Source organism: Pinus tabuliformis, chromosome X, assembly GCF_031772625.1.
Source record: "Pinus tabuliformis cultivar Carrire ecotype Pingquan chromosome X, CPIR1, whole genome shotgun sequence".
In the NCBI taxonomy this organism is placed as follows: domain Eukaryota; kingdom Viridiplantae; phylum Streptophyta; class Pinopsida; order Pinales; family Pinaceae; genus Pinus; species Pinus tabuliformis.
The window spans coordinates 243,746,316-243,818,404 of NC_142308.1; the positions used below are offsets into that span (position 1 = coordinate 243,746,316).

The 72,089-nt window shown below is 36.7% G+C and overlaps 2 protein-coding genes, 2 long non-coding RNA genes and 1 pseudogene across 8 annotated transcripts; 2 read left to right on the forward strand and 3 right to left on the reverse strand.

Annotated features, from left to right (window-relative positions):
- The first annotated feature begins 20,642 nt into the window (after positions 1–20,642).
- Positions 20,643–21,724, forward strand: LOC149139277 (uncharacterized). Of its 2 annotated transcripts, XR_016264707.1 has the most exons (3): positions 20,732–21,112; positions 21,226–21,309; positions 21,402–21,724. It is a non-coding gene; the product is annotated as an uncharacterized LOC149139277 (long non-coding RNA). The 2 variants fall into 2 exon arrangements; XR_016264706.1 differs by having other exon boundaries at positions 20,643–21,112; positions 21,226–21,724.
- Positions 21,725–23,487: 1,763 nt separating this feature from the next.
- LOC149139278 (uncharacterized) lies at positions 23,488–24,596 on the reverse strand. Of its 4 annotated transcripts, none has more exons than XR_016264694.1 (4): positions 24,355–24,596; positions 24,191–24,262; positions 24,072–24,109; positions 23,488–23,894 (listed from the first exon to the last, which is right to left on the reverse strand). It is a non-coding gene; the product is annotated as an uncharacterized LOC149139278 (long non-coding RNA). The 4 variants fall into 4 exon arrangements; XR_016264693.1 differs by having other exon boundaries at positions 23,488–23,974; XR_016264695.1 differs by having other exon boundaries at positions 23,488–23,982.
- A 580-nt stretch (positions 24,597–25,176) lies between these two features.
- On the reverse strand, positions 25,177–27,612 carry LOC149139279 (disease resistance protein RFL1-like). The gene has a single exon (XM_089450667.1). It carries the CDS (start codon positions 27,610–27,612, stop codon positions 25,177–25,179), a length of 2,436 nt encoding a protein of 811 aa, XP_089306793.1.
- Positions 27,613–34,072: 6,460 nt separating this feature from the next.
- On the forward strand, positions 34,073–35,703 carry LOC149139280 (TLC domain-containing protein At5g14285-like; annotated as a pseudogene).
- An 8,282-nt stretch (positions 35,704–43,985) lies between these two features.
- LOC149139281 (uncharacterized) lies at positions 43,986–45,572 on the reverse strand. The gene is made up of 3 exons (XM_089450668.1): positions 45,328–45,572; positions 44,942–45,242; positions 43,986–44,829 (listed from the first exon to the last, which is right to left on the reverse strand). Exons 1-3 carry the CDS (start codon positions 45,570–45,572, stop codon positions 44,146–44,148), a joined length of 1,230 nt encoding a protein of 409 aa, XP_089306794.1. The 3' UTR covers positions 43,986–44,145.
- Positions 45,573–72,089: the final 26,517 nt, after the last annotated feature.

A 72,089-nucleotide genomic window follows, 5' to 3' on the forward strand; every position in this document is an offset into this window, starting at 1 on the left:
CGTTGGATTGGAGGTCGTTGATCAACGGTGGAGATTGAGCGAACTACTTGATGTTTTGGGTTGGATGCGAACCGTAAGATTAAAGGCAGATCAACAGTGTGGAATACAAAGGGATTATGACCCATAGCCAATGCGACTTGTGGACCTGAGAGGATTATATGGTGGAATTTATATCGTTTGAAGTCCGGCTTTGGCATTTCGGTCAAATTTTCCACTGTTTTAGTGTATTTCTCTGTGTAAACGAAAAGTGTATTTTCAAGGATTTTCAATCGCACCTAAAGATCCTTCCATTTGTAAACAACTGTCCTGTGCCTTAAGCGTTTTGCAATGATTATTTAAACGCTCAGCAGGGAGATGAAGGGACAGCACTAGGAGCTAGAGATCCCAAATAGGGAAATGAACAGACAAGCGTTGTTAAGCTTAAAAAGCCATCCCATGACAGAACAAAAAAACACAATAAGTCAGTTGAAGACAGTGACAAAAATACAGTCAGTCAGATCGAGGCAGATTGAATAGAGGAACAGGACAGAGGGAGAGCCTGTGCACTTTTTTAGACTCGAGGTTTTCGAGCATATCCCTCTTTGATGTCACTATTGGTTGAGACTCTGTTTTTGAGCTCACTCCTGTAATAATCTGTTCTTGAAGACATAATATAGAGGTCGACACTGAAAGCTGGACCAGGAGACGTAGCCAGGGGGTCTGGTGAACTCCTTTATTATTTTGACTGTGTTGATGTGTGTGTATTATGTTTTATAACTGTTCATTGTCTATATTATTCGCAATCTTTTCGATCCATTGCACTAAATAATATAGGCATTCCTGCACATGAGTCTGTAATACCTTTTCTTCTTCATTTAGTATCCATTTCGGATCACTAATGGTCTCCTGTCTTGGTACTGGTGTAAATGTCTGTTCATAATCAATTCCATACTTTTGTGTGAATCCTTTAGCAACTAATCTTTCTTTGTGTCTTTCAATACTCCTATCACTATTAAATTTAGTCTTATAAACCCATTTGGTTCCATTCTTTTTCTTGTCATGTGGAAGCTCTGTCAACTTCCAAGTGTCATTCCTTTGAATGGAATCCATCTCTTCTTGCATGGCTTGCATCCAAACCTCATTAGTACATGCATCTTCAAAACATGATGGTTCAAAATCAGCCTTGGCTAATAAAGCAAAATTGACTATCTCACCTATTGGGCTTTCTTCATGTGGTTGATTTACACTCCTCTGATAAATACCACTCAATCTTCTTACCTTATTTGTAGAACTTGGAGAAGAAGTTGGACTTGAACTTGATGTTGAAGAAGATGAAGGGCTGCTTGGTGGAGTTAAGCCACTAGTTATAGAAACATTAGTTGGCTGCTCATGATCATTGTCAACAATTATATCATCATTCAAAACAGATTTTGTCTTCTCAAAATGGCCTTTTTGATGACCATAAACTCCCCTTTCATCAAAAATGACATCTCTTGGGATAGTAAGCTTGTTATTTAAAGGATTATACAATTTATAAGCCTTGCTTGTCTCACTATACCCAATAAAAATACATAACTCACTCTTTGCATCTAACTTTTTTCTATTCTGATCAGGTACATGCACATAAGCCAAACAACAAAAAACTTTGAAATGATTAACATTAGGCCTTTTTCCATACCAAGCTTCATAAGGAGTCATCTTTTCCAGTGCACTAGTGGGGCTATGGTTGAGGATGTACATTGTCGTAGCAATTACATCTCCCCAATAAGAATTGCTCAATACCTTAGTTTGTAACATGCATCTTGCCATTTCAACCACAGTATGATTTTTTCTTTCAGCTATGCCATTCCGTTGGGGTCTGTATGTTGTAGTATGATGCCTCCTGATGCCATTCATATCACAATAACTATGGAAAGCTTTTGAGCATAATTCTCCTCCACGATCAGTCCGCAAACATTTGATCTTGTACCCTCTCTCATTTTCTACAAGGGCTTTGAACTTCTTGAATGTATCTAGGGCTTCACTTTTGGCCTTCAAAAAATATACCCAACAATTTCATGAATAATCATCAATAAAAGTGATGAAATATGATGACTTACCCAAATTCTTAGTCTGCATAGGACCGCATATGTCTGAATGAACAAGCTGAAGTGGGTGTTGAGCCCTCCATGCAGTGCCCTTTGGAAGCCTTTCCCTTGCATGCTTTCCTTTAGCACATCCTTGACAAATCTCCTTATGCTCTTCTACCTTGGGAAAACCAGAAACTAATGCATGTGAGGTTAGAAACTTCAAACTTTGAAAATTTAAATGCCCATACTTGAGATGCCATAACCAACTTGAATCTGCATAAGCCATATTTGCAATATTGTTGTTATGTTCATCAAACCTCAAGGGGAACATCCTATTTCTTGTCATAGGCACAACAGTGATCACCCTATTTCCCTTATTCTTATCATAGATAGTACATGTCTTATTTTCAAAGACTACTTTATAATTTTTCTCACATAGCTGCCCAACGCTCAACAAATTATGTTTCAATTGTGGAGTATAATAAATGTCATAAATACTCTTTATACCTTCTTTTGTTTGGATCTCCATAGCTCCTTTGGCAGCAACCTCCAATGATTTATCATCACCAAGCTGGATCTTGGATTTGAAACTTCCATCCTTTGCTGAAAACAACTTCTCATTCCCTGTCATATGGTTAGAGCATCCATAATCTAGGTACCAAATATCTTTACTAGTATTTTCACCTTTCGCATAAGATAAAAATAAGTGATCTGGAGGATACTCACCACTTTCTTGAGCATAATTAGCATTTTTACTTTCTTTGAATCTGCATTCTCTTTCAAAGTGGCCATACCTGTTACAATAGTAACATTGAACATTTCTCTTATCAAATCTACCTCTACCTCTTCCTTTGAAACTACCTCTTCCACTTGAGCCACCTCTTCCTCTATCTCTTGAATAATTTTGGCTTTGCCATTTACCTTGACATTGATTTCTTTTGGTACTGCTGCTGCTTGCATCTGCATTCTTTGTAACTTGTAATTTATAGGAAAAGGATTTCTCTACACCTTCAAAAGTGTCCTTCAATCTTTCTTCATGAGACATCAAAGATCCAACCAATTGATCAAACTGTAGCTTTGTCAAATCCTTACTTTCTTCCATGATTATGGAAACATGATTCCATCTATGTGTTAAAGATCTCAATACTTTTTTAACTAAAACTTCATTACTTACAATTTCTCCAAGTGTAGCCATTTTATTGACCACATCTTTGATTGTCACACAATAGTCACTCACACTTTCAGCTTCTTGCATCTTCAAATTCTCGAACTCTCGCTTCAATGTCTGAAGCTTGACCACCTTAACTTGATCACTACCTTGGTAAGTTTCTTGTAGATTCTCCTAGGCATCTTTGGCAGTTTTTGCTCCTGATATTCTTGGAAATAAGCTCTTATCAAGAGCTATTTGAATGTGAAACAAGGCTTGAGCATTCTTCTTCCTTTCTTACTGTTCTTTCATTGGCTGTAAAGGCATTCCAATCAGTTGGCTCCTTATAACTTGATTCAATAATCTCCCACAAATCTTTTCCAATAAAAAAGGTCAGCATCTTAACGCACCAATAATCATAATTGTTCCCATCAAATTCTGGAACTAGCATTTGATTAGAATTCGACATGATTAACTTTGGCGAAATTTCAACAATAAAAATTCAACCCAAAACAATTTTACCACTCTAATACCATTTGTAGAATATGAAACGAATTCTTTAAGCCAGCTGATAAGCCAACATAACTATGAAGAAAAATAAATATAAAAAAAATTAAACAAATAAAACACAGTTACTGTGTGAGCTAAAAACCGTTGTAAATCTCATATATTAATTGAACCATTAACTACATTCTTATATAGTAAAATTATTATTAAAATGATTATCAATCAACTCTGAACTACAACTAATTTCCAACACTAACAATTTGCTGCCCTAATTTTGAAGAGAACACAAAATCTGCTGACTAATTTGTCAGCAATTTACATAAAAAAATTAAGCATTATTCCCAATATCAGGATCCAACGCAGTGTTCAACAAAATAGGATGGTTGGCTCAACAACGGTTTCTCTCCCTGCATATCAACACTCATCAAGCAAGTTCAAATAAATCGGTCCAAAAGACACAACCTCCAGCTTTTCCAGATAACACAATGGATCGGGTAATTCAGGCCTGCAACTATCAAGTAACATGCCACACAACTTTCATGGCTCTCCCAAACAAAACAAAATGGGTCACTCCTCACTGATTTGACCTGACTTTCCTTTTCACTTCACACCTAATACTTACATCATAATAGGAAGGCAACGACACTGGCTCCACGCAACAACTTCCATGTTGCATTTGGTGTTCAACTCTCCACGCTCACTGCAACAGACTGGATCCATGCCATCATATTCACTAACAAACGACTCCACAGAGGTTATAGATCAGCCTAAGATCGTATCCCAACAACCACACCAATCAGTGCCTTACACGGCTCTATAGCCACTACACAGGTCCTTCCACGACACTTACAGCCTCAACATCGGTCAACTACATCAACAAGTGAAATTTCTTTTAATCAACTCACCAAATGATTAATTATCATGCTAACCAGGGTTGTACGCGTCGAAGCCAACAACGACAATTCCAACTCCACAACGATGCCTCCTATTCCACACATACCATACGCAAATACACCTCTATCTGGTCTACAATCCACTCTCAGAGCGATTTAATTTACACATCGGTAATCAGCTTCAAACTTCAGGCCATTTCCATTCCTTCAAACCCCTCCATAAGATTCGTTGCAACAAAACACTATGTTTGAATTACAACATGTCTTTATCAGATTCACTTGCCATAGGCTGTAACTCCACGCTTAACAACAGGCCACACAAATATTCAGCTTCCACAAGGAAATCTCTATATCGCACAAAACAACGGTCTTCAATGGGGAGCTGAGAAAATCAACTTGCAACTCTTTCGCCAACAACAGATACTACACCTTCGTCGCGACTGTAAGTTGATCAACGACTCCTCACAGCTCGAACAGGACAGCTCCACGCAGCTCCCAAGGATTCATTCATTCATAGGGCACATTGCTACTACAACATCTCTTCGCGCACGTTGTTGTCACTGATTGGATTTGGAACACCTTCAAATCGACACGGTGGCCTCTCCCAACATCAATCGATCACACTACGAACTCAGTGACCGCACCAGTCTACCTTCAGGACTTCTCATGCATCCACACTCCTTCCACAAGAAGAATTTCCAAATCAATTGTGAGAATGAAATAACGAATAGACAGAGCTGGCTCACGGTAGGTTCCCTCAGCGCTATAGGTCCTGAACCGCATACGCTCTATTCCATGAGAGCGCCTACTCACCATTCAGTCACAAACCCAACAATTGCCTTACGCTCTGATACCAACTCAAAATTAAGGAAGGACAAGACAGAAAGAAATGTGCAACTCTGGGTGAGATTAACTCAGTCATGAGAATCCCTACACAGGGCACATCTACATTCATCAGAAGGAAATCGGCACATCTACATTCATCAGAAGGAAATCTCATACATTTAAAGGATTAAGAATTTGTTGAGGAGTTGGGACAACTTCCTCATAAATAAGACTTACAACCTAAATAAATCTCACAATTTGACAGAAACACCACAACCACAAGAAACATCTAATAATAATACACTCACAATTTGACTGAAACACCACAACCACAAGAAACATCTAATAATACACTCGAGAATAATCTAAATTTCTCCATTAACTCCGAGTGTAATGTATCTGTATTAATTCTTTCATCTTGCATGTACATAGAGTGTAATGTATCTGTATTAATTCTTTCATCTTGCATGTACATGGCACACTATAAAGAGCACCACTTCGCGTCTGAATTGGACAAAGCATCATAGCATCATAGCCGTACGTGAGTCTTGCATAGAGTTATGCATCAAGGTCGTTGGGATGAGTAGCTGTTGGAAAATATGGATCTACGCTTTTAATGGAAGCTAAACAAATATCCCATTCATGTACATTGGTTTGAGAGGGCCTACTGACCATTCAGTCACAAACCCAGTCATAAACCCAACAATTGCCTTACGCTCTGATACCAACTCAAAATTAAGGAGGGACAAGACATGAAAGAAATGTGCAACTCTGGGTGAGATTAACTCAGTCATGAGAGTCCCCACACAGGGCACATCTACATTTATCAGAAGGAAATCTCATACATTTAAAGGATTAAGAATTTGTTGAGGAGTTGGGACAACTTCCTCATAAATAGGATCTACAACCTAAATAAATCTCACAATTTGATTGAAACACCACAATCACAACAAACATCTAATAATAATACACTCTAGAATAATCTAAATTTCTCCATTAACCCCAAGTGTAATGTATTTGTATTAATTCTTTCATCTTGCATGTACATGGCACACTATAAAAAGCACCACTTCGCGTCTGAATTGGACAAAGAATCATAGCCGTACGTGAGTCTTGCATAGAGTTATGCATCAAGGTCGTTGGGATGAGTAGCTGTTGGAAAAGATGGATCGACACTTTTAATGGAAGCTAAACAAATATCCCATTCATGTACATTGGTTTTTCTAATCATCGCTACAACCACTACATTTATGGTCAAAGACACACCTTTGCACTCTGCGAAATAACATCCAGGTTTTATTTTGAGAGAGGGGTTGTATTTTTTTTTGTAAGCTTGGTAGGACTACATCTTCAGAATGTCCAACTTCTCACCTCGATTGGGGGGATATCACAAGATTTGAACCCAAGACTTTCGGTTCGGTGAGACTTCATTTCCACAACCATTGCCAATTGAGCTACCGCAAGCGAACAATGAGGGGTTGTATTTCAATGAACTCTTATGCACCAATTTCTCCAATCATATCCTTCCTGCAAGTAGAGAACAAGACATTACTATGTTTTCCATCCCCAAATGGCATACCTACCTCTTGCAAATCTAGCCAACTAAAAAAATCATCTAATACCAGAAGAAAGTTCTTCCCCTTCATATATCCACACAACTCCATCTTCCTCTTACCAAAACTGATTGGGAGGCTAAGAGGTAATTGATCTATAATAAGACCCTGCGAGTTGAAATATTACAATCTTGAGGAACTATAACCCAAATCTTCTTATCGAAGACATTAGTGACCTCATGTTTGTAGAGCATTTTGCCAAAGGAGCTAAAGTAATGCATGGAGATAATGCCAAGTGGAATATGAAAACATGGTGGCAAAGGAGTAACTTGAGTCACGATCAAGGTGTCAAGGAAGCATTTGGACCCCATGTTCACATTTCACTAGGATGGATGGATGCTCACTTTTCGTGCCAATTAGTAGCATTACTTAGTAGATTGTAGTAAATGAATTTCTTCCATGTTTTGAGGAAAAAACATGCAAATGGGGAATAAATATAATATATCTAATGAGGATAATATGAGGTACCTAGGGAGGTACCAAGGTGAATAATAATAGATGGGTGGTCACATAGTGGAAAGCAATAATTTTAAGAAGGTTTATTCACGAGAAATTTCCTTGGAAGTTAAATAGAACGATATAAATATGTAGAAGAAACACAATAAGATTTATTATGAATAATATTGTAATCATAGCAAACATGGCTTATGGATTGATTCATTCCTTAAGGAATTAATGGTATCACCCTACCTCAAGAGTTTTATCTACATTATTTTGTTCATTCTTCTAATGTTTAGATCTATTATGTTATTCTTAAGTTAATGTATTTCTTCTATTTTTATATATATTGAGTTCGATTACATCGCACATGAAAAATAATATTACAATTAATAAGATACACATATATTGTTTCATAACCCTTAATTCTAGATCACATCCTCCATGCATAGTCACATTTGTGGCTTCTTATGAAGATATTCCTACCATCAACTAATTTTACAAATTACATTCTAAATTTATAAGTAGATCACAATATACTATGAAAGGGTTTATTATAATTGTTGTTGCATATTTGCATGTCTCTTTCTTAGTTGGGTGGTTGTATGTAGTAAATTTTTAACAACTAAAGAGATAGAATGAAGTCATAACAAGTAAATAGAAAATCACAACTTTAATTCAAAAAATAGAAAATCACAACTTTAATTCAAAAAACCTTTGTGATTACCAAAAATGATGTTTTCTTAAATAAATATATCAATAAAAGACACATGAATTTATTATTTTATATATTATTACATTCCTGAGAAAGAATTTTGTGGATCGTGGACAAATATATCCATGTTTAATTTTCAACATACTTTACATTTATTACATTTAAATAACATCAAACAACCTCTTACAACACATTACATGACTTTCTTTCACAACTCCAATAGCCATGTTCTTTTAGAGACTTTGACATATTTTTCTACAACAATAAGTGGGCCACTTATGTTTTCCATATAGTATTACCATGTCTTTGGAAATTAAACTACTTTAGTGACTTAACTATTTTAATAAGATGGGAAACCAAATTCATTTTAACAATAAAAATACTAAACACATTTAAAAAAATAATTAAGTTGATAATATATTTTAATAATTAAGATTAAATTTAAAATATCATAAAAAACACGAAATATAAAATATGATATTGTAAATTTGTTATATTTAAATTATTATATTAGCTTTAAATTATTATATTATCATTAAATGAAAAGCAAAGGTTAATTATAAATATATTATTATTATAATAATTGTTATATAAGAATAATTTTAAATTTTAAATTTTATAATATAACAATTTTTTATATTAAAATATATAAATTATTAAATAATTTAAAAATACTAAGTTAAATTTAAAATAAAGTATTTTATTAATGTCGTTTTAGTATATTTATTTATTACAAATATTATCAAGGAAAAAAAAAATTAATTATATATTCGGGGAAGATTTAAATTAAAGTATAATAATATTATTTAATGTGTAATATAAATATAATTATTCCAACTCTAATTTTCTTTGGTTAGAGGAAGACCTTCCTCTGGCTAGCCGGTACAAAAGGAGCTCTGAAGACTTCGGGGAGAATTTGTTTGGGTCGGAGCTAGTTAAGCTCTGTAGTGCTCAAGATCTCATAATTTGCTATTCTCTAAAGAAGTGGCCCAATTCTAGCCAAATGACCTACATCCATGGGCTTGGTAGTAGCGTGGTAGACTATGTTATCTCCGATCTCCCTCTATACAACGAAATAACAAATTTTGACATCTTAAACAACCACAAGCCTCACTCTGATCATAGGCCTTTACTTATAACTCTCAATTTTTTCATGCATAGAGATCCCATAGAAGATAATCCTTATAGCCAAAAGAAGTTAATCTTTGATAGAAATAAAAAAGATCTCTTTCTAAATGAATTAAAAACTAATTTGCTTCATTTATCCAGTATAGACAGCGTAGAAGATCTCTATCATAATTTTACTACGACCCTCTCATATTCTATTAACAAGTTCTCAATTGAAGTTTCAAGTAATAAAAGAAATAGCAAAACCAACCCATGGTATGACAAAGACTGTAAAAGTGCAAGGAGAGCAATTAAGGAAGTTGTTGATGAATCTCTTAAAATTGGCAAGATAAAAATATACAAAGCCCTAACTAAAAGGAAAAAAAGGCATTATATTTGTAAAATACAAGAGAATCTCTTACACCTCTCTAAGGTAGCTCCTAAGAAATTCTAGAGGTAGATTCTAACTAGGAGAACTAAAGATAATAATAAAATTGCTTTACACGACTGGAATTACTATCTTAAAAAGCTTTATGAATCGCCAAATGTCATGGATAACTTTGAAACCTTGCTCACAACGAAAGAAGTTTTCTCATTAGAAAACATTGATTTTGGGGTTAATCTATTGGCTAATGGGAAAGCTAAGGACATTGAAGGTTACCAGGCGGAAATCTTAAAAATTGGAGGTCCTATCCTCATCCCCCACATTCACAAGCTTTTCAATCAAGCGATAAAGCAAGGGTTCCCTAAACCATGGACTCAAAGCCTCATTATCCCTATTTTTAAAAGTGGGGATACAAATAACCCCTCTAATTAACGGACAATTATGATCAGCCCTCTCCTAGCCAAGTTATATGGTATTATTTTGGAAAGGAAGTTGAGCATATGGCTTGAAAGTGAAGGTAAGTGGGCTAAAGGCCAAGCGGGTTTTAGAAAGCATCACTCAACAATAGACTACCTCGTTACGCTCAGGATCATTGTGGAGGAACGCTGCAATGATAAATCCAATCCCTTTTGTTGCTTTGTGGACTTTAGAAAGGCTTTTGATACGGTTCCTAGAAACAACCTTTGGAACAGATTAGAAGAGCTAAAGGTTCCTTTTGAGTTCAGAGTTGCTGCTATAAGGTTATATGAGAATGTAATTGCCAAGTTAAAGAGCAATGAGGGGTGGTCGAAAGATATTAGGTGTAATATCAGAGTTAAACAAGGTTTCCCCCTCTCCCCTACCCTATTTGGCATTTACATCGACAAGCTAGAAGGTTGTTTAGAGGAAGCAGGATGTTCTAACACGATCTTAGATGGGATAGTCATCATCCTTCTTCTCTACGCTGACGATATTGTTCTTCTCACAAGGTGCCCATCTGATATTGATAAGCAACTTATACTTCCTAAGTATTTCTACTATACCATGGGTATGATTGTTAACACTGACAAAACAAAAGTTATGAGTATCAAATCCAAGAAGGACACTTACGCTAATTTTATGTATGACAATAGTAACTTGGAGGAAGTGTCTTCCTACAAGTACTTAGGAATTGATATTCATCACAAGCTCAACTGGAACTATAGCATTGAGAAAATGATTAATGGGGGATGGAAAGCTTATTTTGGTCTTGAAAATAATAGGAAAAAGGCAAACCTCATAATGTGGGATAGAAAGAAGTTCCTCTTTGAAACTTTAGTCACTCCGGTTATCTTATATGGATGTGAGGTTTGGGGTTGTAGCATCTCTAGAGAATCCTAGAGAAAGATTGAGCAAATCTAGAAGCGTTTTATAACGTATAACCTCAAAATTAAAAGCAACACACCCTATCTTATTCTCCTTATATAAGTGGGTCTTTCCCCTATCGAGAGCCTAGCTATGACTAGGCTTCTGTTGTACAAGCACAAACTCAATAACATAGGAGATCATAGAATTCCTAAGCTAGCTTTAAATTCCAGCCAAGACCACCTAAGGCTCAAACGAGGTTGGTATAAAGACACCAGGGCCTGGTTAAACCATTGGGAGATCGACGAGAATGTTGCATTGCAAAACATTAATAACGTTAAAAATATTGTTACTTCTAAGTTGAAAGAAAAAATGTGGTGTGAGAAATATTTAGCAGCTAAAAGAAAATTAAGATATTATAAGGAGGTCATCAACCCCACCCTAGAAGACCAAAAGTATCTCTCTGTTTTAACTAGCTCAAAGAAGAAAATTAATATAACCAAGATTAGAACGAACTCTCATGAGCTCCATAGTGAAACAGGTCGTTGGGCAGTTCCTAAAACACCATGGATGGAAAGGTTCTTCCATCTCTGTGAGAATACGAACATCGAGGATGAAAATCACTTCCTCTTAGAGTGCCCCGTGTACAACCACATTAGATCTTAGTTTCAAAATCTTTGTTGCAATACTGACCTTCCTAGCCTTTTACGCTGTCAAAATTAGAGTGAGCTCGAGAGGCTTCTCTCCAAGCTTTTTGAGCACAGGAATAAAATCTTAAATCAAACTAAATAATTCATTTCTTTATGTCCGATAGACCGAAGTTTGGTCTCAATGGACGTTAACCACCACCATCATCATCATCAATTACATTAATAGTTTAAATAAAGTATATTAAATATGATTACTAAATAAATATTTTAAATTTTAAATTTATATAAATTATAGTTTAAATATTTATCTTAATTATATTAATATACATCAAATAAACTATTTTATATATAGAGTGTGTGTTGAGATAGTTTGATTTTTGTAGAAGGGTTTTTACTTTTAATCAATTTGAATCTAAAGTTTAGTGAAAACTAAATTTCTTTTTTTTGCTAAAGCAAGACACTAACCTTCTATTTCATGTATGTAAGCAATTTACAAAATATACAAACATTCGCCACCCTCTATGGACTAGGGCCAACCAGAACATTGCCCTACAACAAAAGACACTCCAAACTCTTTTAGTTTCTTACAAAAAAGGGGAAACGGGAATATTTGGGCCCATGTTCCAACCACAAAAAACCCGCAAAAAATTCCCTTTGGCTAGTCTCTTTGAATGCCCTCATTAATCCTCTTTTGATCTGACGGTGGAAATGCAAAATGCTTTTGAGATAATCAAGGTATTTAAACTCCCACGCCACGGAACTGCTCGATCCAACCTGACCGTCGGATGGCTTCGAAAAGATGGATGGTTGTGCGTGATATCGCACCGCCGGATGTTATCGACCTTTACGGCGCGATATGGGTGGTTTACGAATCTGCCCATCCACCACGTGTCACGTTTTGTATGGAATCACTGCCCATACTCCAAAACCCCTTTCTGTTGGAAAGCGGTGCGATATCCTGAAAACCGCTCAAGCTGCTGAGTATTCACCCGACCATAGAAACTAGGATGCGGAAGCCCCCATCTCCTCTGCCGACGATTATTCCCGAAAGCTTTTTCCTGAATTGAGGAAAACTTTTGCCTTACACAGTGGATTAAAGAAGAAGAGATAATCCAATCCGCCAGAATTATCCAGGGCCATCCTTTTACCTGTTTGACCCCAAAGAGAGAAACCAGCCAAGATCTGATCATTGAGACCTATCTTTTTGAGATTTATTCTAGAACACTTCCTTATCCTTTTCCGCCAGGTTGTGACTGCGGGCTTTTAAAATGCTTTGTGGTAGAGCTTGCCAGCCCGTCGGAGTTCTGTTGTCCTTGCATCTAACCCCTTGGTTGGCCAAGAAATCTGCCAGTTTGTTGGCCTCTCTACGCACATGATTGAACCTGACAGAGTTAAGCCCTTGAAGGTGACCCTGAATTCTCTAGAAAACTCGAATCAATTTCCAGTGCTGTGAGACTTTCTCTGGCTTTGAGCCACAGTAAATTATTTTTACCGAGTTGATAACTAACTCTGAGTCGGCTTCAATGATTACATTGTGACAGTCCTCCTGCTTCAAAAATTCCAGGCCTTGCTCCATTGCCATTAATTCTGCCATGTTATTGGTAGCTCTTCCTAAATGACAGTGGAAAAGAGAGAGGATGTTACCTACTTCGTCCCTCAGAACTCCCCCATATCCTGCTTTACCAGGGTTACCCTTTGAGGCCCCATCAACATTGTATTTCAAAAATCCTTTTGGGGGAGGTTGCCAGTACTCCTTTTCAACATCCTTTTTGTTAGCTGATTTGTTCTGGTGTAGTAAGATGAACTCCTACAATCCTAACAACCTGAGAGTTCGAAGATCAGCACCTGAGGGAGGATTTTTGGGAAACTTCCTGATTAAAGAGTTGACTGTTTCCCTGATCTGCTTTAAGATCTGCTCAAACAGGCTAAGAGCATGTCTCTTTTCCTCTTTGAAGATTCTCTTGTTTCTTTCTTTCCAAATATTCCAAATAATAAAACTTGGCATGAGAGCCCAAGCAAGGTTGAGAACTTCATAATCTGAAAAGTGTCTCCTCCATCTGATAAGGGTGTTAATAATACTCTCTTTATCCCTGTCCGACTGTTGAAAGATGTTGGCAAAAGCATCCCACAGTCTGGAAGTGTAATTACAGCTATTGAGAAGGTGTTCCATAGTTTCCTCTTGGGCTTCACAGAGCTTGTAGATAGAAGGGCCTAACATGTTCCTCTTTTTAATGTTGTCCCAGGTCAAGATTTTCCTGTGATGAACCATCCACATGAAGAGCTTTATTTTCATCCACCCTTGGTGACTCCAAAGGTGCACCCAGGTTCAGTTTGGAGCCTGGGAACCCAGCTCTAGGAGAATATTTTTTGCTTCCTTGATATTGAAGATGCCTTCACTGTTGTTTCCCCATCTGAGTTGGTCCTGCCCAACAGAAACTAATATCATTCTTTGATCCAACTTTTTCCCAAGAGCCTCTGCCTTTGTTGTCAGTCTCTCATCATTCTTGCACTCTATATTCTTCCATTTCCTCCATTTTTCATTGTTGTGGGTGTTATCCCAAAAATCTTTCACTCTTTTTAAACCTTGGGTGTCAGTTTCATGTTTTAGGATCAAAAACTCCTCTTCTAGAAGTCTTGGTTCTTGTTTACATTTGTCCTCCTAGAAAAGAGCCAGGGCTCCTTCTTTGATTTCCCCAAAACTTTTTTTTTGAACTAAACCTCTGTTTGCCTAGGCTTTGCTCTAGATAGTTGAGCCTTTTATGTTTCCAGACATTCTTATGAGGTCAGTGTCATGCCATGAGCTGGCATATTTTTCTTTCCATATGTTTGCCCATTGTGCCTTAGGATTTGTCATCCAGCGCCACCAGAGTTTGGCTCCTAACACTTTACTTAGGATCTCTTAGTCATCTAAGCCTAAGCCCCTATGCTTCTTGGGTTTACAAATCTTTTCCTAAGAGATTAAGGCCCATTTTTTCCTGGTTTCCTCCCTACCCTAAAGGAAGTCTCTCTGAATGTTTCTGAATTTTTGCAAGACTCCTATGGGGGCTGGTAATGCTAAAAGCACGATAATTGGAATTGCTTGGAGGACCACCTTTATCAACACTAGTCTGCTTGCCAGAATTAGCGATCTTCTCGTCCATTTTCTAACTTTATCCTGCATTTTGGTGATCAAGGGTTCCCAAATGCTCTTGTGCAGAGGTTTCGCAGTTAAAGGAACTCCTAAGTACTTGGAAGGGAGGGAATCCCTCTGAAAGCCTAAAATTCTGGAGATGTTTCTCTGAATAGCAATATTGGTATTAAAGAAAAAAAAATTGGATTTGGAGAGGTTGACTTCCATACCTGAGGCCATGGCAAAGTCATTCAGAATTTGTTTGAACGCCCGAGCCTCTTTGACAGTGGGGATACCCTGTAACATGGTGTCATCTACAAATTGTTGATGAGTTACGGCCTGACCGTTCTCCTTCAGAGTGAGACCTTGAATTCTACCCATTACTTTAGCATGCTTGATAGCCCGTCCGAGGCCTTCCATCATAAGAATGAAGAGAAAGGGAGAGAGCGGGTCCCCCTGTCTCAGCCCTCTGGAAGGAATAAAAATCTCAGAAGGAGAGCCATTGACCAAAATTGAAAAGCTGGAAGAGGTGACTAGGGCCATTACCCATCCTACCCAGATGTGATCAAAACCAAAAGCCTTAAGTATATTCCTGATATAGGTCCAGTTCACCTTGTCATAGGCTTTTGCTATGTCTAGTTGCAAAATCATACCGGATTTCCTTGTACTAGTTAAAGAGTGAACCACTTCATGCGCTTGAATAATATTATCCAAAATTTGTCTTCCTTCTACAGACCTTGATTGTTCCCCTAATATCAGAGAGGGGAGAAGAGGTTTTAGTCTGTTGGCTACAACCTTGGAAATAATTTTGTAGACCACATTGCAAAGTGTTATGGGTCTGTACCTATCTGGTGTCTAAGCATTATCCTGTTTAGGAATCAAAGAGATGAAGGAGGTATTGAGCGCCCGTAAGATGGTTCTATCCCTTCTAGAGTCTTCCACCACCTTCAAAATGTCCTCTTTTACAATATTCCAACAGGCTTTAAAGAAGTCTACATTAAAACCATCCGGGCCTGGTGCTTTGCCATTCTGCATGTCTTTAAGAACCTCACTGACCTCTTCTTCTGTCACTGGTCTGTTGAGATTGAAATTATCCTCTCTAGTCACTAGCTTAGGTATATGCATAGTGACGTCCTTGATGAAATGTTCTCTATCAGAATTATTTTCCTGGGCTATTTCATGGAAGTGTTGAACCAACTCAGCCTCTATTTCTTCATGGGATTGAAGAAGTTTTCCATCCTTCTTTTTTAGTGAAGATATTCTGTTGTGTGCTCTATTTGCCATGGTGGAATTGTGAAAAAATCTAGTGTTACGCTCCCCTTCTTTGAGCCATTGAACTCTAGACTTTTGTCTCCAAAAAATTTCCTCTCGTTTACACCAGTTTTCCCAATCTTGATGATATTTCTCCACTAGATCCTTCTTATCTTTATCAAAACCTTCCGAGATCATAGCTTGGTTGAGAACCTGCATTTTAATTTCCACCAGTTTCTTTTCTGCAAAAATGTTGCCAAAATTCTTCTTATTCCATTCTTTGAGCCTTATTTTTATGTGCTTTAATCTTTTATGAAGCATGAACATCCTAGTTCCCTGAATTTGTAGATCTTCAGCCCACCATTTCCCAATATTACTAATGAAGTCTAGGTGTGACAGCCAAATATTCTCAAATCTGAAAGGTCTATTCCGGGGGGTGCCTATACCCTGGATCTCCATTTGAATTGGCTAGTGATCTGAACCTCCTACTGGAAGAACACTAGCTGTTATTTCCTTATCTGAAAGCATGAGATTCTCAGAGATAATGAATCTATCCAATCTTGAAGCTACCTGAGACTCTCCTCCTCTCTTGTTGTTCCAGGTGAAGAGGCCATTACATGTCTCCACATCCACTAGTTTCATGTTATCTGAAAAGATTTGAAAGGCTAAGGAGTCTTTACTAAGGGCTCTGGTGCCCCCCTTTTTTTTTTCTTCCGAAAGTGATTTTATCATATTAAAATCTCCTCCCATAATCCAGGGTATTCCGGCATGTCTTTCCCTGAGATTCATTAGGGATTCTGTAAACTTGAGTTTGTCCTCTATTCTTTGAGGGCCATACACATTCGTGACTAGATAGGTACTCCTGTCACCAACAGGCTGTATCACTACTGATAAATAATTCCGTGCAGCTTCGGCATCAATTACATCCATTCTTTGGGGATTCCAGAGCATGAGAATACCTCCTGCTGTATTCTCTGCTTTAACTTCTAGATATTCATATTTATTGAGCCACTTGCTATGAAGTTGTCTTAACCTTTGAATGGAACATTTTGTTTCCTGGATAAAAATTATATCCGGAGCAGCCTGTTTCATTCTATTATTTAGCAATCTCTGCTTTCTTTTACTGCCTAGACCTCTAATATTCCAAGAAATGAACTTCATCATTAAATATTTGTGAAGGAGTAGCTGGTAAGATCTTTCATCTTACCTGAATCTATCATGAGCTTTCCGCATTCCATCAATAGTTCATTTTGCTTTTTTCTGCCTCTCTTTTTTCCTGGGTTTTTGGTAGCCAATCCCGGAGTAGATTTTATTGTCTTCACTCCTTCATTGCTCATTTTGTTCCTCTTTTTTTCTTTCTCCGGACCCTTTTCCTGAGTTTTCCATAAATACAGTTGCTGTATTCTATTGAGCTCTTCCTGGGGTAACGATTCCACCCCTCCAGATGTTCCTTGAAATAAAAACCCTTCCAGATCTAGGTTTTCTCTTTCTAGAATCTCCTGCAGTTCTGTCTCCTCCAGATCCATTTCACTCTATGTCATTTCTTGATCCATCTCTGAGTCTGTATCACTCGTCATTATTTCTTTCTGCTTAGCATTTTCCTGAGTTTGCTTACAATTACCTTCCTTCCCCTTCTCCCTCGTACTTCCTTGCCTTGCTTGATTTTCCGCTTCTTTTTCTTCCTCCTCTTCCAATACTTGGAACCTATTCTGCCCGTTTTGATATTCGTCCCTTTGTTGCAGCTTTGGCCCTCTTTTTCCGCCTTTTCCTTTATGGACCACCTTTTGAAAGCTATCATAGTCTTTCATTGTGTTATTTTTACTAATATTCTCCGCTTTGTTGAGAGGGCAGTGTCTGAGAAGATGCCCATGTTCATGACATTTATGACACCTGAACGGAATATGTTCATAGTCCACCATTTGAATCCATTCTTCATCAAAAACTTCCAGTATTACTTCATCCGGAAGAGCTCCTGATAAATCCATCTCCACACAAATCCTGGCAAAAGAAGTATATTTTCCTCTTCTAGTAGCTTCTGAGGTCTTGATAAATCTACCTAACTTGTTGCCTATGGCAGTTAATGATTCAGGTTGCCAATAATCAAGAGATAAGAAATAGAGTCTTACCCAAACCGAGACTGAGATGAAAGTTTCCCTCTCCGGGACAAAGTTCATCTTCCATGGCCTCATGTAGAGTCATGCTGCTGCGTAGAAGTAGGGCCCTCCTTCAAACACCCTGTCTTTATCCTCGATGTTTGTGAACACCACTGTAAAGAAACCCTTTGACCCAAGGTGTAGATCTATGCTTCCTTTGGATTTCCAGTGGTACTTGATCCAAGTTTGTAAGGCTTTTTCAGTGGGTCAGAGTCCCATGAATTTGCAAATGATTGCATAGGTTTGCATGTGCTCCATGTGCGCTTGCAGCCCAGGATCATTTAAAATGACTCTGGGTGTTATTTCAGCTTTGGGTTTACAAGGCCCCTTTTGTTTTTTCTCTTTTGTTTCCTGTTTTTTTTTGTCCTCTTCCTCCTTGTTTCTAGTGCTGTTGTTCTCCCTTATTTTGTTCTCCCCCTCTTCCTTTTCCATATTGCTCCTTTCTTCTTCCACTATTTCTCTCACTTTTTCTGGGGGCTTTTTGCCCTTTTTGGCCACGACCTCCTTGAAGGAGGGAGACGAGCTCCCTCCTCTGCCTCTGTCCATGGATAGAGAATCTCGCAGCCCGCCGAAACCCTGGTAGCTTTTTTCCTCAGCGCCTCCCAACACAAAGTAAAACCTAGTGAAAACTAAATTTCACACCTTATAAATAATTTAAATATTAATTGTAATTATAATAACATGAACTAAATTAATTAAATAAAATATAAAATCTATTAAAAGAAAATGTTTAGTTATTTAATATACAAAATGTTAAAAAATAAAAAACCTAATTAATATAAATTTGAGGATGTATTTTTTTAATTTGCATGGTTAATAATACAAAAGATACATGGTTAATAATCCAATTTAAATATTAATTGTAATTATAATAACATGAACTAGATTAATTAAATAAAATATAAAATCTATTAAAAGAAAATGTTTAGTTATTTAATATACAAAATTTTAAAAAACAAAAAACCTAATTAATATAAATTTGAGAATGTATTTTTTTTATTGCATGGTTAATAATACAAAAGATGGATGGTTAATAATCCAAAATGATATTTCTGATATTATAGTGTTTTGTGGTTCTCAATATTTATATGAAAATGTGGAAAAATAATTATACCATTTTACTAGGGTATTGTTATAGAAAAATGAAATTAAATATAATTTGAAATATATATTTAATATTTTAAATATTAAAAAAAAATAGTAGTTTAAATTTATAATGGTTTTGTTTAAAAAAAAAATTATTCATTATTATTATGAAGATGATATTGATATAAATCATATATCAATATTTTAATTAAAAATTTAGAGTAAATAATGTTTACTTATTGTTTAAGTTGTAAAGAAATAATTTAAGTAATTGATGGTGGAAGTTTTGATCTGTGTATTTGTTGACATATAATCTTTTTTGGACTGTTAATTTTTAATTTTTATAAATAATGAAATTTTCATAAATATTGTGATTTGATGTGTGTATTTGTAACACCCCATGATGCATGACATTTATTTTTACCAAGATTTACTATTTACTGTCAAGTTTTTCTTCTTTATTATGTTGTAACTTGAATTATTAAAGAATTAGGCTGAAATGTGAGAAGTGATTTTGGTAATTGTTAATTAAAAAAAAATTGATCAATTGTAAAAAGAACAGAAGAAACAGTTTAATCACTACTCCTAAAAATAGTTACAAACAATTGCCCATATGATCCTTTAAAAAGGAAATGACAGAACACTGAAAGGGGTTGGAAAGTAGATGAATGAGGGCTTACTGTGGAAAGCTTCCTTGAGCTGGATAAATTAACCAGTGGGAAGAGGTTGTGGATAACAGTCGAAGGGTACAAGACTTGAGGCTAGACACAATCCTAACGCGCAAGGTACCTGCCTGTCTTCATTCGAGTTGGAAGAGCTCGAGGGGGATTCTAGATGTCATTGCCTGATCCACGGCTGGGTGGTGAGACTGACGCTCAACACAGTCCTGACGCCCAAGGTACTTCACTGTCTTCATCCACTGACAGGAGTTGACGCCCAAGGTACTTCACTGTCTTCATCCACTGACAGGAGTTGGAAGACCTCGGGGGGATTCTGGACATCATTGCCTGATTCATGGCTCGGTGGTGAGACTACTAAACATAGGAAATAATTTCATATTCATATTTACAGCAAGAAAATCAGATAGGTATTCTCTACTAAGAAAGATTAAATTGTTCTTGCATAATAAAGTAGAAAGGTAACATGCAAATTGATTACAGTAAGATTGTTATTAAAAGTTAAATAGGTATGCACTGCTTTCTGTTGTATTTCTACCCTATCTAGAGTAATTGTAGGCAGGGGTTAAATTTGACGCCCGTATGCCCGTATTTGGCATTTTTCCCCGTAAAATACGTTTTAATTTAAAACCTCCACGTCATACGCAACTTGTCGTTCATTTTCAAAACCGTCATTTTGACGATCATGTTTAAAAATTAAAAGTTTATTTTTTTTTTTTATAAATTATATATATATATATAAGTTTATAACCTATGGGCGGCTCCATCACATGCGGGGTCTGGTGGCCTTTAATGAGGGAAGGTACTATGTGACAACACCTTCTGCGTGGAGTTAAACTGGAGTGCGCTCAGATCTGGACACATCAGCCACCCTTCTTGGGATTAGCTCGACGTTATCTCTGTACACATGAATTCATGGTACTCCCCTTCACTTGAACCCGTCACGGTATGGCTCTCCTCGGGATTCCGGATGTGATCGAGGGTGGAGACTCCGCCGATCTCATCGGACGGCTAGCACTGTTCCTTGCATTTGTTTTCAGTTTCTTACTACCGGGGTTGGCGCATTTCGGCTCATTTGGATAGGTTTTCGGATTAGCTTTGCAGTTTGAGGGTTAGCCGGCCTGCGGCAACTCCTACCTTCTACCAGCTTCTTCCACGGAAATTTGACAGAGATCCCTCCTACAGGTCAGGGAACTTGGTTTCTATTGTTGATTTCTTATTGCCCCAACCTCGTTTCCACCCTGTAAGCTCCGATAATCATAGCTAATAACATTCACTCATGGGTTTTTGTGTTGCAGGTTCGATTCACCTTAAAGATTCTATGCCGCCGTTGGTGGTGGCTAGACTAGCCCCTCTCAGGCATGGAGGTGCAATCGGCACAGGTAAGTCCAACCCTTCGCACCACTGTTATTTGAAACCAGAGTAGGAGGTTTGCATGTCAATTTCGGTGACTGTCTGAACGTGTTTATGCCAGTTCAAGTTATCCGTCTCTACTTGAGAGGGTTCCTTGGATCAGCTCTGCTCCTCTAGGGACATACCCCACAGTCTGCAACCCAGTAGAGCGTTTCACCAGCAAGCTTGTATTTATACTTATTGCAACTTCTCTGTATTGTATTGGCCTGTACAATGGTCGTGTAAACCTGTTACACAATTTGATACCTCGATTGAGGGTTATGTGGCTTATGACTAGCTTAATTTCTTTGGTACATGTACTGTGTGGACTATGGTTGCCGGGTTGAGCGCTAGCACGCTGCTTCCCCTTTGTTTAATATAAACCCTGATTTCATTTGCACTCTATCGCTCGGTGAATGTTAAGCTACAGATATTACTCTATCTCTTTGATTGTTATCTATGTATTCCAGAGGTTGCATGGCGATTTATATATGTATGCGTTTGCAGTCTAAAGATTCATTTACTTTCTGCGCGAGTTTCATATTATCTGTGTAATGGGTCGAAATCCGAGTTTTATCGGTTACAAATCCTGTTAAACAGGTTGCATTACTCTCTGAGATAGAAGGGATAATCCTGTTTTACTTGCTTGCTATCTGCGACGCATGTTTCAATGGTTATGCTTTTTTTTTTAGCCTCTGGTACTATATCAGTAGCCTGACCGCAACGTAGCGTTTGTGCTGTGTTTGCGGACAAATAAAAAAAGTGAAAATTGCTTGGTATATGTTTATCTATGTAGATTGGGATATTATTTATGAATTTGATAATTGAATACGGTAATTTCAGGTGAATTTGAAAAGATGAATTTACAAGATGTTATTTGTTATATTAATAATGTGTATAGTAAATTTGAAAAGGTAATTTGGATTTTCAGGGGTAAAAGAGGGCAGGGTGAAATCACAACCCCCATGTTATTATTTCAATTTTCACCCTCCATGTTATTATGAATGAGAAGCATATTCTCTGAATATTCAATCTCATCCATTGATTTAAAAAAAAAAAATACAAACCTACATAAATAAATAGATACTTTTATTTTTATGTTTGTAATAGTGGTGTTTTGACAATTACCTCTTTTGGTGAAACTGTCCAAAATTTAATTTCTGTACATGGTGATATTGTATATACTTTTTGAGCATTTACATAGTTCAACCTCTTTACTATTCCACCCAGTCAACTTTAGTCTGGTTCAATTTATAAATTAATTGTGAAAGGTTCTTTGAAGCAGTTTAAAAATAAATAAATAATCCATTAAAAAAATATGCTATGCTTGATTTTATTCTTAACAAACCAGTTCACATAGCACAAATGAAACTTGTACAAATAAATTTTAAAAGTCATATGATGGGCAGTTTAAAAATAAAATCGTCATAAAAAATGGTGATATTGTATATACTTTTTGAGCATTTACATAGTTCAACCTCTTTACTATTCCACCCAGTCAACTTTAGTCTGGTTCAATTTATAAATTAATTGTGAAAGGTTCTTTGAAGCAGTTTAAAAATAAATAAATAATCCATTAAAAAAATATGCTATGCTTGATTTTATTCTTAACAAACCAGTTCACATAGCACAAATGAAACTTGTACAAATAAATTTTAAAAGTCATATGATGGGCAGTTTAAAAATAAAATCGTCATAAAAAAATTCGTCACCGGTCAAATTTAACCCCTGATTGGTATGATTAAATTAAAGACCATAAAAAATCTGTACTCACCAAAGAGTACAAGAAAGAATACACTAGCTATTTAAATAATAGTATACGAAAGAAGTACAACAGAATAAGTCATATTTCTATTCACTCTCTGTATACAAATTATGTTGACGAATTCATCAAATACCGAAACCAGGATAGGCGCTTAAGAGTTCCTAGAAATTATGAAGTATATTTCCATTCTGGTAGCATTAGACAAATGCAAAGTATTTAGCAGAGAACTTAGAATTACATGCAAGAGTGAGAAGAATAACATAAAAGAAACACTGTAAAGGTATATGGGCCTCGATTGGGACTCTCCGCGAATCCCTTGCAAACCCTTTACTACCATAGGTCATCAAGAACCACCATGAATCACTAATGTTATACATAGGGTTCGTTACCCAGAACTGTGATGTAATGAATAGAAATAAAACGCTTTTCTATATTAAACCCAAAAATATAAGTTAACATGCAAGCAACAACGAATAACCCGGCTCTGCAACTCAACACTAGCCGCATTGAAAACTTAACAGGAATGAATCAGTGAAAGTCATGAAGACATTAACTTAACAGAATATTGTATCTACAGAACCCGTGAAAAACCCTTGTCAACATTGCAAATGGAATCACCGTATTGTTCAATGGGTTCCTCATTTCCCCGCAAAAAAATAACTACAACAACACATATGTAGCCATGGCTTTCTAGCCGGCGTCATCAACCTTGGAAGAACCTAATACTTTGAAATAACATGATTCCTCCTCTAATAAGGCCTGTAGTTTGAGAAAAACACATCACCAGGATCATTCAGGGTGAAAACCAACCTGTAATTTAAACGCAGCACTGATGTAAGAGAGGGGTTTCGTTTCGAGTCTCTCTGGAACCATAACAATCATACCGCAACCTATTTTATTGGCAAACCGAAGGCACATCAGATTAGATAAGGAAATCGACACAGAATGAACGAATTAACAGTAAATTCTGGAACAAGGATGACTTACCTTTAAAGGGTTGCCGAGCAGGAAAATGCACCAGGTACCTGACAGGACGAGAGCTGCCATTAGGGTTTCCTCAGAGAATATTAAACCGATAAGTTCATTGTAATAGCTCGATAGTTTACCTCTGGTCGTAAAAGGAACCCGCACCTCCTTCTGTCGTAGAGACTCCAACTATCAGCGACTTACCCATTCCCTGAAGCGAGAGGGACGAAATCAACTATGTGTTAGAGATGGAACTTAACGGAATGATAGCAAACAATATCGAGGAGTTTGGGTCCGTTACCCTTGCAAGCTTGTCGACGCATTCCTGGCGGGAGGAGGTGCCTTACAGCCATTCGGCCGCTCTCTGTCGCAAAGCCAAAACAACAATGACATCGTAGCAAACAAATGACCCTTATCTCACTGCAAGAAACATTAACCTCTGGGGTATTCACCGAGGCATCAAGACCGTGGATACCTCCGATCCTACGATTAAGATGGTGCCAATTGTCGAAATTCGGGATTGTTCCTCTGTATGCATTTAATGTTGCAGGTATATAATTTTTTTATTTTTAAAATAATTTTTATTTGTGACAAATTCTATTTCTAACCCAATAAAATTATTATTCATTTGATCAAGAAAATTATAAAATATTTTTAAAATTTTCAAAATTAATTAAAATATTGACCATAAAATAATTACAATATAAACCATTTAAGTTTATAAAAATAAATAATACTTCACAAATCAAATGGAAAAAACTTTATTTCTGATAAAATAATATTTTACTTATGTTCATATGTTCATATGGTATAAAGATTTTTTGAAGTGTGTCTTTCATCTTATCATTTTCCCACATTATGCTTCCCCACCACTTCATTGGGTTGTCCTGTACACACAGTGGCTGATAAATTAATGCACATAAATTTGGCAGCTCTTCCATTCCGTTCGGAAAATTTTTTAAAGATAAGCAAGCACCGCATATCTTTAAAGCACACGGAGTTGAGGTAGTGTTCTTTCATCCCACGCTTCCCTCTTTGATGCTCCACCCAGGCACTCTGAACGCCCTAGATCTCTGAAAACCAATTTCTGTAAGTTGACATATACATTTGGACTCCCTATCCCCAACTATCTCAAATTATGACCCACCCACAACTTCAGAAGCTTTATATTGGGCAATCGCTCCAATGGAGACAGCTCGCTTATCCCGGGGCACGCCCACAATTTCACCATTTCAAGATGTTCAAACTTACAATTTGGCAGACTTAACCCTTGGTACCAGTATAGCATAAAACTCTGTAGCTTCTCCATGTTCTGCATGTCCTTTGGAAGAAGATCCTCTTCATAACTATCACGGAAGCGCAACGATAAGTGCCTCATCTCCAACCAGGTTCCCGTTATGCCATCTTCAATTCTTGACCTTTTTCCGTCCCGCTGACTCCTGTCTATCGAAATTTCCAACTCTGTCAAGCTTTTCAGACCCTGCAAACTCCAAATAATCGCCAGTGCTTCGATTTCCACACTTAAATCTGTCCATAACTGGAATCTGCTCAGTGAAGTAAGTTCAGACATCTCACGCGGAATCATCTTTAACCAATTACATTCGTCTAAATTAAGATGCTTCAGATTTTTGAGCTCTCCAATCTGAGTAGGCAATGAAGTTAGATCTCTACAACCTGAAAGATGCAAAAATTGAAGACCCAAAAGCTGACATATCTCTTCAGATAAATCTTTGATGGGAAGCCCTTGTAATGAGAGAAACTCCAGCATTCTTAGCTGCTCAATTGACGTGGGGATGAAAGTTATTTGGGTGCAGCCGGACAGATTGAGAACCCTGAGACAAGTAACGCTGAGAAGAAACTCTAACGGAAGCTCTTTCAAGTCTCCATTGCCTTCTAAGTTGAGACTCACAAGCTTCGGGCATCTCAACTCAGTGGGTAGATACTCCATAGAATTATTAGCTACTGATATCATGCTGCAATGCTGATTGTGAACCACTGGGAAATTTCGTTGATGCTGACTTGCCATGAATAAACAGTTATCCTCTCTTTGCCCAATGTAGACCGCCATCTCATGACTGTGAACTGTTATTGTCCTCTGTTTAAAGACATTCGTTCTCTGGTCAACTCTCTCGAACAAGAAACGGTCTACAAGGAACTTTAAGTACTTGCGCCCAATAGCCATGTCCATTAAGTATGTTACTTGTTTGCTCTTCAACAATCCTTCTCCATTCCACATTTGCAGTAATGTATCTGCATCAATTCTTGCACATTTCTCGTACATGGCACAATATAAAAAGCACCTCTTCACGTCTGAATTGGGCAGAGCATCATAGCCATATCGGAGTCTTGCATAGAGTTGTGCATCAAGGCGCCCAGGATGAGTGGCTGGAAAAGATGGATCTACATTTTTCATGGAAGCTAAACAAATATCCCATTCATGTACACTGGTTTTCCCAGTCATTGCTGCAGCCACTACATTTATGGTCAAAGGCACACCTTTGCACTCGTCCGCTATATTCCTGGCACGCTCTTCTATATCCACAGAAACCTGATAGTCTTTGAAAGCCACTCTGCGAAACAGCATCCAGCCTTCATCTCTAGAGAGGGGTTGTATTTCAATGAACTTTTCTGCGCCAATTTGTCCAATGAGATCCTTCCTGCAAGTAGAGAACAGGACTTTACTGTGTTTGCCATCCCCAAATGGCACACCTACCTCTTTCAAATCCAGCCGGTTAAACAAATCATCTAATACCAGAAGAAAGTTGTTCTCCTTCAGATATATAGACAGCATCATCTTCCCCTCATCAAGACTTCTTGGGAGGCTCAAATATAATTGATTTAAAATAAGACCCTGCAAGTCTAAAATATTGCAATCCTGAGGAACTGTAACCCAAATCTTCTTATCGAAGACATTACTGACCTCATGTTTGTACTTGTTGAAGAGCATTTTGAGTAGAGACGTTTTTCCAACGCTGGGCGCGCCATAAACACCAATCACGTGAATCTGGCCACCTTCATTAAGCCAACTCTCCACCTGGGCTTGAGCATCTTTAATTCCAGAACCCACAAATCCAGAGGCACCTACGTCTTGAAGTAATGCCTCTTCTTTATGCAACGGTTTTGCTGAAACAAACTGCGGAGAAGTCACCAATATTGAGAAGTCGATTTGAAAGCAACGATAGAGGAGATCAAAAAATGCGTTCCAATGTCTGATTTGTTTGGTGGGTCTCCTGGGATTGTTCACGATCCAGTCAACACAACGCTGGCGCGTTCCCCAGTTGTCCATGGAGAGTAGGCGTTCTGCCTCTTCAAGAGAATTGTGCAGCAATTGCAACCACGTCTTCACCACCTCCAGGGGCGCTTTGTCATGATCTTGGATGAAGCTTGCAATATCGACTTCATCTCGGAAGAAGATGGCAGCTGTATCATGTAGAAGGCACTCCATGGGCCTCAAGTCAGTTTGCAGAATCTGATGGTTATCCTCATTGTCAATAAAATCCTTCATCAATTGCATCACTGGGCTGATTAAGGCCTTGCCTGATACTTGGGTGATGTCTGCCATGGCTTTCTTGTTGCCGTGGGAAAATGTGGGGTCTATACCTCTGGCCTGCCGCAGGGGAATGGGGAATTGTGATAGTAAAGCAAAGGAGGTGAACTGGGGGGTACTAGGGAGTTGTGCAGATTAAGGGGGTGGATTGGACTTGGATAAGGTAGAGACAGTAGCCCAACCGTCGTTAATATACAAGCGTTCAGCCACGCTGTGATGAGAAAATAAAAGTTTTATGAGAATTGAAGAGGGATATTTGACGAACACTTTGAAAAGCCAAAGGTTAAGACAGTTGTGCACGCAACGAATATCACATCGTACACAGTGCACACGAGATAGGTATTGGCATGAAAGGAACCCATTTATATACCTGTCTTTAGCCTTAATGGCCTTATTCATTTTGATATTAAAGTGGCACTTGCACCAGGTTGGTTCCAAGACAAATGTAAAAGTGATTCCATTATCATTGCAACACGGGGAATATGCTTTACGTTGGTCTGGCAAAAGTAAAAGCAATCCAATAAAGCAGCTCAACGATCAACGTTGGTCTGACAAAAGTAAAAGCAATCAAATAAAGCATCTCAACGATTATATTTTGGGTCATATTTTGGAAGGTTAAAAGGGGTTGGAATTTGGTAAGGAATTTCAGTTTTTTTTTATAGGAATAGTGTTTGAATCATGTTTTTAATAGTGGAAATGGATTCAGTGTAATCAAAAAATTTTGAAAGCACTTAAAATTTTGAAGTTTCACAGTTATAATTTAGATTTGCAAAAATCTTTATCAGATTTAATCAAAATATGACCAAAATTTCTATAACTTTCAGAAGAAAAAACAATCTCATTAGACTACTTGCTTCGGCTTAAAAAATAAGACCAGACAAACACTCAAAAAATATCATTGTAACATGGAAAATATCTTTTAAGTTGTTCTAACAAAAATAAAGGCAACCAAATAAAGCAGCTCAGCGACCATGCTTTGGGCCATAGGGGGGATTCGGTAAGACGATCAAAAAAGCACTCAATAGAATGAGAAAGCTAATAAGACTAGCACTTGAAGCCACATTCAGTATTCAGCATTCAGCCTCTTAGTTTATGTCTTTTAGTAACACAACTTATTTTAGTAAATTCTGAATTTAGTAGTTATACTTGTTTACGTTTAGATAGACCGAAACTATTCTATAGTATTGACCTCTTTTATAACAATGTGTAACAAGATTCAGGTAGGTTAAACAATGATGTATAATTTTGTATAAAATCATTTTGAAACAAAAAAAAATTAATGAAATAAATAAACTAAAATAAAAAGATAATAAATGTTTATATATAATATAAAAAATTAAGTAAAAATTTATATAAAAACCCACTCACGATGGTAGAGGGATGAGATTGTACTAAACATAACTTAAAAACCCACTCACGATGGCAGAGGGATGAGATTGTACTAAAGATAACTTAATAAAAAATATTTATTTACCATTTGTATATTCAAAAAAATTAAAAACCCTTTTATTTAAATTTTCTTTTATCATAATTATTAACCTACCATTTAAAAAACTTAATTAAAATCTTACATGAAAATAAATAAAATAACTATTTAAAAAACTTAATTACAATCTTACATTAAAAAAAATAACTATTTAAATAAGAAAACTACTCAATTCTAGTTTTGATAATCTTTACGATGAAAAAAATATTGAAAAAGAAAATTACTTATATTTAATTTAGATAATCTTTACATGGCTGAAGTATTTTAAAAAAAATGAATTTTCTTATTAATTTAAAGATCTATAATATTTTAATTTAAAATTGGAGTGGGAGTAATTTATAATATGAAATCACTATGCTATTCAAAATTTAGTTAAAATTTAATTAATATAGTGTTTTGTTTACCAAAATAATAAGTTTTTGTTTATTTGCTAAATTGTTTGTGATCTTTCAAGCTTGAATTGTGGCTTGAGGAGATGCCACTCAGGAGTATCTAATCCGTCAAATTCACCGTTGAATCGCATAGCTACCTGGATTTCTTATCATTTCTCCTCCCCATACAAAGGGCATAACTGCCCGGTGGAATTTGATCTTGGATCTCGTTGCAAAAGAGACACATCCTCAACAGTTGTGTTGGCAAAACTTCACTTACCAAAATAATAAATTATTTTAATTTTTAATTATATTTTACTATTAAATTATTTTATTAATTTAATATATAATTTAACATTATAATATAATAAAATATTACATAATTAAAATTTGATAATTATTTAAAAAATGAATAATATAATGCTATATTTATTTATTTTAATGAATTAAGTTAAAAAAATAAAAATATTAATATTATATCATTTATATTTGATTGGGAAAAAAATAAGGATTTCACTCATTTGGTTTTTAAAGGTTCATAAAATTTTCAGCCTATTAATTTAAATTTAATTGACCATTTGAAAATTAAAATCTAATATATACTAAATTATTAATAATTTAATACAAATTAATAAATTATTAACCAACCATCCCTCATTCGACCAATTTAAATTTAATTGATAATTTTAAGATAAACATATAATATAATAAACCATTAATAATTTAATAAAAAATATTTTAAAATATAATTTATTATTATCGTATCATATATTATATTAAAAAATTAATAGCATTTAAAGTAGAATGGTAGGAAATTTTAAAGGATGAAAAGTTAGCTTAGTATTTATTTTGTAAGACAGATTGGGAGATATCTCTTACAAATAATTATAAAATATATTTTTTATTTTGTAAAAAGTTATCAAATATTATGATTAAAATTTAATAAATGATTTATTTAATTTTTTTTAAATAAAATAAAAATTTAATGATTTTAATCGCACATATTAATGATAAAACTTCATAATATGATTTTTATAATTTATGAAAATGCACAATATACATAATCGGTTGATCTTAAATAATCCTTGAATAATTTTTTTCCCTAGAAAATGAAAAAAAAGAGTTGGGAAGTTGAGATGAATGAAGAAGCTTGGTTCGAAATCCCAAACTCTCAATATATTGAGAGTCCATTCGCTAGACTGGATATTAGATAAAACTCTTAGGCTTTTGTTCGCTAGACTGGATATTAGATAAAACTCGTAGGCTTTTGGTATCTAGGATGACCTGACTTGTGACCAGAGCGGTCCTTTTCTTGTATACTACATACGAGGAAATCGATGCCACTACATTCTTGGGAAACTGCAATTGTTTTTTTATTAGATTTGTTTTTAATCTATTCATCGCCTATCACTTAATACTAATCAGATCAGAGAAATCAATAGAAATAAACACAATTAGTAAATCAACAACCATAAACACAATTAGCAGGTGAACCCACTATACCTAAGGATAAATAAATGAAAGCCATTCAAAACTATTAGGGCGGATAATCACAATCTCTTCGAAGAAAGGTTTACATATTTTTTCTTACCCACATTTATTCTCGGTAAGATCGATGGTCCTCCCTCTCTGATTTGTTATTAGATGTTCACAAAAATGAAATCCGAGACAACCCTCCTTGTTCACTCTAGCTTGCGGGCAATAAGATTGTTTCCTACAATTTGCGATGTCCCAACACCAACAACATAACACTGTAACTAGCGATTTCTATAACAGTTACAAGCCTAAAACCGGGGAACAAAAGTGGAGGATTTTCAAATTCAAAAGGACCGCCGAGGGAATGAGTTAAGTAAATGTCACATTAAACACTATGCCCTTTATTTCCATACCTCGCGCCTAGTCCAAGTTTCTATAGCCGCCAGCGAGAATCAGTGATCGGGAAAGCAGATCCATGATTGTATACATGATGGTATGTTTATGCATTCTATTCCAGTCGGGGTGGATAGCGCTTGCGGAAAGGGCGCACCAAGTTTCAAGATCCTCCGGAATATGGATACAGCCCGTACATTTAAAACTTTGTCAACCCAATCGAAAGCGCTCACCACCCAGTACTTCATAAGTACAGTGAAAATTCATGCCAAGCATTTTCCATTGCAAATTTCTCAGGATTTTTCAGACCTCGACAATAAGCGTTTCGGTTTACATCAACAGAATATGCAAAGGGGACAGAGAGGGCCCCACTGTCCACGTCAACAAACTTGGTGAATATGCAATCGAGATAATCTTGGCGGTTTGTCATTACCAACTTAATCTGGTGATGGGATAAAGAAGACGCAGAAGGAATAGAGGGAACTAAATCCAAAAAGTTGAATATGGCGTTGGGCCCTCTAAGGCAATACGTTGCAGCGTCGAAGGGCGTCATGTTCCACAGTTGTGTATGATACAAGCCATAACTTCTGTCGAGATCTTGATATTTGAATCTCGACTACCCAACTCCCCCTTTTTGGGTATGAGATTCCCTTAAATTGGCATGACTTTTCGATGCGATCTTTGCCTGCTAAAGCATGAGTATTGTTATTTTCCTGTCTTGGCATTTCTTCTGGGCGACATGTTCTCTTAAATTGGCACGAACTTTTTTCCCGATCTTCACCTCGTAGAGCATGTGTGGACATTTCTTCCATTTTAGGGTTGAAAACATCGATTCAACATTATTTATATAGCATTGTTGTTCGAGAAAATCGATGTTGGTTATTGTTGGAGCCTCCTGCGAGTTCCATATATGATGTGGAGATTGGAATACTTAAAAACATGTAGACAGACGAGTCACAGTTGAATGGTTACTTTCGACTCTTGGCAGCTGAAGCTATATTCCATCAATATTCAGAACATGAAGATAGTGTGGCACTCGTGTAGACTTTGGCCTTGCTCCTACAAGCTCGTCTATATGGAGCTTCCTGACAGGCTTCGACGTCGGGTGCGGAGCTGCGGCGGTAGGTTTCGACCCTAAATGTGGAGCTGGATGGTCGACTCATAGACTTCGGCCTTTCTCGCGTAGAATTCCACTTTGATCGTACAAGCTCGCCTATACGAGCACCTGGAAAAATTTTAAACGGCATGTAAAACGGACAACGATTTTTCCACATGTCATATTTTTTTTGACGGGACAACGAAAATGAGAGATTGAAATTGGTTGGGCTGAACAGTGTTTGCCCAGCTAAATCTGGCAAAGGGAACACGTTCAGTGTAAATATATAATATGATATGGAAAATGCAAAATAAGGGAGGAAGAAAGAATAATGAGTAAGAATATAAAAATTGTAAACAAATAGAATAAATAAGTTTGTTTAGTTATGTGGTTTGGTTTACTTATTGAGCTTTCAAAAATATGAACCAATATGTATATTTAATCTGAACGATGGTTGCAAATTCTATAGATAGTATATATGATCAATTCATTTTATAATATGATCCATTCTCTTTATAAAATATGTCGCGGCAAAACAAAATAACTATCGACCATGTTCAAATGTACACAAATATCATGATAAATTTATGCTCTATCGTTCAAGACTTCATTCAACGACTTGGGATACTAGGGAGTCGTGCTGCAGATTAAGGGGGGTGGATTGGACTGGGATAAGGTAGACTTCATTCAACGACTTGGGGATACTAGGGAGTCGTGGTGCAGATTAAGGGGGATGGATTGGACTTGGATAAGGTAGAGATCAGTAGCCCAACCATCGTTAATATATAAGCGTTCAGCCACGCTGTGATGAGAAAATAAAAGTTTTATGAGAATCGAAAGAGGGATATTTGACGAACACTTTGAAAAGCTAAAGGTTAAGACAGTTGTCCACGCAACGAATATCACATCGTAAACAGTGCACACAAGATAGGAATTGGCAGGAAAGGAACCCATTAATATACCTGTCTTTAGCTTTAATGGCCTTAATTCATTTTGATATTAAAGTGGCACTTGCACCAGGTTGGTTCCAAGACACATGTAAAGGTGATTCCATCATCATTGTAACATGGGGAATATGCTTTACGTTGGTCTGACAAAAGTAAAGGCAATCAAATCATACTTGGTTCATATCGGGGATTCAGTAAAGGAGTTGTTTATGTGGAGAAATATCGGGGATTCAGTAAAGGAGTTGTTTATGTGGAGAAATTGTTTAGATAGTTAAAAGTGGTTGGAATTTTGGTAATTTTTTTCAAAGATTTTTATAAAAATTTTATTCAAATTATATTTTTAATAGTGAAAATAAATTTAGTATAATCAAAAATTTCTAAAAACATATAAAATCTTGAAATTTAACAACCATAATTTAGATTTAAAAAATCTTTACATAATATTACCAAAATTTACATAACTAAAAAACATTTGCTTAATCTCTTTAGACTATCGGCTTCCGTAAGACGATCAGTGAAGCACTCGCAAGAATATCATTGTAACATGGGGAATATCGTTTAAGTTGGTCTGACAAAAGTAAAGGCAATCAAATAAGGCAGCTCAGCGATCATACTTTGGGCCATATGGCGGATTCGGTAAGACGATCAGAAAAGCACTCAAAAGAATGAGAAAGCTAATAAGACTATCACTTGATGCCACATGTTTATGTCTTTTGGTAATACAACTTATTTTAGTAATTCTGAATGGAGTAGTCTACCCAGGCGGAAGAATGGCCCGATTTCCGGTCACCGCTCGGAAAAACTACTGGCTCCGATCACCCGAAATTTCTCCCCAGCTCCGCCACCCTCGGCGAGCTTCGCCCAACTCCGCCACCCTCCGCATTTAATGATTTGCCGCCATTCACACCTCAATTCGAATTTGGGAATTAACGTCGGGCTGCATTCGACCCGGCACTCCCCTGCAGGTCACCAGAACAAGCGAAACCGGAAGGGCAAGAACAGGTTCGAGGCTGCGAGCTGTGGCATCTCATTCGTTCATGCAACCATCGTTTGCATTCTCTCTGCTCACGACATGCGCAGTAACCCATGGAAGCTTGATGCACCCAACACAGATTTAGAGAACAAAATCATCAAGTTCAGCACAACATATTTCGTTGTGGACTTGCTCCACTATTTGCTTGCCAACCCATCTGATCACCTCTTCCTTCTACCTAGTAACTTGCAGGTACTATGCAGGCCATGGAGGGCTCTCGGCCATCTCTTTGGTAGCTGCAGGGGAATCGACGACTCCATTACAGAATGTGTGGACTATTTCTCGTATGGCTAAAACGGAGTCTGCCTTGGTCAACATGATCTATAGTTCTGTTTCTCCATTTTTTACTGTGTATTTTACCGTGGTGAGGTGCATTGTTGGGCCTTGGTTGGCATGGAAGTTGGCCTCCTTCTACTTAGCTGGTAAGGCAGATGTCGTTATTCCTTACTGGATGGCTAGTTCATGGATGGTTACTGTTATTCTGGCTCTTTTTGGGAGCACCATCTGGGTTTACAAGCTCTGGACAGGTTTGATCCGTTTCTATGCAAAGAGAGGGACTCCGAAGGGCAAGCTTGGAGCCCAGAAAGAAGAGTAAGCATAGTGGAGCTTGATCCAATTGTTATAACTACAATGCTTTTAGTTGAATTAACCAATTTTCCTGTATTTTTCTTTGTGTAGGTGTAGTATTTTAACCGTTCAAATTGATAATAATAGTTTGCTTCCAGGCCCATTTGTAAAGTATTGTACTTCAGTGAACAAACTCTAGAAACAAAAGCCATGGTGCTATTCAGTAGCAATTTTCAAGATTTTGGTGTTGTGTATTTTTTAAATTCTTGCGCAATCCTCAGAATTGGGGCAATTTTTTTCATTATCTTTAAAAGCCTGATAGGAAGATTACTAAAAGGGATGCAAAAACCATCATTACATCGAATTAACATCCCCAGGTTTCCCCACTATCGACGTATGCCAGGGCAAGTGCACCAGATCTAGATTGTACATTAGCTTTACACAAAATTTCTTAAAGCAATCAGATGATATGAAAATTGAATGGCTATATAATTGGAAATTGAAAATCCACCAATTATAGGTACCCTTTGTCTGGACAGATCTTCAAACATTTTGGTACAGAGGAGGTGAGAAGTTCTTTAAGCACTCATAGAGTTGCACACAAAGTGGGGGAGTTGGAGTGAGTAGAATATTGGTCCTACAGCCAATCAAGCAATATGTTAGAACTGAGCATGGGGCTCTCCTCCACTGTGGCACAGATCATCTCTTACGCTACTGAAAATTACCCTGATTACCTGCCATACATTTCAAATAGATTTATAGCATACATTTCAGATAGATTTATAGCAGTACCAAGGATCCTTGAAAAGGACAACCTATCAATAAAGTTATAATGTAAAAATACCCATAAAATGGTCTTATATCCAAGTCTGACCTCTTTAGCAAACTTGCACCTCCAAATAGGCATAGCTGCAATTTTGATCTGTTAGTCCGGTTTCATGGAGCTTTCCTTTAGTTAGGAGTGCCATATAGATAATGAACCAGGCAAGGAATCTCATCCTAAACGAAACCTTTCATCACAAATAGCTAGCGCACTTTTGTGTCACAAAAGCATGGTCAAGCTGCAATTCCAGTTCCTGTTTTATGACGCAGGTTGCTTTAGTTGGGAGTGACATAGACCGAATGAACCATGAAAGTAACCACATCTTAAAGGGAAACCTTGCATTACAACCAGATAGGGGAAACTTTTGTGCTGGTTGTGTGCCATTCATGTTTGTCATCATTCAAATACCATTTTCTATTTAAGTTTACTTTCAATAAAAGGTTTAGGGGCCATCTTTTTATACAAGTTTATTGGCCTGCACATTAAGATAGGTGCCTAATAACTCTATCTCCAAAGACTGTCCTGATTACCTACCACGCATTCCATATAGATTTGTGGTATCACCGAGGATCTTTGAGAAGGAGAGCCCGCCAATATAGTTATGATGTCAACATACCCATAGAATGGCCTTCTATCCATGTCCTAGTCCTATTTCCTCAACAAAAGGCACCTCCAAAAACATGATCAACATATTCTGGATAACCCGAATATATGCAATTTCTATCTGTTGATCCTGTTCCATAAAGCCTTCCTTTAGTTCAGAGGGAGCACCCATATACAAAATGAACTAGGCAAGCCGCAAGGAGTCTCATCTTAGAGGAAATTTTGCATCACAAATAGCTGGCATTCTTTTGTGCCAATTATGTTCATGGTCATTGGATTTCCTCCCCTTAATCTTAGTATCAATAAAAGGTTTTGGGATTATATTCTTTTGCAAGTCTCCTGGCTTGTGTATTGAGATAGGTAGTGTCTAATAACTCCATCTCCAGCCTCTCCAATTCTTGGAGAAGGACAATGGGATTCATGTTCTGTTTTATCTATTTGTCTTCTCTCTTTACACTTTTTTGTCGATTCTTTGATTTTTGCTCTTTTTTTCTTTCCGTGCTATTTGATCTGATTCATATATAATCTATGCTTATGGATCATGATTTTGGACTTATGCAGAGTCTAGAATTGATTACATACATATACATTTGCAAGAAATTGATGGGTTGTTGGACAGAGCACTTGTGCTTCAGTAACATCTACAGTCACTAGTTTTGGAGAATATGCGGAAGTGAATTTTCTAGAAGCCTTTTTTCTGCAAATATTACAGTTGATACTCCTTTTCCCCCCGATATCCATGACAGTTACATGGCTGGCAACTGTATAGGGTACGGAAGCAGGCAACACAGGGCATGCTATCCTTTAGACAGCTATTCTATGAGCATTCACAAAATGTAATCCACATGAGCTTTGCTATAAATTAAACCGTTTGAATTGTGCTAGAGGATGATGCCCTGGCAGAAACCATCACTGCAGCTCCTAGAATTGCATTGCAAATGCCTTTTCTCTTCTGCATTATGCAACTGATTTTTTCAAGCATAGGAAGATCAACTTCCCCTAACTTCAATAGGTGATGGAAGCTGCCTTTGACAGGTAGACATGAACATAGGAAGATTCAGAAAACACACACCCAGAATTCAAGCAAGCTTAGAAAGCAGATAAAGTTCTAGTAGCATTGTTCTGGCCAACTTGAATGAAATGAAATAATTGGATGCCCAAGATGCAGATGAAACACTCAAAGTCTTGTGGATTCAAAGAAGAATTCTGTATGAACAGAGTATAGAGAGCTCTTTGGTCATGAACCTGACAAGAGTGGCATGCTTGTCAGATCTGCTTTAGATGAACTCACATCTTGCATTTGAAAATCTAATAAGATGTAAGAAATCAGGTGTGTTTTCAAGCAGACTGTGAAAAATGTAAGACATGTAAGTTACAAGCTTATATATGTTAAGTGTAGTAGTCAATTTGTTGACGAGTACTCATTCCAAAGTAATAGATTGCCACAAATTGGAATGCAATATTTTTACACTAATAGCTTTCACAGCAATGAATAATTCTAAATACTTAGAAGTTCATTCAGTGGTCAAGGACTAGTGCTTTTTTCTAGTGAATGGAATTCTGATCTATTCATATTTCAATTACTGAATTTCATTGTCAGTCATTTATGCTTGAATGCAATAACAAAAAGAAATAGTAAGGTTGCCTCTTGAGCATGATACCCCAAAATTTATCAGAGAATGAGGAGCTGAAGGAGACTGTCACTATGGAACCATGTAGTATAATTGTAATGCATCAGTTCATTCAAATATTAGGCTTCTGAGTACCCAAAGAGCAGGAATCAAGGTCTTAATCACATAGGTGTTTAATATAGTTATTTCCACTCTATAGGACCATGTTAGTCATGTTGTGTTAAGATTTCGAGTCCTTAAATAGCTTTTGTTCTTCATCTCAATATTTGTTCTGTCCGCTCAAAACTGGCAAGAGCTTTTGTAGTCATCATATTACCACTGACAACCAATACTACTTGAAGATATGGTAGTGGCTATGTGGAGTCCGTAATACACCCTTCTGAGTATTGAATGGATTCTTCATTGTATTTTCTTGTAGAAGTTTGTAATAACTTGTTCAGGTAATTCATTATATTGTATGGTGGTTTGTATCTTTTGGACAATGTGACTCCAATATGTGGGCTACAAATAAATTCGTCAGCTATTCATGAAGTATTTTAGAAAAGCTTGAAGTGTGAGAGGAAATAAGTTATTTGGGCCACATTTATGAGTCTGGACAGTATTTTGGATCTGCTTTTATCTTAAACAGAATGACATGAACATGCTATTGAGCAGGACAGTTAAAGAGTTAAATGACAAGATTTACCCAGTTATAGAGCCAATCAATCACATGGCCAGAGTAGTTCTCTCAACGAATTGTGTTGGTTTTACAGCCTTCCCTTGTCAGTCTGTTCTGCCTAGACACTTGCAATAATTTTTGTTAAAGTCCTATAGCAGTGGAGTAACTTGTACTTAACTGTAATTTGAGGAAAAAGGACATAGCCGTGGCTGCAGGGAAGCTTGCAGAGTGCCAGGAAACCATACTTGTTCCTAGTAAGCAGTTGAAGGCTCTTGCTTGCCCAGTGGACTCCATGGAATTTCCATACGAGGCAGAAAAGGTATATTCAAGAAAAGCTACATCTTTCACTCTAGGGTCAGATCTGTTTTGCTAATAAGAACCAGTTGAGACTAGAGATTCAAATCATGCTGAGGAGAGCCTGACAAATTGTCAATTTTTCTATGGCAGAGAGCTGAAAGGGAACACAGATATGAACTGGATGCTCCTTGGAGTCCTCGTATCCGTAGCCAAAGTGCTTCATCGGCATCAAAACCTGAGAATATTAGCACAACAAATGGCAGAGGATGTGCTAGTGAGTGGACTAGTGAATCTGGCCTTGTTGCCCCTGATCTATATAAAGTGAACGTACCAGATTCACCAATTGTAGATTATTTGGATGGACGTTTAACAATGCATACCTTCTCTGATACGGAAGAAAGCTCGCCAGCAGGGTCTCCAGTGAAATCTACACAACAGAGAAACAAGTTCACATGTTTCTCATCAGGAAGTGAATTCCTAAAGTCTGTCAAAACATATGGAGGGGAGTCACCTACATCTTCTTCATCATCATCTTCTTTAGCATCCACTTTCTTTCCAAAGTCACAGGAGTAGCTTATGTAAGCACTTTCGCGTGCCAGAAGAAGTCACTAAATGGATAAGCAAGGAATTGGGAAATTTACAGCCCGTTTTGCCAGCAAAGAGCATAAATGTCACTTTAATTCATTCTAGCATGTCTTGTGATGTGGCTATTGAGCGGCAATAGCCTTGCAATTAGAATGCATGTTACTAGGAACTTCAAAATTGTTACATTCAGTTTTGTATATTTACAGCTCTGGAATATAGCCTTTGTTTATATTGAAAACTTGTGGCCATGAATATACTGCTAACTAAACTTGATTTGTAGTTGTAGTTAGTTTGGAAGTTTAATCGAGTACTTGTGAAGAAAGAGTGAAGATTCAACAGGTTAATAATTGCAGAGCCATGAACCTATGCTATTTTTAGATGTTTTTGAACATTTTGCTATCTTTAGTTCATTTCGTGTTGAACTGGTAACAAAGAAAATTATTCCCTTATTAGTAAAACCTATTTTCAGTCTTATGTGTTGTCAATTACCTGATTTTCCATTCACCAATTGCAAGTAGAAAGGTATCTACGTACAAGTAATTTTAACATCACCCCTTAGTGTTTAAGTGGGGAAATATTATTGCATTATCTCATTTGTATAAAAGTATCCCATCGTTAACTTATATTGACAGTTTGCATTATATTGAGCACTCCCCTTTATTGACAAGTTTATTCAGATTTTGTACCATTTCATATCTTCAGACCTCTCTTTATGGGTCTTTCAGGTCTGCTAAGCCTTCCTTTATGCTGCTTTGTGATGGTTTATGTTGCCTATCATAATATCTTCCCCATATGGGCTCTAGCTGAATATCTTCATCATGTTCTGCAATCATAATGTATATGTTTGTCATCTCTGTCATATTTCTTAAAGGTAAGTTTTTGGCTATAAACTGAATTTTGAGGGAGGTTAGAATGATCTCTAAGCATCTGAAACAAGATGGTTTACTAGTTTGTAATATTTAATGATTGCAATACAATCTTGTATGTGTAATAAGCTGGTAAGATAGTGTTTCCTATGCAATCATTGCATGAATGAAGTCCCTGGTGATGTCTCTCTAAAATAGTAATTAACTTTCTATGGCTTGGACTATCATTGAAACGGTTTTATCATTAATCATGCTTGTGGTGTTAATATTTATATCACTTAAATAATGATGGAAGAATTTGTGTTACCCATAATGCTTATGGTTTTTGTTCACCATTAGTTTCACTTTCTCACAAATAGTTTGAGAATGAACAACAAAATTAGTGTTGCCCTTGATTCTTCTTGCTTTTCTCTCTCTTAATTGTTTTCATTCCTTATTATGAGAAGAATGGGTGAAATATAAAAAGAAGCCATATATGATGCACTTTCTTAATCCTGTCATGAAACTTTTGGTATCTTGTAAAACATAAGATCTGATAACTATCACATCATATTAAAATTGTTAACAATATGGACAACGTTAGACAAATTGATTTTCAGGTTTCTAAAGATTGCAGAAAGGATTTGATTACTTTCAACAATCCCTGAATTTTTTTTATTTTGAATGGAAAATTTAATTTGACAATAACAAAGTCAGAATTATATTTTTGAAGTTCTCTAATAAACTTTTTGCCATCTTGTTTAAACATTTACGATCTTCAAAACTACATGGCTTGGACATTTTTCGGAAAGGATCAGTTGTATCATTGAATGTAATCGTGTGCACTCTTTGGTGTTTGTGATGTGAGAGCTTATTTTATCACAAAAATAGAGTGATGCTTATGAAGATGCCTCTAAGATCCTTATCAAAATTTTGAAAATTTAAGTTCTTTAAGCTCAGACATAATTTACAGCAATGTCAAAATACCAAAGCTACCCTATATTTATCCACATTTTATAAAATAATGCAAAGGATCTAAACTAATTTCTATTCTCGACAAAAAATGTAGAAGTTTGTTTCTTGTATTGTTTCTTGTCACTAATTGCAAGTAATCCTCTTAGCTGTCTTACAAGGACAGCCAGAACACCAACTGCATATTTTCTAGTTTTTATCTAAGAATCCCTTTGTAGAGGAAAAACTAGTGCAATATTTGGAGGAAGTGGGGTGGTCACATGGAGATTTAGCATACTAGACCATCATGATGGATGTGATTTCTTGGAGAAATATTGACATTTCATTACATATGAAACACTGAGCATGAGCAAGATTTGCTTTGATTTAAAAAGACTAGGTCCTTACTATCATGATAAATCCACAAGCACAAGATCTGGAATACAGAAAAGGCAAGCCAAAATATAGTTGTGATCTAGAAAAACTATTGGGATGAAATCCAAGGTGGAGACATGAAGAGTGACTGGGTGATTGAGAAATAATAGTGTTATTAAGATTAAATTCCTTATAAACATAGTAAAAAAACCTTTCATCACTGATCAATAACCAACAAAGAAATCACATAGCATATCAATATCTCTCCAGAATTAAAGATTTGAGGTGTTTGGAAGGATCAGACAACACCATAATGTATTAATGATAATCACAAAACCATGAACCAATTACTTTTCTCAAAATACATCTGTCCATGTACATGGAATATATCACATTTGTCAATACATTTGTCTCCCATACAAAAAACTGTAATCATTGCATGTTGGGGAAAAATAAAACATTAAAAGGTTCTTCTTTAGTGAAAGAACAATGCTATGATAGACCCCAGAAAAATGATAACAACAACCCATTCGCACAATGGGGATCTATATTGATGGTCATCAATGATTTCTGTTGCAGTGGATGGTGATCCTATGTCATATTTGACATCTACATATGTGCTTAAAAATGCTCTGGACATTATATCAGTGGACATCTTTTGAATATCTGCAGAGCGATTGATGGTAAAATGTTGAAATTGACAGCTCAAATCTATTGATTCCGTATGAAGAGGTTTTAAATTGTCCTTCCAAACCTGATAGATGCCTTTCATCTGATTACATATCAACTCCGAGTTGGTGAAGACTTCAATATCATTGACATCATGTCGTTTTGCTTCTTTTAGCCCTTCAACAAGGGCAATGTAATATGCCTCATTGTTTGTCGTAATTCCAGGAACTTCTCTCTTTCCATGAAATAAATGATTTGTTGCCATATTGTAAAGGACGAATTTAATAACTGCTAGACCTGGATTTGGAAAGCAGGACACTTCAATGCATAAACACCACTTTTGCACTATTTTTTACACTTAAAAAACCTGCAAAATAAAATAACAATAAATTCATGTTAAGCAATTATCTATTTCCGAATACTCAGCATGTTTTTCAATCATATATAATTCAAAAAGCAGATAATTTGTGTTCATTTACACTGCAACACTTTCAATACTAGCAACTATTCTGCAAAAAACACATCTAGCAATCACCACTTTATTGGAATTGCTTGCAAACTCTAAAAATATTTATCCTTACCGACTGTCCATACACCAAAAACCACATAACCCTAGACTAATAGAGCATTGTCTAAGCAAGGCATGATTCATGTATATGCCTTGTGTGTGACAGAAATGCCATTTGTCATATAACATCACAAGTGTTTTCACTTTTGACAACGTGTGTGTTTTCTGAATCTTCCTATGTTCATGTCTACCTGTCAAAGGTAGTTTCCATCACCTATTGAAGTTAGGGGAAGTTGATCTTCCTATGCTTGAAAAAATCAGTTGCATAATGCAGAAGAGAAAAGGCATTTGCAATGCAATTCTAGGTGCTGCAGTGATGGTTTCTACCAGGGCATCATCCTCTAGCACAATTCAAACAGTTTAATTTATAGCAAAGCTCATGTGGATTACATTTTGTGAATGCTCATAGAATAGCTGTCTAAAGGATAGCATGCCCTGTGTTGCCTGCTTCCGTACCCTATACAGTTGCCAGCCATGTAACTGTCATGGATATCGGGGGAAAAGGAGTATCAACTGTAATATTTGCAGAAAAAAGGCTTCTGGAAAATTCACTTCCGCATATTCTCCAAAACTAGTTACTGTAGATGTTACTGAAGCACAAGTGCTCTGTCCAGCAACCCATCAATTTCTTGCAAATGTATATGTATGTAATCAATTCTAGACTCTGCATAAGTCCAAAATCATGATCCATAAGCATAGATTATATATGAATCAGATCAAATAGCATGGAGAGAAAAAAAGAGCAAAAATCAAAGAATCGACAAAAAAAAGTGTAAAGAGAGAAGACAAATAGATAAAACAGAACATAAATCCCATTGTCCTTCTCCAAGAATTGGAGAGGCTGGAGATGGAGTTATTAGACACTACCTATCTCAATACACAAGCCAGGAGACTTGCAAAAGAATATAATCCCAAAACCTTTTATTGGTACTAAGATTAAGGGGAGGAAATCCAATGACCATGAACATAATTGACTATTTTCCTGAGAGCAAATCACAACAACTTGGTTGACCTTTCCCCTCGCCAAGAATCAGATATGTTACAAAATAAAAGCTTGGAGGTTTTGGTGACTCCAAATTCCTTGAAGCACATAATCTAGCACCTCCAAAGTACCAATCTGACTTTCCCTGATCTCCAATTTAAAGAAGAGGGATAGTAATACAAAAAAATACCATTACGTGGGAACAAGGCCGGTAGCAATTTGGCCTTCTTTTGGTGACGGTGGTTGCTGCAAATTCAATCCAAAGTAGTGAGAAAGAATCTGATCAACATCCCCAATGTTGAAACCCATATGCAACATTCCTTTGCCGATATCTTCCTCGGTTTGCACTCGAACATTGGGGGCATTTCGGCATTTGCCCATGCACTTACACCCTACTGCTTCCACTTCAAACCTTGATTTACTTAATCTCTCTTCAAATGCCCCCAACAACATCTCAGACCCTGACTTCTTGCACTTACCACCCATACAAACTTTTATCACGCTGCTCGCCTCCTGCACTGGAATGCTCAACCCCGAATTCAATCCCAATCTATCACTAGCCTCTGCAAATTCTACATGCAGAGCCTTTTCATCTCCTTTAACCTCCGTTGGAGGGTTTTCTATCGACACAGACGGGTTTTGGTCAGAAGTCTCTAAAATTCGATCAGCTTGCTGTGTTGACCGGAGCCGAGTCATATCGACGACCTCGCTCTCACTATCAGACGAAGAAGAGGACGAGTCTTCACAACGGCCTTTGCTTTTCCTCTGCTTTTCAGCTAATTTCAGAGCCTTTTTCTGCGCTTTCAATTGCCGTTTCCTCTCCTTGCGCTCCGCTTTGGCCTGTTCTAATTGTCTCATCATCTCATTCACAGCGTCCTGTTCAATACCCCAACATATTAAATTTTAGTAAATTTATAGCACTCATCATATTGAATTAGATTAAGTTACAGCCTAGTAATTCAAGAAGAAGAAAAACGATTCAAATTACCGAGAGAATTTCTGCTCTGACTTGCTCTGTAAGGGATGCACTCACATCTGCTGGGGTCGTGGCCAAAGCAGGAAGATCTTTCGATATGAATTCCAATAGATTCAAACTCCTCTTATCTGACAAAGGCCGATCAGTCACAGGCGAAAGATGCTTCAATTTCAGCTTCTCTGATTTATTTTTCTTCCCACAATACGGTTTAACCATCCATGAACTAGCCATCCAGTAAGGAATAACGGCATCTGCCTTACCAGCTAAGTAGAAGGAGGCCAACTTCCATGCCAACCAAGGCCCAACAATGCACCTCACCACGGTAAAATACACAGTGAAAAATGGAGAAACAGAACTATAGATCATGTTGGCCAAGGCAGACTCCGTTTTAGCCATACGAGAAATAGTCCACACATTCTGTAATGGAGTCGTCGATTCCCCTGCAGCTATCAGAGAGATGGCCGAGAGCCCTCCATGGCCTGCATAGTACCTGCAAGTTACTAGGTAGAAGGAAGAGGTGATCAGATGGGTTGGCAAGCAAATAGTGGAGCAAGTCCACAACGAAATATGCAGTGCTGAACTCGATGATTTTGTTCTCTAAATCTGTGTTGGGTGCATCAAGCTTCCATGGGTTACTGCGCATGTCGTGAGCAGAGAGAATGCAAACGATGGTTGCATGAACGAATGAGATGCCACAGCTCGCAGCCTCGAACCTGTTCTTGCCCTTCCGGTTTCGCTTGTTCTGGTGACCTGCAGGGGAGTGCCGGGTCGAATGCAGCCAGCGGTTAATTCCCAAATTCGAACTGAGGTGTGAATGGCGGCAACACAGCGATGGAACTCTTGTCAGAAATCATTAAATGCGGAGGGTGGCGGAGCTGGGCGGAGCTCGCCGAGGGTGGCGGAGCTGGGGAGAAATTACCGATGGTCGGAGCCGGTGGTTTTTCCGAGCGGTGACCGGAAACTGGGCCATTCTTCCGCCTGGGTAGACTACTCAGTAGTTATAATTGTTTACGTTTAGATAGACTTAAATTATTGTCTATTATTAATATTATTGATTTCTATTATAGCAATGTGTAACAAAATTCAAGTTAAATGATGATATATAATTTTATATAAAATTATTTTAAAAAAATTATTAATAAAACAAAAATATAATTTAATAAGATAAATAAACTAACATAAAAATATAATAAATGTTTATATATAATATAAAAAATTAAGTAAAAATTTATATAAAGACTCACCCATGATGACGGAGTGTACTAAACATAACCTAACAAAAAAATATTTATTTACCATTTGTATATTAAAAATAAATATAAAACATTTTTATTTAAAAAAACTGTATTATAATTATTAATTTACTATTAAAAAACTTAATTAGTATTTTACATGAAAATAAATAAACTACCTATTTAAAATATTTTTACATGATTTCTAGTTTTGATAACCTTTATCTAACTTAGTTAGGATCTTACATGAAAAAAAATGTATAATAAAATTACTTATATCTAATTTTGATAATCTTTACGTCTCTGAAATATTTAAAAATAAATAAATTTTATTATTAAATAAGAGATCTATAATATTTTAATTTAAAATTGGATAAAGTAAGTGTAAGTAATTTATAATATGAAATCACTATGTTATTTAAAATTTAGTCAATATTTAGTTAATATAGTGTTTTGTTTACCAAAATAATAAGTTTTTTTGTTTGGCAAATTCTTTGTGATTTTTGAAGCTTGAATTGTGGCTTGAGTAGTTGGCACTCATCTAACCCGTTAAAGTCACTCTGAGATCACACACCTGGGCCACACCAGCCCTAAGCTACTTAGATTTTTAAGCATATCTCCTCTCCCTAACACATTACACAACCACTGCCTAAAATTTGATACCAAAATAATAAACTATTTTAATTTTTAATTAGATTTTACTATTAAATTTATTTATTAATTTAATAAAATATTGCATAAATAAAATTTGATAATTATTTAAAAATGAATAATATAATGTTATATATATATAATTTAAAAAAAATAAAGATTTCACTCATTTGGTTTTAAAAGGTTCACAAAATTTTCAGTCAACCAATTTAAATTTAATTGACAATTTTAAGATAAAAATATAATATAATAAACTATTAATAATTTAATATAAATTAATAAAAAATATGTTAACATATAATTTATTATTATTTTATTTTATATTATATTAAAAAATTAATACCATTTAAAAGCAGAATGGCAGGAAATTTTAAAAGGATGAAAAGTTGGCTTAATATTTACTTTATAAGAGTGATTGGAGATATCTCCTACAAATAACTATAAAATATAATTTTTATTTTGTAAAACGTTATCAAATATTATGATTAAAATTTAATAAATGATTTATTTAATTTGTTTTTGAAAAGAAAATTAAATGTTTTCCCAATCGGGATGAAGAGCTAGTTAGGTAGAGATGACAAGAGTAATCATTGTAAAGGGAGGGCAGCCGGATGCGAATTCAAGGAAAAGGCAGCACCCCCAACAAAATTAATGAGTAAGCGGTCAGCTCAAGCTTCAAGAAAAGTGGAGGTGGTAGAACGCAGATGAGTAGTAAGAGCAGCGACGATAGTGGCAGAGAGAACAGGACAGCGAGGATTTATTATATGAAGACCGAGGTAGGTAGAGGTAAACTCATCTTGAACGGAGTGAGGGAGAAGCTGCAAGAACCACAGTCAGAAGCAATCTACAAGCAATCTACAAGGAGGTTGGCATTCACGGGTATGTGCTTACTATGAACTCTGTCTCTTTTCCATATAACGCAATAGACAGAATGGATATGTTTAGTAGATATGAAGCATGGGAGGACGAGAATTATGAGTGCCCCTCTATAATTCTCGGAGAAGGACATAAGGAATTACACTGGGTGGGGAATCCTGAGAAAAAGGAAAGCTGTAGCAGTGAATATAGTTGGAGAAAGTATGAGGGAATCCGGGATAAGTACCCTTAGGTAGAAGAGGAGAAGAAGCCTAGTAAGGGAGACCCGAAAATTACGCCAATTGCCCATCATCTGGTCCGCATGGCAGAGGGCATAATAGATTTTTTATACCCGGAGGAGGGAGAGTAGAACCAAACCTATGGAAACAGAGGGAACTGCAGTAGAAATCGGGGAATAACCAAAGGCACTGAGGCAAGTGAGGATGATGAGAAGAATCTCCAAAAACTAACTCCAGTAATTGATGAATGTTTATAGGTGGGCAAGACAAGGGATGGCACGCTCGAGCAGGGGAAGAGGACGAGGAGGCCGAGGACGCCCAAGGCAGGAGACCCAGGGTGGCAGGACTGCTGAAGCAACAGATAGACAGCGCAGAGGAAGGAGATCGACCTTGACAGTGGTTCAAGAAGTGGCCTGTGCCTACCAGGAAGGCACGAATGAAGACATCCGACGCATTATCCAAAATATGGAATCTAGCATCTTGGAGGAGCAATCTGGTTCAGAGACAGAAGAATGGGCAGAAGCGGCAACCGAACCAGGCAACACTAAGGGCAGGCTGACCTTGTACAAACAATCCTTGCATATTTACTGGGTTCTAAAGCATTTGTTGGCTAAAGCTCTTGAACAGGTTGCTAAGGAAATGGCAGAACTTGCTAATGGGGTGCCTAATCTGCAGAAGGAAGTGAAAAACTTCCAAGTCATCATGATTAACCAAAATAACAAGTTAGAGGAGATGTCTCAAATCTTGTCCAGGATGGCTCGAAGCGGCCCTAGTCAGGTTGATCAAACGCATATGGCCATGGAAATGGACCAGCACACAGGAATCAGGAAAGAATGAGCTTCTAAAGGCTCAGTTTAAGTTGTTTTGATTTTCTCTCTTTTTGTTTGCATGCGAACTAGTAACTTAATAAGTAGTTTCAACTCTTTGGTGTATGTAGCTAATATGGACAGATTAGTAAAGTTTTGCTTTTGGAATGCTTATAACAATCTAAGGTGGCCAACAGACCTGGTTTCCCTTCAGGGCAGGGTGAGGCCACCAGAACAATGTATATGGTTCCCCTGTTTGATATAAATGGAAAGAAAAAAAATGACACTACCTTTACATACAAAAAAAGAAAGAAAATTAAATGTTAATAATAAAACTTCATAATAGGCTTTTTTTTTTCCAATTTATGAAAATGCACAATGTACAAAATTTGTTCATCTTAAATAATCCCTGCATAATTTTCTTCCTACAGAATAAAAAAAGAGAGTTGGGAAGTTGAGATGAATGAAGTCTGGTTCGAAATCCCAAACTCTCAATATATTGAGAGTCAATTGCTAGATTCGATATGGGATGAAACTCTCAGGCTTTTGGTATCTAGGATGCCTTGACGTCTGACCAGAGCGGTCCTCTTCTTGTATACTACATAGGAGGAAATTGATGCCACTACATCCTTGGGAAATTGCAATTGTTTTTTTCTTAGATTTGTTTTTTTATCTATTCATCACCTAACACTTACTAGTAATTAGTAAATCAAAAGCCATAAACACAATTAGCAGGTGAACCCACTATACTTAGAGATAAATAAATGAAAGTCATTCAAAGTTGTTAGGGCGAACAATCATAATCTCTTGGGAGAAAGGTTTGCATATTTTTTCTTACCCACATTTATCCTCCATAAGATCGATTGTCCTCCCTCTCTGATTTGTTATTAGATGTTCATAAAAATGAAATCCGAGACAACCCTCCTGGTTCACTTTATCGTGTGGGCAATAAGAAATTTTTTTACAATTTTCGATGTACCAACACCAACAACATAACACTGTAGTTGGCGATTTCTATAACAATTACAAGCCCAAATCTGGAGAACAAAAGTGGAGGATTTTCCAAATTCAAAACGACTGTCGAGGGAGTGTGTTAAGTAGATGTCACATTAAACACTATGCCCTTTATTTCCATACCTCGCGTCTAGTCCAAGTTTCTATAGCTATTAAGTTTCTATAGCTATCATGTATCATGGTAGACAATGTGGCTGCCGGTTGGAATCAATGACCGAGAAAATGGATGTGTATGCATTCTATTCCAGACGGGGTGGATAACGCTCGCAGAAAGGGCGCACCAAGTTTCAAGACCCCCCTGAATATGGATACCACCCGTACATTTAAAACTGTCAACCCAATCGAAAGCGCTCACCGCCCATTACTTAATGACACTGACATAAGTAGTGAAAAGACATGCCAGGAATTTTCCATTGCAAATTTCTCCGGATTTTTCAGACTTCGGCAGCGATTTTTTCGGTTTACATTAAGGAATGGCTCAGAACGGGTCCAGGAAGTGATGGAAATTCCGGTCATATTTAGAGAAAATTTGACAAAGATTTTTGTAAATCCAAGTTATAGTTGTTAAACTTCAAAATTTTAGGTGACATTATTCAAACATTGCCTTTACAATTTTTTTTTGAAATTTTTACCCGACCACTTTTTACCGTCCAGAAAATTGCTCCGCCTCGGTATAGTACTCCTAACGGAATATGCAACAGAGACGGAGAGGGCCCCACTGTCCACGTCCACAAACTTGGTGAATATGCAATCGCGATAAGCTCGGCTGTTTGGCAGTAGCCAACTTAATTTGGTGTTGGGATACAGAAGACGCAGAAGGAATAAAGGGAACTGAATCCAAAAAGTTGAATATGGTGTTGGGCCCTCCAAGGAAATACGTTTTGGCGTCGAAGGCACGGGCATCATGTGCCACAATTGTGTATGATACAAGCCATAACTTTTGGCGATATCTCGACATTTGAATCTCGACTACCCAACTTCCCCTTTTTCGATATCTGATTCCCTTAAATTTCCACGACTTTTCGATGCGATATTTTCCTGCTAAAGCATGAGCATTGTTATTTTCCTGTCGAGGTACTCCTTCTGAGTGACATGTTCTCTTAAATTGGCATGACCTTTTTGCCCGATCTTCACCTGGTAGAGCATGTAGGGTCATTTCTTCCATTTTAGGGTTGAAAACACCTATTCAACACTATTTATATGGTTATTACTACAGCCTCCTGCGAGTTCCATATATGATTTGGAGATTGGAATACTTAAAAACATGCAGATAGTAGTAGACGAATTACAGTTGAATGGTTACTTTCGCCTCTTGGCGGCTGAAGCCATATTCCATCAATATTCAAAACATGAAGATAGTGTGGCACTCGTGTAGACTTTCGCCTTGCTCGCGCTATAGAGACATTAAGGGGATAACAGAAGACATGGACAAATATTGAGGGCTTTGGTCCTATTATACTGTTCATCTACGGACTAAGTTCCTCCCTCGAGCCATCATCCCCCCTCGAACCTCGTCTATCTTCTGTATTTAGATTCGATATGAGTCAATACGCTCCCACCGGATGCATCTGTAACACAGCGTACCGGGGGAAGAAACACTGCAGGCGCAAAATGCAGGTTAAAATGGTACAGATTCATCGGGGGATGTTGGTGGATTGTCACCACATGTAATATTATAATTTATACTCATACCTGGCATTTTGGGACTTTATCTTTTTCTTATGAATCGATCGATCAGGCTCTTGCAAAGTAGTCCCGTCAGTCGGCCTTTAGTAAAGGATAGTTGTTTTTTTTAATTAGGCTGAGAGTAGTCAGCGTCGATGTTGGATGGAAGAATCATTATCATTTGTTCACTTATAAGATATTATTATTACCAAGTTTGTTCAAAGCTTGTCCAAACATGAATGATCTTGCCAGATCTTGCCAACTTTAATGTTGAATGGAAAAATCATTTGCAATTATTTACTCACTTATAAAATATTATCATCCCCAAAATTATTCAAAACTTGTCTAAACTTGAAAATCGCCAAAATTATTCAAAACTTGTCTAAACTTGAATGGTCCTTGCATGATCTTGCGAACTCCAACTCCAATGTTAGATAGAAAAACTAATTTAGCCACCCCCTAAAATACTATTACCAAATAAACGAATTTACCCACCCATAAAATATTATCACCAAAATTATGCCAAACTTGGTGTGAAATTCACAGTTTGTGGGAACTCCTGCAAATTTATTTTCAGTCAAATGTTTTTAGCTTTGCTTTATCATAATGCATCCAAATAGTACTGTCAGAATTATTGAAGAAGGAAATAAACTTATGTTCTTGTGGTCAACCAAGGAATGGAAAATGATATAGTGTCTATTAGAATTAGATAGATATTGTTTTAAGGTAATTGTGTCATCAAAGTAAATTTTGATAACAGAGTGACATGCAACAGATCTAACACATGATATTTATGATGACTGTGTAAAAGAAACTATATTTGTGATGTTTAACAGATGTTTAACATTCTTATTAAAATATATAGAGAATGTTTAATAGAAAATAAGGTTGAAATTTGTCTATGAATAAAAGAAAGGTATTGTGAGATTGTTGAGCTTTTTATCTTGGCTCACGGATTGTTGTTTTCCAAGGAAGGGAAGTTTTCTTTGTTACAATTGTGAAACTTGGAAAAATTAGTCAACTTGAACACATGTTGAAAGGTAATACGAGGTTGACATGTGAGAGGAAGCCAATTATTTTAATATGTGGTCATTTATTTTTTATTTTTAAAATTTACAATAAATTTTTGATAAAATTAGTTACTATTTCTTTCTTAATAATAATAACAATAAATTAGGCATTTGTGCACCATATAACCTCACATTTCTGTGCACCATATGAAATCACATTTTAATGCCAAAAATATCATTATGGAACTCCACAATCCAGATGATTACCCGAGGAATCTCATTATGGAACTCCACAATAATTACCCCAGGAATGAGATTATGGAACTCCACAATGGCAAATGACTGGAACTTGCAAATATTTTTTATATTGGTTAAAGGAAAATTTGTACATTATATTCAAAAAAAAAAATCAATTTTTATGTATGTGATGGACAATATTGATTTTTGGATGTTATTATTGACTTTTTCATCATGCCAACCTTACTTTTTGTTGTAGATCTCATTTCAACTAATTTATTTACATTTTAAGAATAAGATCAATAATAGAAATTCATAATTTAATAATAATAATATAATATTTTTAGTTTGGTCTTTCTTTTAAATCAGTTCATCTCATTTTCTTCTACATGTTTCTTTTGAATCAATTCATCTTAATTTTTCTTCTACCTTTTTAGTCTACATGTTTCTTTTGAATCAATTCATCTCATATTTTCTTCTACCTTTTTAGTTACTCCACAAATGCATATGTAGAATGCTATGCACTATGATAGAACCTATGGCAACTAATTGTGGTACATTAAGCAAATATCTCTTTAAGCAAACAATATCATCCAAAAACTACTATTGAAGCAACCAATATACAACAATAATAGGATTCTTCTAATTTGTCATCCTCTAGGCCGAGTTCAACTTGATGTAGAGTAATTATACATTGTCTTGATTTACAAGAATTATAGATAATTTCCTAAATGAGATAATCACCAATAATAGAAAATATAAATGAGAATAAGAATACAACACACATTTTGAATGCCACCATATCAGACATTTACAAAAATAATAATAATAATAACCCAAAATGACGCAAAAGTAATATTTACCTACGGTTTCCTCTTAGTAGAAATTGCCCATTCTACAAAATCAATATTTATTCATAATGACTTTAAATCTTTCATTGATAAAATAAGTGATAAATTATATGTCAATCAACTTTCATCATCTTAATATTTTAATTATTAGTTTTATTGTGTATTACCAACTTAACACAAATATAACAATATAACAATTATTATTTCAAAACAAAGTACAAATTTTCCAATTCAATAATTTCAATTTAACAATCTTATCGGCCTCTCTTTGCACCTTTTTTTGAAATGTAGTAGTTTTTTTTGTAAAATAATGTTGTAAACTCCTTTTCACTGCATCAGGTATGAGAGGTTTGTATTTTAATATTATTAATATTTTGGTTTATAGAATCTATGTAATCAAAATATATAATGTTTGGTTCAGTCTCTCCGGGCTGTTCAACGACAATGCCATTAAGCAGGAGGAAGAATCGAGGTTCACTTCGACTCAGTCGGCTCCGACCATAATGTCGAAGCTGGAGCAGGCTACCAAGATTTTTGGATTCAGCTTTAACAAGGCGAAGGAGTTTAAGGCGCAATTGCAGAGGTTCGAGCAGGGGCGGAAGGGACATTTTAGTATTGATGCCGAGATTTTTGAAGTCACGAACTCGGTGCTTCTGGTGGAGTTTCGTAAGATCGCTGGGGATACGCTAGAATACAGTGAGTTCTTGAACCATGAGCTCAGGCCCCGTCTGAAGGACATCATATCGGCATGAGCCGGTGACACTCAGCAGGATGGCGAGCAAATATTGACTGGAGACACATTTATCGTGATTCGTGAGCAGAATCATGAGAAGAGTATTTTTGGTTTCAACGGTGATGTTGTAATGTACTCTATACATATCTCTAACTTTGATATATCTGTGAGCTTATAATATGTTACAATGTTATTTTTTTTATCCTTTTCATCTAAACGTGTATTTACATTAAGAATGTTTTGGATTTATTAACATAGCGAATCATAAGTTTCCATAAATTAAAAATGAAAATTCCTTCTTCATTTTAGTGGCGCTTCTTCTTAAGTTGATGTTGTAAATTTGAGGGAGTTAGTGTTTTTTTTAGGTTTGTTTAAAAATAATTTGATTTGAGGTTGATAACCTTTCATATATAATGCAAATTTCATTATATATTTTCAAACAAAAAATTATATTATGTCAAATTGTAAGAGGCATATGTTTTTAAATAAAAAACCACATTAACATGAACAAAACAACCATGATAATTAACAATCTTACACATGTAGGATATCTATACAACTAGTGTTCACCAATTCTAGTAAGTGATGATACTTACCATGATATTACACCAAGTAAATGATCCCATAAATGTCCAAATGATCATTACCAATTGTAATATGGTGTATTGCAAATCATTAAATAATCATTGCCAGTTGTATTATGGTATATTGCAACTCATTTTAATTTATGAGTAAAGTGCTCAATCCTTATTACAAAATGGGACTAGATTTATGTCATTAAACTTAGAAATCCCTCTCATCTATATTTTAGTAATTCACAAAACTAAAAAATTCCTTCTCATCTATATTTAAGTAATTCATCCAGTCCAAGAAAACAAGGTTTTCCACAAACCAATTAAGCCTTTCAACCTTTTCGGCTTATTTTCTTATATCAAACATTTGTGCAGGGTTTCAACCAATTAATATTTCATTGAGTATATATCTAAAAATCAGTGATTTTGGGATCAAATCCCACAAAGCAATTCTATACCTGCTCTTCAAATTCCTTCAAGCTTTTGAAAGTAAAACCAATGAATTATCAATATAATTTTACAATAATAAAAAACAATCATCCGTTAGGCTTGAACCAACATCTCTTCTAGAGAAATTCAACAATTCTAATTTAATAATCCTATCGGTCTCTCTTTATACCTTTTGGGACAATCGCTAATATATATTTACACTTAAGGTATTTCCTTTGTTGGATTGGGCTGGGCAAACATTGTTCAACCCAACAAATCCCATTCTCTCATTTTCGTTGTCCCTTCAAATAAAAATATAACATGTGGAAAAATCGTTGTCAGTTTCACATGTCATTTAAAATTTTGCCAAGGTGCTCGTACAGACGATCATAGTCGAATTCTATGAGAGCAAAGACTGAAGTCTGTGAGCCAACCATCCAACTCCGCATTCGACCCACTGCCGCAGCTCCACACCCGATGCCGAAGCCTATCAAGAAGCTCCATATTAAAATATAGTTAGAACTATGTTTTTTAAAATATTATTATCAAAATAATGTTAAAACTAGATTAAAATTTTATTTTAAATTATTATTATTAATAATTATTAAAAAATTGATACAAGTGTTAAACACATACACATTTGAAAAACATATAATAAGATTGTTAACTATATAGATACAATTCCCATGTTACTATAGAGATTACTGATTTGTAAATAGCTTTTGCATCAATATCATGAATTAATTCCATGACTTATCATTACTAGATGCCCAAAAAACCATAGCTTATTTTATATGATATTTGTTTATATCACATTTTTCTAATTAGTCAATTTAATTAAAAAAAACAAAATGAGTATAACTACTTTAAATGTTTGTTTGAGTTAATAGTTGCAGAGCAACCTTACTATATTGTTCATGCATATTTGTAGGTTTGGATTTCTTGTTATGAGTTATAATGTTCTTGCTTGCACATGGCATGTATTTGAAAGGTGGGTGATCCTATTGGTCTCATGAATGTTACTCAATACATAGCTCCTCTTTCATTTATGCTATTATAAACTAATGGATGGATGAGTTTCCTCCTATGTTTTGTATCGTTGTCTAATAGTCTAATGTCATTAATGCGTATTACATTTCCATAGGTTAAATGAATTTATAAAGTTTTGAACACTTGTAAGTGTGTTTAATGGTCTAAACATTTATGGTGTTTATGTCATATGGGACTTATGTATGCCAACTAGTTTATTACTGTTTCAAATATTTATGAATGTGTTTAATGGGATGAATGGTTATAAGGCGGTTAAGGTTAATACATAATGTTGTATGTTTGTAAGAGGGATTCACCCTTAGTAAGCATCATATAATATCTAATGGTTGAGAGCATAACTAATTGGGACCTCCTGAGCATTGTCAGTTTCGACTTGTACGTTGTGAGGTAAGCCGAGGGGATGAAGGCATTGTGCAACACACAATACTATATGATCAGGTGCTCAGTATTTAGCTCAAAATCAAAATTCTCAGATTGTCTCGAAACCTGAACGACTACGTCTTTCTCATGATGGGAATCTTCTTCGGTTTTTTCCCAATGAAGCTATCACAAGTGTCACTTTAGGATTCACCAGTTTGGTTGTGTGAAGGTGAAATTGCCCAATGTCCTCCAAGGTGGAATTATGAGTTCATGATGAATATTACATTGAAATTGTTATATATATATATATATATATATATAATTTCGAACCATATCCAAAGGAAGATATATTTGAATGGGCAATATTTTATTTCAGTGGCAAAATATATGAAGGGACGGGCGGAGGGCGGCTCAAACCCGTGATCTCTCCCTCGTAACTCTGTTGCATAACCATTGAACCAAGCAGTGGACTTGTTAAACGCTGGCCACAATACGTTAGTTATGCCTACATTGATGTCAATGGCAGAGCGGAGGGAGCCAGCCCAGTTGGCCAACCCCCTCACCATATGACCACACGGTTAAACCATGGGTCAATGCTAACAGATGAGTGCGCTTAGAGTGCTGCTAATCCCATTTGAGCTTAACTAATCCATTTTTAAGGTTGGCGACAGTTTTGGAGGTGCATCAATTTCAACGGAATTGCCAATTTTGGTGGTGCTAACTAGAGTCTTCTCTAGTTTTAGTGGGGTTTCCTAGGGAAACATTGACTAAAGCATATATTGAGAAATTTTCGACCAAATGGAGCTCAGAAAGAGGTGTTCCTGGCTAATTGGGACATTTTGAATACATTGGTGTAGGTATCAGGAGCCATAGAGCTTTGTAAACATAATTCTTTCCACATTGAGCTAATACAAAGGCACAAACCATGGAAGTTGGACTAAAGAGATGTAGCCCAAAAGGGGTGAATTCCTTCATCAAAACACTGTGTTAATGTGTCTCTTTGATGGTTTCCTGCACTGTACATGTTCATTGTTCAGTAATTGTTTTTAAGCTATTTTTCTCATTAATGTCTTTTTGAACTTAAGGAAATTTACCTGAATGTATGCACAAACAACTAATAAAACCTCAACAGAAGAAGCAATAAGCATGCATATATTTATAAATCTGTAATTGTTATTAGCACAACAAAACTAATCATACAAAAACAGATCAAGTTGGTATCAGAGCAAAGGTTGAATTTCTTGATTGCTTGAGTTTGTGCAATTAGGATTTTAATGGTTGCAAAATTCTTATGCTTACAAGGTTAAAGTTGCAGAAAGGAGAAGGGAAGCTATTGGTTGTAAATATTGAGGTAATGTCCAGAAGAAGGAGAGGCACAAGGCCACAATCTCCACCACCCAAAGTTCCAATTCCAGCTGCGCTTGAAACTCCTCAAGTTTTACCTTCAATTGAGATTGAAGAGGTACAAGCAGTACCAATTTTTGAGCTTGAATCCAAAGCCATTATGTCTGGAGAAAGAGAGCTTGAAGTTCCCTCTTCAGAAGAGGAAGAATTCAAGAAAGCTTTCTATACTTTGACTGAGATGGTTAAAGTCCTCTATGAAGAAAGGAATACTAAAATGGCTGGAGAGAGTTCTAAACCTCCACATGGAGAAGGAAGCTCAAAGGAAAAAAAATATGAGAAGAAGGATTCAAAAGGGAATGGTTGAAAACCACCTCCATCTCCACCATCATCATCATCTTCCTTATCATCTTCACCATCTCACACAACATCATCTTCCACTACCACCGCTGAAACTTCTCATACTCATTCCAAAACCCCAAAAGGAAAGACTCCATTATTGAAATTGAGCATAAAATTCAAACTTCCCTTATACAATGGAGAGGTGAATGCAAAAAAGTTGGACAATTGGATTTGAAAGTTGGAGGTTTACTACAGAATTTAGAACCTTCAAGAAGACGACATAAAGATCCAGTTGGCTTCAATAAGGCTAGAAGGAGCTGCACTAGTTTGGTGGGAAGCAAAGACTCGAGAGGAAATGAGAATCCATGTTAAGTATCCATCACTTGGGTTGAATTTGTTTCTGCAATTAAAAGACAATTTTATCCTTTAGCCTATATGCAAAAATCCACTATGAGATGACAGAATTTTAGGTAGCTTAAAGGCCAAACAGTCCAAGATTATTCCCAGGAGTTTAGGAAAAGGGCTTTGTTATTAGTAGTGAATTTCAATTCCCAAGATACATTGCTGAAATATTTTTGGTTTTACATTCCTATTTGAAACATACTATCCTTATGTTTAATCCAAATAACTTAGATGAGGTATGCGTGCAAGCCATGCACCTTGAATATAGAGGAAAGAACATTCAGGAAGAGGGTAGTAAGAGGAAGCCATTCAAGGGTAAGGAGAAAGAAAAGGGTGGAAAATGGAAGGGAAAGATGAATGCAAGTGTGAATAAAGAAGTGGAGAAAATCACATGCAAACATTATTCCAAAGAGGGGCACGATGAAGCCCACTTTTGGAAATTGCATCCCGAATTAAGGCCTAAGAAACAAAACAATAAGGGAAAACAAAAGATGACCACTACTACACAACATCACCTTGGTTCAGATTTTGGTGATGGGACCAAGATTTCATCCATGGTTACAAAAGGAAAAGAAACTGTTGCAAGCACTAGTTCATCACATAGTCAAAATAACGCTCCAAATGAAGAGTCAAGAATAGAGTTGTTTCATGTTAGAGTGATTTCAAATCACACAAAGGTTGATGCATTATTTGATAGTGGGTTACAATCAAAATTCGTTTAAGAAGACATGGTTAAAAAAATAAATCTTGAAACTGTACCTCATCATAAGCCATATCTATAATTGATGTAGAACATGATGATAGTAAAGATGATGTGCAGATCAATCAAATGGAAGTGTTGCAGCTCAAGGATAACGTGATTCCTAAAGTCTTGATACCTTTAGAAGAACTCTTTGATCATGATGACGTAGCCCGCAAACCAACATTGTAGCAAACAGAGAAGGGAGTCAAAGAGGTGAATATTGGAACAGCTGAGAATCCAAATATGGTAAAGCTATCCAAAGCATTGCCACAAAAGGTAAAGGCCAAATATGTTAGTTTGTTGTCATCTTTTATTGATGTGTTTTCTTGGGACTATTCTGATTTGAAAACATATGACACCAATATAATTCAACACACAATTCCTATTAAGCCTAATCAGAAACCATTCAGATAGAAGTTAAGAAGGCTTAATCCAAAATTGCTGCCATCAATTGAGAAGGAGGTAAACAGGTTGTACAAATCAGGAATCATTGTTCCCATCCGATTTTCAAATTGGATATCTAATTTGGTGCCCGTATGAAAGAAGACAGGTGAGATCTGTTTGTGCATTGATTTTCGGAATCTCAACAAAGTTTCATTGAAGGTTAATTATCCACTGCCAAAAATGGATCACATACTTCAGCGAGTAGTTGGAGCATCTCACATGTCACTAGTTAATGGTCATTCCAGATATAACCAAATTTTAGTCCATGAAGATGACCGAGACAAAACAACGTTCACCACTCCCTAGGGGACTTTTCATTACGCTAAAATGCCTTTCGGTTTGAAGAACGCGGGTGCCACTTTTTAGCGGGAAATGGACTTGGATTTCACCAATGAAAAGGATGTCTTTTTGGTTGTGTACCTTGATGATTTGGCCGTGTTTTCCAAATCAGATGAAGAAAACTTGTATCATTTAAAAATTGTCTTTCAAAAGTGTAGAAAATATGGTGTGTCGTTGAATCCAAAGAAGAGCTTGTTTGCCATGGATGAAGGCAAACTACTTGGGCACATTATCTCAAAGGATGGAATTCGTATTGATCCAGCACGTGTGGAAGCGATTTAGCAAATTGACCTGCCCCGGAATAAGAAGGAGATTCAATTGTTTAATGGTAAGATGAATTTTCTGCGCCACTTTGTTCCTAATCTTGCTGAACATCTAAGAGAGATTACAAACATGCTCAAGAAGGACAGCCAAGTGACGTGGACATAAGAGGCTGTAAAATCTTTCAATTTAGTCAAATTAGCTCTTTCTTTAGCTCCGGTTCTAATCAGCCCGAACTACACTCAGGATTTTATATTGTTTTCTTTTGCTTCGGAGCATACAATGGTAGCTGTATTAATGCAGAAAAAAGATGAGCATGAAAGACCCATTGCTTTCTTCAGCCAGACTATAAGAGATGCTGCTTTGAAATACAACATTATTGAGAAGCAAGCCCTTGCACTTGTAAAAGTACTGAAAGATTTCCGCGTGTATATTTTGCATTCCCATATTTCAGCTTATGTTCCTAACGCTGTTGTCAAAGATATTTTGGTCCAAACAGATCCAGAAGGTAGACGAGGCAAATGGATTGCAACTTTGCTAGAGTATGATGTGGAGATAAGGCCCACAAAGCTTGTTAAAGGACAGGGATTGGCAAAGTTAATGGCTGAATCAAATCTTCACGTCTTAGACATAAATCTGATTGCTGCTATGTCCGATGAGAATGAGGAAGGTTCGTCAATTCAGGTATCCGAAATGTTTGTTCTTTCTCCATGGTATTCAGATATCATATATGTACTTCAGAATTTTTCCTCGCCACCTGGTATGGCTAGAAACAAAGCTAGAACTCTTAAGTTAAAGGCTGTTAAGTTTTGTATTTTGAATTCTGCACTTTATTGGAAAGATCCCAGTGGCGTTTTGTTAAATTGTTTGGTGGAAGAAGTGAAGCAGGTCATGGAGGATTTCCATAAAGGAGATTATGGCAGTCACATTTTTTGGAGAACAACGCGAAATAAAATTCTAAGGGCTAGATACTATTGGCCGACATTGTTTGCTGATGTGTTCAAGACTGTCAAGAGCTGTCATAACTGTCAGATTTTTGAAGGAAAACAGAAATTACAGCCTTTGCCGCTTAAGCCCATTGAGGTGAGTGCTCCTTTTCAGCAGTGGGGGTTGGATTTCATTGGTGAAATTCATCCTGCTTCTTCAGGTCAGCATAGATGGATCCTCATGGTGACAGATTATTTCACGAAGTGGATCGAAGCAATTCCCACTAGGCAAGCTACGGATGCGGTAATAATTTCATTCCTTGAGAATAATATTTTGTCTCGTTTTGGTTGCCCGAATAAGCTAATCATTGATAACGCAGCAGCTTTCAAGTCAAAAAGGATGGTTGAGTTTTGTAGTAAATATCACATTACTTTGGGGCACTCAACTGCCTATCATCCACAAGGCAATGGATTGGCGGAGTCTTCCAACAAATCTTTGGTTAATATCATTAAGAAGATGCTGGAAATAAACAAGAAAAGTTGGCATAAGAAGTTGGTCCATGCACTTTGGGCAGATCGAGTGAGTCAGAAGAAATCCATTGGTATGTCCCCCTTTGAGCTAGTTTATGGAGTTGATACAGTGTTCCCTACCTCTCTTGCAGCTCCGGTAGTCAAACTTCTTCAGGAGGCTGGTAGTGAAGATGACCCAATGCAGAGAAGACTAAATCAAATGATCCATTTGCAGCAGACACGAGAAGATGTTTTCCAAAACACATTCAAGTTGCAGGAGAGAATTAAAAAGATTTATGACAGAAAAGCAAAGGCGGACACATTTCAGTTGGATGATGTGGTGTTAAAGTGGGATGCAAGGAATGAGGAAAAGGGCAAGCACGGTAAGTTTGAAAATCTCTAGAAAGGTCCTTTTAAGATTGCAACGTATCGGGGTCAGAATGCCTTTCTTCTGAAGGAGATGAACGGGGAAGATTGTCTCGGAGGGCCGGTCAATAGTCGGCTTCTCAAGCGGTACCTTTTCTGAGTTATTTCTGTTGTTAACATTGTCATTGTAAATATCATTTTATTTCAGTTTCATTGCAAGTGTGTGCTATGATCTTTTCTTCAGTCTGGGGCCTGAAGTGAAGGCTATAATTCTGAAGAAATATTTCAGTTTTGAGTTCAGTTTGTCGAGTCAGTTTTTCAGTCATTTCAGTTTCATCATCAAGTCGTTTTGAGTCAAGTTTCAGTCAAATAAATTGAGTCAGAGTCTTGTGTTGTTTGTCGAAATAATGACTCCATAGCCCAATGGATGAAGGCACTGTCTAGCTCTCCCAGAGATCTGCCGTTCTTGGCACCTCCAAGGAGCTACCATCCCCATTGGAGCCAATGTTAGAGTCGGTCTTTACATCCCTCCATTAGAGATCATTTCTCTTTTTGCATTTCATTTTTAGGTGTCTCGCTCAATTCACTCAGTTGCATTCCGCTAGGAGCATGCCATAAATTTGACGGAAGGGTCTTGTCATTCATTACCCCTCATGCCTTATCCATGCTGGCTCAGGTCTGTTCATCAAAATCAAGTTTTCGTGTCTTTTGATCAGCAAGAGTTATTTTCAGTCACTAGGTCTAGGGTTTCACAAATTGTGTCTTCACAATGTCCAATAAAGCCAACAGGCCAGAGGGAGGTTCTTAAAAAGTTGTCATTCAAAGATTTTCATCATCATATGGATGGATCACGACTCTTCTTCAAAACTCTGTTTTGTAGAAAAGTCAAGATTTTGCCTTTTGTAACATTTTCAAAAGTTTTTCAGTTGATTTCTTTAGGCGCAACCCTGGTCTCCTTTGCCAAATTCCATGTCAGCTATCCCTGCAAAAATTTGCCAAGAATTTCATCATTTCAGTCAAAAAATCAAAAAGGAAATTTAAAAACAGAGTTGTATTAAAATGGAAAAAGTGCCAATGCCAAAACATTACAAAGATGGGTCTTGGAGAGTCAAAAATCAAATCCATGTCTTTATAAAGATATTTTCATGAAGATCAATGTCATTTGCATGCCAAGACCAAAGAGAAGCCACTCAAAGCAAATTGGTTGAGTTAGTGTGCGATTTGGGTGAAGTTGGAGGAAACTTGGCCGGCGCGGCGCATAGAGCAGGTGGCGCAGCACACTGGGGAGGCACGACGCACTGGGAGAAGTTGTCCAGTGTAATTCTGAATGGGCGCGGCGCACTGGAACGACGCGGCGCATTGGGTATGCGGCGCAGCGCATACAGTCCAAAGCCCGAAAACGTTTGAAATTTCTCCAAATTTCCCATAACTTGCGTGGATTTGCTAGGTAGGGTTGTTATCTTGGTATTTCATCCAATTGTGTGATAAGTTATGGTGGTTTATGGCTGATAACGATTGAAACAAAAATCTTAACCTTACTTCAACGTGCCTCAAAAGAAATTGTTGTGGGTTTCAAAATCAGTGTTTTGCTACCAAAGTTGTCACTCCTCCTTCCCATTCCTCCCTTGTATTCATCATTCCCTAGTTTCCTACCCCCCTAAGCTCATTAATTCCTTCTCCTAAATGCTCTGTCCCAAATTCTCCAATCTCACACCTCAAACCCTACACAACAATTCCTAACCCTATACATCAAATCCCTCAAAACCCTCCTACATTTCCCTAATCCCTATAGTCCCAATAGTCCCTAATCCCTTACTACTTTCCCTATTCCTAACAGTCCCTTGTTTCATTTGTTTCCCCTTGGTGGCAGAATTTGAACACATCACTAAAAGAGCAGTTCAGCACAGTTTTCCTACACCAGCATCTTTTTCTCCAAGGCAGTTTGAAAAACAGCAGTCATGGCATCTGAGCATTCATCGGATTATGAAATGGAAACCCAAAGTGACTCCCCCATGGAGGAACATGCACCCTGGAGGCCTCATAGAGGAGGTAGACATATCCCAGAAGAAAAGTCACCCTCACTGAATTACAGGCCTACCCTCTTGCTATGTTTTGTTTCCAGCATCAGTCATGCTATGAGTTTTGTCAAAAGGTGGCTAGTGTTCAATTTCATCATGAGTTGGCTCGTCTATTTGTGCTGCATTTACATGGAGATCAGGCTACCTTAGCCGGTGTCACCTTCATACTTACACTAGAATTTGTCTCACTAGCAATCGGCATACCAAACATTGGGGAACCATGGACCAAGAGGAAGAAGATTGACCGGCAGCATTATGAACCATACATTAAAACCGGTTTCTTGAGGCAGCTCAAGAGAGTGTTTCCATTCCGATATCTGAAAGATGAATATGCTCCACTAATGAAATTGATCATGAAATATTTCAGCTGTGAGGGACGGTTCTCTCGTCTATATGCTTATCACATCAGGTTGCTCATGCATTTCACCAGGGTAAGGATGATGAACATTCCGTATTTCATTTGCGGGAATATAGAGAGGATGACCACACTTGTGTAGCATAAAACCCCTCAGTAGCAACTTAACAGTGTTTATCATTTTGCTCTTATTAAGATTTTGGTGGTTCATCAGCTTGGATTACAGGGCATCACTTGGGATGATTTCATCTCTCGTGACTTCTTCAGAGCTTCACAGGGATTATCAGAGGTCAAGCATGAGACATGTGGGCCTTCTCATCAGTATGAGCATTATGAGACCGCTAGTGTACCGGTATTCATCACATATAAGAGGGGCACCAGACATTTGTTTGTAGCAGCAAAGCGAGTGTTATCTCCACCTGGTGTGGAAGGGGCCTCGTTTCCGACATCAGCACCACAAGTACAGGACAAAGGCAAGAGGCCAATGCAGGTTGAGGGGCCTTCAGGTGAAAGAGAGACCGACTTCATTCTCATTCATGACGATGATACAGATACGGGCCCACAAAGTGCCAAACTTAGGGAGATCATCCAGGAGCAGCAAACAAAGATCCAAGCTTTATCCCTTGACTTGGAGAGAGCTAAGTGGACTATGAAATACTTGGAGCAGAGGAACAAACAGCTTGAAGATCAACAAGCAATCATGGAGTTACAAAACATCCGCGAGAATCACCAAGCTGCACAAAGGAGAAGAATTGAGCTCACGTCATTGGAGAAGAGATTAATGAGGATTGGGAGTCTAATCTCAAGAGAATCAGCATCCACTTGGAGAGACTGCTCGAAAAGGATGATAAGGATCATGCATTGCTGAGACACATGGCTTTCCACTAAATGGCATGGAACAAGGTCTGCAAGGCACGAATCAAGAATTTAAAGGCAAAATTGAGGAAGGTAATAAGGAAGCAAAAGAGGCAAAGGGAGCTCGATCGTCTTTAGATATTGGTCGAAGCCTCTTTAGCCCAGCATGACACTTAATGAAGAAGCTCCAGCCCAAATTTCTAGAAATTTGGGGCATTTTTGGCATTTTGACAAATTTTGGCACAAAAAATAGGGTTTTTCTCCCTATGCACCGCGCCACGTGGCGCGCGCTTTTACTAGGGATTTCCAAATTGAAAAAATTTTACATCATTGGATTTGGCATGAAAAATCATGACTGCTGATGCATGTCCAAGAAGTTTGGGCAAGTTTTGAGTCCTCAAGAGGTCAAAAACACTCACAAAATGACCTCTCTGCCCCTATTTTGACAACAGTCCTGGGAGATTGTAGTTTTGGAGGGGCAAATGACATCCAAATTGACAAATTCCACTTGGGTTGGAACGTAGATAGGCAGGGTTTTCCAATGAGCTATCTTGGGCTCAATTTGGACTTCAGGAAGTGCCTCAAACTCAACCTCAAAGTGGCGCGATGCATAGAGGATTTGGCACGGCGCATAGAGGATTTTTGCTCAATTTTTCACCTTCCAGCTCAGAAATTCGGCCAGTTTGACTAGTTTTGATTTTTGATGTAATTTTTGATCTATCTTGATGTAATTTTGGCACTTATTTACTTCTTCTAGAGGATTCATTCACTAAAAAGTGAAAATTTAATGAATGAATCAGTTTCCTACCTTATAGAGGCAAGTTGTTTTGATTGCCTAGATTTTAGTGCTTTGTTTAGAATTGGTTGAAATAGCTCCTAGAATGATGAGCTCGACCCCTAGAGGCAAGGGAATGGGTTGGGCTAGTCTATATCATGTAATTCCTAAGTCATTTTCAGGGTTGGACACTAGGGATTGCTTTGGCATATCATTGTACATTCTATCTCTACATTTTTGGCTAAGGAAAGACCAGGGTTTTGCAGCACTGTTTGGGATCCATGTGGCTTTATGTTTTGATGGTGTTCTTCTCTAAGTAATTGTAAGTTCATTAGTATTATGTGTATCATTTTCCTGTCTCTTCTTCTAAATTTGAACAAATGAGTGATTAAGGTAGAATCCATTAACTGCTATGCTCTGCCTTTGAATTTGTTTAAATTTCCATGTTTTCATCTGTTTAAGGAGAATTATTGAGACTCTCTTGCTCTCCTTAGCTCCTCACCAGTCTGATCCATCCATTCACTCAATTTAAAGCATCAAAACGATTGCATTCCTTGCCCTAATCAGAACTCTGCAGAAACTGTGCCTCATCCCCGAGCCCAATTTGCCTTTCCCTGTTTCCAGCACAAAACCCCCAAAAAACTTAAATAAAACCCTTGTACTTCATACCTAGCTTAAAGTTAGCTTTTATTTCAGTCATCTCGAGCCCCATCGCTTGTTTTTCGCCGAGATCGACCCGAAGAGAGCCCTCTCCTGTCCTCGTAGGGCTAGCTATGAGGCTGAGCATGGTTTGATGTGGACCTAGAACCTTGTCTTTTCAGCCTGAGGCAAATCTAGGCTCTAACAATTTTCACTTTCATCTTGAATAACGTGGTTCTACTATGGTCTTGTTTATTCCTTTCTTTAAAAGCTTTCATAGAAAATATTGACATTGATGTTCAGCTAAATATCGAACTTCGGGGGAACTTGGAAGCCCTCAAAACTAAGAGCTGCTATGAATTCACTACAGCTTCTAGTGCAGATAATACCTTTGGTGACATGTTCAATGTATGCTACCAAAAGAGGGGTCTTGTTAGACCAAAAGAGGGGGCTTGTTAGAGTTGTAAAGCCTGACAGGTGGTTGAATATTCTTCAATTATCATCATAGGTGTTACCCGACCCATTACTCCATCTCAAACTGTTCGGTCGAATATTCTTGAATCCTCATCAAAGACATTACCACACCCATTACTGCATCTCACACTAACATTGTTTGGCAACATTACTAGCACTAAAATTTCATTCGAGGAAACATAGAAAACTTCACAAAACACCCAAAAGCCTATCATGACGAATTTTAACCATTGATGTATGAATTTGAATTCCTGGGTGGCAGATAAATACAATTAGGTAACATCATGGATATGTGTGTGCTATGTTAAATAAACATGTTTATGCCTCCTCAAACCAAGCTTATAAGGAGGACAAATTTCCTCCTATGAAATAAACATACACATGCCTCCTCAAAACAAGCTTGAGAAGGGCATAAATTTACATGGTCTTCCTTGATCCTAGCTGTGCATCTGGCCAACACTTCTCTAGTATACATCAGTATGGGGGCAAAATGTTTCTACAAGCTTTTGGATATCTCTGGAATATATGAAGCATGTTACTCTAACTGATATGTTGGGCTACTTGTTTCATTGGTTATTTCTGAAAATCATGGATGTTTCTTAGACATAGTAGATCATATCGACTTCAATTAGGGAAATGTGGGGAATATTAAGAATTGCACTAGGATGTTTGCAATTTTTTCTTAAGAAACTGTATGCGCACCACACATCTATTCGATCCCCTTCTGTATAAATTATCTAAACATGATTGTTATCATAAAAAGACCTGTAAATCGAGAAAAATAATCAATTTGATCACAACACATCTCGGTAACAATAATGAAAGGCAAATAGGACTGAGGAAAATACCATAGGCATGACCAATTGCTGATGGTGAATGCCAAGTAGAGGCACATGAAAATCCAACTTATTTTTGTAATGTATATTATTCCATACATCTGCTTTTGAGATGTGCATAACTTACACCCACAAAAAACAAATCAAAGCTAAGTATAGATTCATTATTGAAAAGGTAGCTGAGATGACTGCCTGACTTCCCATTATTATTGCCAAGGTAGCCACTATGAAGACTGGCCATAATACAACTTCTACATCAAATTCATTCTTAGATTAACACTCATACAAGTGTCCTAGTTCCAATGGCTTCAAAATTCTTGTTGGAAAAGAATATTTGGAAGTATTGATGACCCCAAGATGACCAAATTGTTTTAAAAAATCTACAAGTCTCTCATGTTCAGCAAAAAAACATATTCTATGCTCCTTTGTTATATAAAATGCAGCTTCATAGCTTTCCAATATCTTCAAGGAATAATGGACTTATATTATATCTTGACAAAAATATGCTCACCTGGTATCAACATATAGAAGTTGCTATGTATTTCCTCTCTGTGTTGGGAAATAAATGCAGCCTCCCCCATGTAGGCGAGAATCAAGCAGGAATAGACAACTCCTATGAAAGTTATCTTCCATTACATACTGAATTTTAAATTGATTATTTCTTGCTGGATTTAAGTGTATGTTTTAGCCATGGAACCAAATACATTTGCTCACCTTGATTTCCAACTGTGAGAAGTGTCCTACATCAATAAACATAACATCGATGCCTGTCAATAGTCCCGACACCTATCAATCATCCTTGATATTCTTCAATATAATCACAGAAAATAAATTTTCTTATGTAATTAATAGCTAAAGAGTTTTTGGTTTCAGCTATAGTGCCATCCATTTGTTTAGGTTCTTTTTGTTAGAGAATATAATCAGGTCAATTCATTTATATTAACATCCACTCCCTCAAAAAATTTATTTGTAGAGTATTGAAGATTTTACACAAATAATCATATTCATTTGAAAAGATTCCTATAACGTTGTAGGTTTTACATAGGAGAATTTTGTAAACTTTGATAATCATTTGCTGAAAACATTCCTTTAAATTTTTAAATATTTTGTAAAACATGTTAATAAGGTGGACTTGCTTGGATCCTTTTCTCGTAGGCGATTTCTAGAAAAAAATTTAAAAAGAGGAAAAATTGTAATGCAAAGGACTATGCCTCTGATAGACTCTCAGACATCTACTTTGTTCTTACAAAGGAAATTAAACATGTAGTAGGGTGAGATGGCTTTGAAAACCTTAGCCACAAATTTAACAAAGGGAATTGTACCTACAGAATGGGTAAGTTTTTTCCCTTATAACACTCATCTTGAAATAACCCTAGTGCGCAAACAGTGGAGCAAGGGTTAATTAACCTCAACTGAAGGTAAAAGAATTGAGAAAAAATTGACAACCTTAAATGTAAAAAAAAAACTTACCAGTTAAAGCAGATAGGAGGCATAGAGACACAATGAATCACATGGATTTGCATGGCAAATGTGAAGAATTGGTTCAGATGGGTTTGCCTCCAGAACCTTGTTTAACTAGTATAACTATGAAAGTTTTTGTTTCAGTCATGGAACCAAAGACATTTTCTCACCTTGATTGACAACTGTGAGAAGTGTGCCAAATCAACAGACATAGTCTCGGCACCTATCAATCATTACTAATATTATTCAATATGATCATAGGAAATAAATTTTCTTATGTAATTAACAACTAAAGATTTTTTGGATTCAGTTATAGTGTCATGCATTTGTTCAGAAAAAAAGGCAAACCTGTAATGCAAAGGACAATGCCTCCGAGAGACTCTCAGCCATCTTCTTTGTTCTTCTTTCGAAGGAAATTAAACATGTAGTAGGGTGAGATGGCTCTAAAAACCTTAAAGAGGAAAACCTGTAATGCAAAGGACTATGCCTTCGAGAGACTCTGAGCCATCTACTATGTTCTTCCGAAGGAAACTAAACATGTAGTAAGGTGAGATGGCTCTGAAAATTTCTACAACCTTAAACGAAAAAAAAAAAAAAAACTTACCAGTTAAACTTGTAGATAGGAGGCATAGAGAAGCAATGCATGGCATGGGTTTTCACAGTAGAATGGGTTTGAATTGGTTTGCCTCCAGAACCTTGTTTAACCAGTATAACTATGAAAGCACGAGGGGTATGGGAACAATTGTCTCAGAAACCTTTCCAACTACCTTCAATCCAATTATTGAACATTCCCCATTTGTCTAAAATATAATCCAATGGCCCATAGTGATGACAGGTGGCTTAGAGGAAATTTCTTCTTAAAGGGAACGCCTTAGGCCGTAATTAAAATAGCAGTATTATTAACAACAAAATTTATATTTATTTACAAATATTACAATGTCAGCACATCATGATAGCATATGGTGATGAGAAATAAAACAATGGAACATCAATAGAGAAGGTGATGAGAAAATAACACAATATTACAGATATATTTTTCCGTTGACCTCGAAAAAATCTATGGAAATACATATGGAATTTCCACTTAACCTTAATATATTTTTTACCAAGAAAACTTGCACAGTTAATCATGGCCATGTGGCTGGTTACTTTGAAAGACTAGAATAGTTAACTATGGCCACATGGTCGGTAACTTTGAAAGACGAAACCTATTACTGTTGTATATAAATTTTTTAGCCGTGTGATTAGGAACCTTAAACTTCATCTGATAACCACAACCATACTAACAGCAAGGTTTGAGCATCATTGCAAACAATGTGGTGGAGGTTTTAAGTGTGTGTTTTTAGCATTATGAATTTGAGCATGAAAATGATTTGGAAAATCATGGTTATAATACTATAATAAGGTTACTATATCATTTAAAATTAGGACTTGGAAGGGAGGGAGATTTTCCTATATTCAATTTAAGTTAAACATGGTAAGTGGGAGGAAATTGCATTTCCTCCATGCCCCTCTCATCATAGGATTAAGGAAAAAATAAATAACAAACTCCACACACTTCATTACATGCATGAAGAGATAAGGATATTAGCACATCACCATTTTACTTCATTTAGTCTACTTATTCTTCATACAACTAAGGTAATGAATAGTATTATGTTTGGACAAGGTCTTATATGTGAGTAAAATTGACGTTTTAAGGGATTAATAATGGAATGGATTATTCCAAGTAGAATCACTCATTTGAAGAAGAATAAGTTTTTTTCTATCATATTTTATTTATAATCATTTTAGGAATACCATGGCACTCATTAAACATTCCTAGGGTGCACTCCCATTGCAAGAGTAGATGTTGCTTCCTCTACAACATAAAGGACCTAGACAAGGACTTAATGAAATGTTAGAAGTGTATTGTGGAGAATAATGGGAATGCAACTTATTTGATGTTCGAGTAGAATCAATGGAACGAGGTTTGTGAGAAGGAATCAAACAAAAATCAAGACCAATGCAATATTGATACAAGATAACACATCCATCATTCATGAATGGGAAAAGGATGCTTGAGCAACATTAGTCATGCTACGGGGTAGACAAGATCAAATGGCCTATAATATTGTATCTATGCAATCTTTATGACATTGCATTATGGAATTTTTCAATCTTCCCTTGATTTTATTACCTCTCCTCAGCCTAGTTGCATAGACTTAAATGTCCTCTAACCCTACTAGTAATTTAGTGGAGCATGTTATCACTCACATTGCTCGTGAATACAAACTTCAACCTACTCACACAACCATGTCTGCTATAGTG

What these genes read in the sequence shown, in the direction of transcription:
- LOC149139279 (XM_089450667.1), bottom strand. Translation starts at nt 27,612, where the DNA reads ATGGCAGACATCACCCAAGTATCAGGCAAGGCCTTAATCAGCCCAGTG.
- LOC149139281 (XM_089450668.1), bottom strand. Translation starts at nt 45,572, where the DNA reads ATGCGCAGTAACCCATGGAAGCTTGATGCACCCAACACAGATTTAGAG. An exon ending in GAATGTGTGGACTATTTCTC is followed by an intron (nt 45,243 to 45,327) that starts GTATGGCTAAAA and finishes TACCGTGGTGAG; the next exon opens with GTGCATTGTTGGGCCTTGGT. An exon ending in TCAGAGCAGAAATTCTCTCG is followed by an intron (nt 44,830 to 44,941) that starts GTAATTTGAATC and finishes GGTATTGAACAG; the next exon opens with GACGCTGTGAATGAGATGAT.